The sequence below is a fragment of the Oncorhynchus keta genome, chromosome 19 (assembly GCF_023373465.1).
Source record: "Oncorhynchus keta strain PuntledgeMale-10-30-2019 chromosome 19, Oket_V2, whole genome shotgun sequence".
NCBI lineage: Eukaryota > Metazoa > Chordata > Actinopteri > Salmoniformes > Salmonidae > Oncorhynchus > Oncorhynchus keta.
Genome location: NC_068439.1, coordinates 76,301,231 through 76,373,319, shown reverse-complemented (window position 1 = coordinate 76,373,319; position 72,089 = coordinate 76,301,231). Strand labels below are relative to the sequence as shown.

Sequence of the window (72,089 nt, the reverse complement as noted above, 5' to 3'; positions counted from 1 at the left end):
TCAGTCTGTAACAGCATGCCTCTGGTCAGTCTGTAACAGCATGCCTCTAGTCAGTCTGTAACAGCATGCCTCTGGTCAGTCTGTAACAGCATGCCTCTGGTCAGTCTGTAACAGCATGCCTCTAGTCAGTCTGTAACAGCATGCCTCCCAGTCAGTCTGTAACATCATGCCTCTGGTCAGTCTGTAACAGCATGCCTCTAGTCAGTCTGTAACAGCATGCCTCCCAGTCAGTCTGTAACAGCATGCCTCTGGTCAGTCTGTAACAGCATGCCTCTGGTCAGGCTGTAACAGCATGCCTCCCAGTCAGTCTGTAACAGCATGCCTCCCAGTCAGTCTGTAACAGCATGCCTCTGGTCAGTCTGTAACAGCATGCCTCTGGTCAGTCTGTAACAGCATGCCTCTAGTCAGTCTGTAACAGCATGCCTCTGGTCAGTCTGTAACAGCATGCCTCCCAGTCAGTCTGTAACAGCATGCCTCACAGTCAGTCTGTAACAGCATGCCTCCCAGTCAGTCTGTAACAGCATGCCTCCCAGTCAGTCTGTAACAGCATGCCTCTGGTCAGTCTGTAACAGCATGCCTCCCAGTCAGTCTGTAACAGCATGCCTTTGGTCAGTCTGTAACAGCATGCCTTTGGTCAGTCTGTAACAGCATGCCTCTAGTCAGTCTGTAACAGCATGCCTCTGGTCAGTCTGTAACAGCATGCCTCTAGTCAGTCTGTAACAGCATGCCTCTGGTCAGTCTGTAACAGCATGCCTCTGGTCAGTCTGTAACAGCATGCCTCTAGTCAGTCTGTAACAGCATGCCTCCCAGTCAGTCTGTAACAGCATGCCTCTGGTCAGTCTGTAACAGCATGCCTCTAGTCAGTCTGTAACAGCATGCCTCCCAGTCAGTCTGTAACAGCATGCCTCTGGTCAGTCTGTAACAGCATGCCTCTGGTCAGTCTGTAACAGCATGCCTCCCAGTCAGTCTGTAACAGCATGCCTCTGGTCAGTCTGTAACAGCATGCCTCTGGTCAGTCTGTAACAGCATGCCTCTGGTCAGTCTGTAACAGCATGCCTCCCAGTCAGTCTGTAACAGCATGCCTCTGGTCAGTCTGTAACAGCATGCCTCTGGTCAGTCTGTAACAGCATGCCTCCCAGTCAGTCTGTAACAGCATGCCTCTGGTCAGTCTGTAACAGCATGCCTCTGGTCAGTCTGTAACAGCATGCCTCACAGTCAGTCTGTAACAGCATGACTCTGGTCAGTCTGTAACAGCATGCCTCCCAGTCAGTCTGTAACAGCATGCCTCCCAGTCAGTCTGTAACAGCATGCCTCACAGTCAGTCTGTAACAGCATGCCTCTAGTCAGTCTGTAACAGCATGACTCTGGTCAGTCTGTAACAGCATGCCGCTGGTCAGTCTGTAACAGCATGCCTCTGGTCAGTCTGTAACAGCATGCCTCTGGTCAGTCTGTAACAGCATGCCTCCCAGTCAGTCTGTAACAGCATGCCTCCCAGTCAGTCTGTAACAGCATGCCTCTGGTCAGTCTGTAACAGCATGCCTCCCAGTCAGTCTGTAACAGCATGCCTCCCAGTCAGTCTGTAACAGCATGCCTCTGGTCAGTCTGTAACAGCATGCCTCTGGTCAGTCTGTAACAGCATGCCTCTGGTCAGTCTGTAACAGCATGCCTCCCAGTCAGTCTGTAACAGCATGCCTCCCAGTCAGTCTGTAACAGCATGCCTCTGGTCAGTCTGTAACAGCATGCCTCTGGTCAGTCTGTAACAGCATGCCTCTGGTCAGTCTGTAACAGCATGCCTCTAGTCAGTCTGTAACAGCATGCCTCTGGTCAGTCTGTAACAGCATGCCTCCCAGTCAGTCTGTAACAGCATGCCTCCCAGTCAGTCTGTAACAGCATGCCTCCCAGTCAGTCTGTAACAGCATGCCTCCCAGTCAGTCTGTAACAGCATGCCTCCCAGTCAGTCTGTAACAGCATGCCTCTGGTCAGTCTGTAACAGCATGCCTCTGGTCAGTCTGTAACAGCATGCCTCCCAGTCAGTCTGTAACAGCATGCCTTTGGTCAGTCTGTAACAGCATGCCTCTGGTCAGTCTGTAACAGCATGCCTCTAGTCAGTCTGTAACAGCATGCCTCTGGTCAGTCTGTAACAGCATGCCTCTAGTCAGTCTGTAACAGCATGCCTCTGGTCAGTCTGTAACAGCATGCCTCTGGTCAGTCTGTAACAGCATGCCTCCCAGTCAGTCTGTAACAGCATGCCTCCCAGTCAGTCTGTAACAGCATGCCTCTGGTCAGTCTGTAACAGCATGCCTCTGGTCAGTCTGTAACAGCATGCCTCCCAGTCAGTCTGTAACAGCATGCCTCCCAGTCAGTCTGTAACAGCATGCCTCTGGTCAGTCTGTAACAGCATGCCTCTGGTCAGTCTGTAACAGCATGCCTCCCAGTCAGTCTGTAACAGCATGCCTCTAGTCAGTCTGTAACAGCATGCCTCTGGTCAGTCTGTAACAGCATGCCTCTGGTCAGTCTGTAACAGCATGCCTCTGGTCAGTCTGTAACAGCATGCCTCTGGTCAGTCTGTAACAGCATGCCTCCCAGTCAGTCTGTAACAGCATGCCTCTAGTCAGTCTGTAACAGCATGCCTCTGGTCAGTCTGTAACAGCATGCCTCCCAGTCAGTCTGTAACAGCATGCCTCTAGTCAGTCTGTAACAGCATGCCTCATAGTCAGTCTGTAACAGCATGCCTCCCAGTCAGTCTGTAACAGCATGCCTCTGGTCAGTCTGTAACAGCATGCCTCTGGTCAGTCTGTAACAGCATGCCTCCCAGTCAGTCTGTAACAGCATGCCTCACAGTCAGTCTGTAACAGCATGCAGCTGATCAGTCTCAGTCCTCACCACAACAGATTTTAATAGGGGTCAAGGTAAGGCTAACTGATTCCTAATCAGTGGTTTAAAAGTGGTTTGTATCTGATTCAAGCATACAGGAAACAGAGACACAGACACACATACACACAGTGGTGAATTGAATGAAACAGCAGAAGTCTGTGACTCGGATGAGAGTATTGCATAATTGTGGGAGTTGCCATTTAGAGTGAACGTCATGTTTGTTCTGTCCTGATATAAAACTGCTTTAAACCAGTTTTGTATTTTATTAGTCCATTTTTTAAACTATGTTAACATTATTAGTACCTCTTCCATACTTTATATCCACATAAGATCCAGAGTATAGACCCACATTTCCCCTCAGATTATACCTGCTGTTACGTTCCCCAGTTCCTGTGTTGTTGTGTTGTGTTGTGTCTATTCCAGGAAATGGCTTCCTGGATTCCTTAAGCAGCTGATTAGTCTGCCCCATCGCTGATTGGAGCTCTGACCCCTCCCTCTCATCAGGGGATACAGCTGTTTCTTCAATTACCAACTCCTTCTACAGCTTGATAAAAGCCATTGTTCCTTCCTCAGAGAGGAACCTTTGTTGGTTGTTGTTGTTGTTGTGGTGGTCAGTGAATAATTTTTTATTTATTTTTAAATTATATTATTTTTTAGCCAATCTTTCAGAGGGGGAACACACCTTGGGAGGCCTGCCGGCATACATAAGCCGTAGTATTTAATCTGTCTATGCACACTAGGTAAGACCTGGGCGGACCACCCCCTGTATCTTGGTTAGCGCGCCAGGTGGTTCTAAAGGTTAGGTTAGAAGTGGGAAGGCAGGTAAGGTAGGAGAGGGGATTCCTTAACTTTTATTGTCTTTGCTTTGGTTGCGTCCAGCCCCTTTCCCCCACATTATCGTGTGTTAGGAATAATACATTCTCTGTAAACTGTATTTTCCTCTGCCTCTGTCGTCCTTCACCGCACCTATGATCACATACTGTTTTCACTCCACGGGGAGTTGAGATGTAGTGGGATGTTGCGTTTCCTCCTCCAAGAGGCGTTTATAACATAATGGGGGCTCATCCGGGATTATTAAATTCACAGGACACGGCTGCTCTGAGCTCTCTGTGATTGGTGATTGAGGCGTGGTGGTAAGATTGTGAGTTTGGGTGACTTGTTTAGTTTATGTGTGTTCAGTAGGCTGCTGTGTACAAAATGGCTGCCTCAGCCGTATCCAGTTTTATTGAAGCGCCCTCTGTTGGTGGGGTTGCGTTAAGTAATTAATCCACGTCTTTCACTTTAATAAAATTAATAGATTTTACTCCTTGCTGTTAGGGCCCTGAATTCCTTTCTGAACCAAAGGGCAGCGTCGTGTTCATTAGGGCACAGAAAATGTTTAAGTGTTTTACAATGATAAACAACATTTCTGATTGGACACATCCAGGGACTCTGTCCATGTTTCAGTATAAACTTACTGTCTCCCTCCCTGTTTTTTAATTTTTATTTTAAAAGAACAGTAGGGAAAGTACAGCGGGAGATTGGAGATATAGACAGGAATACTAGCGCTCTCTCTCCAGTATTTGTGAGTTAGTGACACTTAATCCGGGTAACACGTGTCCCGGTAGAAAATAAATCGTTGATCAGATTAAAGTCCAAAAGCAATTGAGGGAAGGCTGTGTTGCCTTGTTTGTACTGTTGTGTATTAAAGTCCTATTACAATCCTATCTGAGCTCTTGGGATGGATCTATACTTCCTCCAGCCAGTGACACACGCATACACACTGAGCTCCTAACCCTATGCATACACAAATTGAAAGAAACGCAAACATGCGTGCACACACACAGCCAGAAATACTGTTGATGTAATACATTTGGGAACGTGTGTAGTGTAAATGATTAAACACTGTCCTGTCCAAGTGGGCCCATGGATTAGATAAGCACATTTTTACACCTACACACACACACACACACATTACATGTAAACATTGACTGACAACCACACGGACACCGAATATGGAAATACACACGGACATTCTCTATCACACACACACACACTGACACGGAATAGTGATTCTCTTCATAGCAATGTGTAATCTCCAGTGACATAGCTACCTCCCTATCTGCAGTGCACTCTAGGTCTAGGATGACCTTCCTGGCACAGCATAATGTGACAACATTGCCCAACCCGAGAGGTCACCAATGACATCTACGTATGATGTACTGTCCATGGTCTTGTTACTTTTTGTTTTTTTCAACGATCTAACAAAAATAGTTACCGTAGAAAGGAATTTGATTGTTATGTCATCATAGGGAAGTGTGTTGTTGCCTCTCTCTCCATCGAACACATTCCACACACAAAGACCGTCTGTCTCTCTAGCCCAAGGAACCCCGCTGACTGCCTGCATCAGTGCAGGACATGTCTTAGGGGGAGTGTGTGTGTGTGTGTGTGTGGCCAGAGCCTTGTGATAAGGACATTCTCACAGTCACAAGATCTCTATGAAGCTCTCACACATATCGGCTCCAAAGCACTTATTTGGAAAGTAGATTGCAAGGCTAATGTTAGGTCTGCTGCTTTTCAAAAGGTACCTTTTTGATTTGTGTTTTTCCGTAAAGTATATTTTTGAATCATCTCTTTAAGCAAGACAAACCAGTCCTGTGTCTTTGAATGTTTTTTAATGCTCAGGGATAGTATGGGCAGCTAAACTCCCCCTGAAGCCCACATGGGACCCTATAGTGTAAGGACCCCATGTGGGCCTGTCTCAATGGGGTGGATGAATGTGTGCTGGTGCCGTGCCAGTCGTCACCTGATTGATATGGATCAGTCTCGTAATGGCCGACAAGTCCCTGATTATCCTGCTGAGCTGAGAGAGAGAGAACTATTGTTATCACAGTCAGAAGGAAACTGACTCTTTAAAGATTCTCAACAGGCATTTCTGTGAGGCACCTATCATATCCTATACACATATAGTGGTAGTAGTGCGTAACATGACGTTATTCCTACTGTACACGGCAGTGTATTGGAGGTAGACACGCTTAAACAAAAAAAAAAAGGTTATGAATTTGGACTTTCTTTATTGCAGGATAATTTTGACGTTCTTTATTGCAGGATAATTGTGATATTATTGCAGGATAATTGTGACTTCATTGCAAGATAATTTTGATTTTATTGAAAGATCATTTAGACTTTATTGAAAGATCAATTTGACGTTCTTTATTGCAAGATCATTTTGACTTTATTGAAAGATCAATTTGACGTTCTTTATTGTAGGATAATTTTGACATATTGTAAGATCAAACGACGGTCCCCAGTCCTGGGTCTTCAGCGACGGTCCCCAGTCCGGGGTCTTCAGCGACGGTCCCCAGTCCGGGGTCTTCAGCGACGGTCCCCAGTCCGGGGTCTCCAGCGACGGTCCCCGGTCCGGGGTCTCCAGCGACGGTCCCCAGTCCGGGGTCTTCAGCGACGGTCCCCGGTCCGGGGTCTCCAGCGACGGTCCCCGGTCCGGGGTCTTCAGCGACGGTCCCCAGTCCGGGGTCTTCAGCGACGGTCCCCGGTCCGGGGTCTTCAGCGACGGTCCCCAGTCCGGGGTCTTCAGCGACGGTCCCCGGTCCGGGGTCTTCAGCGACGGTCCCCGGTCCGGGGTCTTCAGCGACGGTCCCCGGTCCGGGGTCTTCAGCGACGGTCCCCGGTCCGGGGTCTTCAGCGACGGTCCCCAGTCCGGGGTCTTCAGCGACGGTCCCCAGTCCGGGGTCTCCAGCGACGGTCCCCGGTCCGGGGTCTCCAGCGATGGTCCCCTGTCCGGGGTCTCCAGCGACGGTCCCCAGTCCGGGGTCTCCAGCGACGGTCCCCAGTCCGGGGAAACTATCCATCCTAGTCCTCCTGTCATGTTACATTGATGGTTCAATTTAGGATAATTTTGACTTTATTTGAGGATAATTTTGACTTTATTTGAGGACAACTTTGACTTTTTTGCGGGATTGTCACGTTCTGACCTCTTTTGTAATGTCTTTGTTTTAGTATGGTCAGGGCGTGAGTTAGAGTGGGTAGTCTATGTTCCTTTTTCTATGTTGTTGTTATGTGTTTGGCCTGGTATGGTTCTCAATCAGAGGCAGGTGTCATTCGTTGTCTCTGATTGAGAATCATACTTAGCCTTTTCCCACCTGTGTTCTGTATTTCCTGTTTTGTGTTTTTTTTCCATTCACCTTATGGGACTGTTCGTTTGTCATTTATTGTTTTGTTCAGTTATTTGATTAAAAATATGAACACTTACCACGCTTACCACGCTGCGCTTTGGTCTGATATTTCCTACTCCTCCTTAGAGACGAGGAGGACAACGATCATTTCAAGGATAAATTCGACTTCATTGCAAGATAATTCTGACTTTATTGTAGGATCATTGTGACTATTGCAGGATCATTGTGACTATTGCAGGATCATTGTGACTATTGCAGGATCATTGTGACTATTGCAGGATCATTGTGACTTTATTGCAGGATCATTATGACTATTGCAGGATCATTGTGACTATTGCAGGATCATTGTGACTATTGCAGGATCATTGTGACTATTGCAGGATCATTGTGACTTTATTGCAGGATCATTGTGACTTTATTGCAGGATCATTGTGACTATTGCAGGATCATTGTGACTTTATTGCAGGGTCATTGTGACTATTGCAGGATCATTGTGACTATTGCAGGATCATTGTGACTATTGCAGGATCATTGTGACTATTGCAGGATCATTGTGACTATTGCAGGATCATTTTGATTTTATTGCAAGATCATTGTGACTATTGCAGGGTCATTGTGACTATTTCAGGATCATTGTGACTATTGCAGGATCATTGTGACTATTGCAGGATCATTGTGACTATTGCAGGATCATTTTGATTTTATTGCAAGATCATTGTGACTATTGCAGGGTCATTGTGACTTTATTGCAGGGTCATTGTGACTTTATTGCAGGATCATTGTGACTATTGCAGGATCATTGTGACTTTATTGCAGGGTCATTGTGACTTTATTGCAGGGTCATTGTGACTATTGCAGGATCATTGTGACTATTGCAGGATCATTGTGACTTTATTGCAGGGTCACTGTGACTATTGCAGGATCATTGTGACTATTGCAGGATCATTGTGACTATTGCAGGATCATTGTGACTTTATTGCAGGATCATTGTGACTATTGCAGGATCATTGTGACTTTATTGCAGGATCATTGTGACTTTATTGCAGGATCATTGTGACTATTGCAGGATCATTGTGACTATTGCAGGGTCATTGTGACTATTGCAGGATCATTGTGACTTTATTGCAGGATCATTGTGACTTTATTGCAGGATCATTGTGACTATTGCAGGATCATTGTGACTATTGCAGGATCATTGTGACTATTGCAGGATCATTGTGACTATTGCAGGATCATTTTGATTTTATTGCAAGATCATTGTGACTATTGCAGGGTCATTGTGACTTTATTGCAGGGTCATTGTGACTTTATTGCAGGATCATTGTGACTATTGCAGGATCATTGTGACTTTATTGCAGGGTCATTGTGACTATTGCAGGATCATTGTGACTATTGCAGGATCATTGTGACTTTATTGCAGGGTCACTGTGACTATTGCAGGATCATTGTGACTATTGCAGGATCATTGTGACTATTGCAGGATCATTGTGACTTTATTGCAGGGTCATTGTGACTATTGCAGGATCATTGTGACTATTGCAGGATCATTGTGACTTTATTCCAGGATCATTGTGACTATTGCAGGATCATTGTGACTATTGCAGGATCATTTTGATTTCATTGCAGGGTCATTGACTTTCTTTATTGTACTGCAGGATCATTTTGACTTTCTTTATTGTACTGTAGGATCATTTTGACTTTCTTTATTGTACTGTAGGATAATTTTGACTTCATCGCAGGATCAATTTTACTTTCTTCATTGCACGATAATTTTGTCTTTATTGTAGAATAATTTTGACTTCATTGCAGGATCATTTTGACTTTATTGCAGGGTCATTTTGACTTTATTGCAAGATAATATTTTTTATTTCTTTATTGAAGGATAATTTCTACTTTATTTTTTTGCAGGATCATTTTTATCTTTATTCAGGGATAATTTTGACTTTCTTTATTGCATCTTAGTTTTGGTAGAACGAACCATGGGGTTAACGTTGGTAGCGCAATAAACATTTACATTACATTTAAGTCATTTAGCAGACGCTCTTATCCAGAGCGACTTACAAATTGGTGCATTCACCTTATGACATCCAGTGGAACAGCCACTTTACAATAGTGCATCTAAATCTTTTAGGGGGGTGAGAAGGATTACTTATCCTATCCTAGGTATTCCTTAAAGAGGTGGGGTTTCAGGTGTCTCCGGAAGGTGGTGATTGACTCCGCTGTCCTGGCGTCGTGAGGGAGTTTGTTCCACCGTTGGGGGGCCAGAGCAGCGAACAGTTTTGACTGGGCTGAGCGGGAACTGTACTTCCTCAGTGGTAGGGAGGCGAGCAGGCCAGAGGTGGATGAACGCAGTGCCCTTGTTTGGGTGTAGGGCCTGATCAGAGCCTGGAGGTACTGAGGTGCCGTTCCCCTCACAGCTCCGTAGGCAAGCACCATGGTCTTGTAGCGGATGCGAGCTTCAACTGGAAGCCAGTGGAGAGAGCGGAGGAGCGGGGTGACGTGAGAGAACTTGGGAAGGTTGAACACCAGACGGGCTGCGGCGTTCTGGATGAGTTGTAGGGGTTTAATGGCACAGGCAGGGAGCCCAGCCAACAGCGAGTTGCAGTAATCCAGACGGGAGATGACAAGTGCCTGGATTAGGACCTGCGCCGCTTCCTGTGTGAGGCAGGGTCGTACTCTGCGGATGTTGTAGAGCATGAACCTACAGGAACGGGCCACCGCCTTGATGTTAGTTGAGAACGACAGGGTGTTGTCCAGGATCACGCCAAGGATCTTAGCGCTCTGGGAGGAGGACACAATGGAGTTGTCAACCGTGATGGCGAGATCATGGAACGGGCAGTCCTTCCCCGGGAGGAAGAGCAGCTCCGTCTTGCCGAGGTTCAGCGTGAGGTGGTGATCCGTCATCCACGCTGATATGTCTGCCAGACATGCAGAGATGCGATTCGCCACCTGGTCATCAGAAGGGGGAAAGGAGAAGATTAATTGTGTGTTGTCTGCATAGCAATGATAGGAGAGACCATGTGAGGTTATGACAGAGCCAAGTGACTTGGTGTATAGTGAGAATAGGAGAGGGCCTAGAACAGAGCCCTGGGGGACACCAGTGGTGAGAGCGCGTGGTGAGGGGACAGATTCTCGCCACGCCACCTGGTAGGAGCGACCTGTCAGGTAGGACGCAATCAAGCGTGGGCCGCGCCGGAGATGCCCAACTCGGAGAGGGTGGAGAGGAGGATCTGATGGTTCACAGTATCGAAGGCAGCCGATAGGTCTAGAAGGATGAGAGCAGAGGAGAGAGAGTTAGCTTTAGCAGTGCGGAGCGCCTCCGTGATACAGAGAAGAGCAGTCTCAGTTGAATGACTAGTCTTGAAACCTGACTGATTTGGATCAAGAAGGTCATTCTGAGAGAGATAGCGGGAGAGCTGGCCAAGGACGGCACGTTCAAGAGTTTTGGAGAGAAAAGAAAGAAGGGATATTGGTCTGTAGTTGTTGACATCGGAGGGATCGAGTGTAGGTTTTTTCAGAAGGGGTGCAACTCTCGCTCTCTTGAAGACGGAAGGGACGTAGCCAGCGGTCAGGGATGAGTTGATGAGCGAGGTGAGGTAAGGGAGAAGGTCTCCGGAAATGGTCTGGAGAAGAGAGGAGGGGATAGGGTCAAGCGGGCAGGTTGTTGGGCGGCCGGCCGTCACAAGACGCGAGATTTCATCTGGAGAGAGAGGGGAGAAAGAGGTCAGAGCACAGGGTAGGGCAGTGTGAGCAGAACCAGTGGTGTCGTTTGACTTAGCAAACGAGGATCGGATGTCGTCGACCTTCTTTTCAAAATGGTTGACGAAGTCATCTGCAGAGAGGGAGGAGGGGGGGAGGGGGAGGAGGATTCAGGAGGGAGGAGAAGGTGGCAAAGAGCTTCCTAGGGTTAGAGGCAGATGCTTGGAATATAGAGTGGTAGAAAGTGGCTTTAGCAGCAGAGACAGAGGAGGAAAATGTAGAGAGGAGGGAGTGAAAGGATGCCAGGTCCGCAGGGAGGCGAGTTTTCCTCCATTTCCGCTCGGCTGCCCGGAGCCCTGTTCTGTGAGCTCGCAATGAGTCGTCGAGCCACGGAGCGGGAGGGGAGGACCGAGCCGGCCTGGAGGATAGGGGACATATAGAGTCAAAGGATGCAGAAAGGGAGGAGAGGAGGGTTGAGGAGGCAGAATCAGGAGATAGGTTGGAGAAGGTTTGAGCAGAGGGAAGAGATGATAGGATGGAAGAGGAGAGAGTAGCGGGGGAGAGAGAGCGAAGGTTGGGACGGCGCGATACCATCCGAGTAGGGGCAGTGTGGGAAGTGTTGGATGAGAGCGAGAGGGAAAAGGATACAAGGTAGTGGTCGGAGACTTGGAGGGAGTTGCAATGAGGTTAGTGGAAGAACAGCATCTAGTAAAGATGAGGTCGAGCGTATTGCCTGCCTTGTGAGGAGGGGGGAAGGTGAGAGGGTGAGGTCAAAAGAGGAGAGGAGTGGAAAGAAGGAGGCAGAGAGGAATGAGTCAAAGGTAGACGTGGGGAGGTTAAAGTCGCCCGGAACTGTGAGAGGTGAGCCGTCCTCAGGAAAGGAGCTTATCAAGGCATCAAGCTCATTGATGAACTCTCCGAGGAACCTGGAGGGCGATAAATGATAACGATGTTAAGCTTGAAAGGGCTGGTAACTGTGACAGCATGGAATTCAAAGGAGGCGATAGACAGATGGGTAAGGGAGAAAGAGAGAATGACCACTTGGGAGAGATGAGGATCCCGGTGCCACCACCCCGCTGACCAGAAGCTCTCGGGGTGTACGAGAACACGTGGGCGGACGAAGAGAGAGCAGTAGGAGTAGCAGTGTTATCTGTGGTGATCCATGTTTCAGTCAGTGCCAAGAAGTTGAGGGACTGGAGGGAGGCATAGGCTGAGATGAACTCTGCCTTGTTGGCCGCAGATCGGCAGTTCCAGAGGCTACCGGAGACCTAGAACTCCACGTGGGTCGTGCGTGCTGGGACCACCAGATTAGGTGGCCGCGGCCACGCGGTGTGGAGCGTTTGTATGGTCTGTGCAGAGAGGAGAGAACAGGGATAGACAGACACATAGTTGACAGGCTACAGAAGAGGCTACGCTAATGCAAGGAGATTGAATGACAAGTGGACTACACGTCTCGAATGTTCAGAAAGTTAAGCTTACATAGCAAGAATCTTATTGACTAAAATGATTAAAATGATACAGTACTGCTGAAGTAGGCTAGCTGGCAGTGGCTGCGTTGTTGACTTTGTAGGCTAGCTGGCAGTGGCTGCGTTGTTGACACTACACGAATCAAGTCGTTCCGTTGAGTGTAATAGTTTCTACAGTGCTGCTATTCGGGGCTAGCTGACTAGCTAGCAGTGTTGATTACGTTACGTTGCGTTAAAAGAACGACAATAGCTGGCTAGCTAACCTAGAAAATCGCTCTAGACTACACAATTATCTTTGATACAAAGACGGCTATGTAGCTAGCTATGTAGCTAGCTACGATCAAACAAATCAAACCGTTGTGCTGTAATGAAATTAAATGAAAATGTGATACTACCTGTGGAGCGAAGCGGAATGCGACCGGGTTGTTGAGTGGGAAGTTCTATTCGGTAGACGTTGGCTAGCTGTTGGCTAGCTAGCAGTGTCACCTACGTTAAGGACGACAAATAGCTGGCTAGCTAACCTCGGTAAATTAAGATAATCACTCTAAGACTACACACTCTACACTACACAATTATCTTGGATACGAAGACAGCAAAGACAACTATGTAGCTAGCTAACACTACACGAATCAAGTCGTTCAGTTGAGTGTAATAGTTTCTACAGTGCTGCTATTCGGTAGACGGTGGACGTTTGCTAGCTGGCTAGCTGCTGGGCAGATAGCAGTGTAGACTACGTTAGGACGACGAAATACGATAATTACGCAATTATCTTTGATACAAAGACGGCTATGTAGCTAGCTAAGAAGAAATTGCTAAGATTAGACAAATCAAACCGTTGTACTATAATGAAATGTAATGAAAAGTTATACTACCTGCGGACCGAAGTGCGAATGCAAAAAATGTGTTATAGACCAGCCCACCTATGAGTAGCTCACCAATCAACTCTGAAAGTTTTTGAACTTTTCATTTTCCATCGCAAATTGTCATAAACATAAAGCTCCCGGCTACTATCCAATCAAAGCCACATTAACATTATCCCATTATCCCCTGGTTAGCCGCTATTGGTTATCCCCTATTGGTTATCCCCTGGTTAGCCGCTATTGGTTATCCCCTGGTTAGCCGCTATTGGTTATCCCCTATTGGTTATCCCCTGGTTAGCCGCTATTGGTTATCCCCTGGTTAGCCGCTATTGGTTATCCCCTGGTTAGCCGCTATTGGTTATCCCCTGGTTAGCCGCTATTGGTTATCCCCTGGTTTGCCGCTATTGGTTATCCCCTGGTTAGCCACTATTGGTTATCCCCTGGTTAGCCGCTATTGGTTATCCCCTGGTTAGCCACTATTGGTTATCCCCTGGTTAGCCGCTATTGGTTATCCCCTGGTTAGCCGCTATTGGTTATCCCCTGGTTAGCCGCTATTGGTTATCCCCTGGTTAGCCGCTATTGGTTATCCCCTGGTTAGCCGCTATTGGTTATCCCCTGGTTAGCCGCTATTGGTTATCCCCTGGTTAGCCGCTATTGGTTATCATATGGTTAGCCACTATTGGTTATCCCCTGGTTAGCCGCTATTGGTTATCCCCTGGTTAGCCGCTATTGGAACACATTATCTGCAAATTAATTTCTAACAATATTGCCCTTGTCTGTCTGTTTGGTGCGCGTATTTGTCTATCACTCTGTATGTAGCCAGTTAGCGATGTTAATGGTAACCATCTTGTGGGGACACAGAAAGACTTTTCTCGCAAAACCCTCTCAGTTAAATGTTAACTACAAAGTAGGCTTAAAAAATAAATGTGAAAACAGGAAAAATAAAAAAGAGAAACAGAACAATTCTGGAAAATACTAAATATAATTTTTTTATGGGGACCCCGAGTTGTTTATTCAACATTATATTACCAGGTATATTGAAAACACATCTCTTGTACACCAATGACCCAGGGAAGAGTTGTTTATTCACCATTATATTACCAGGTATATTGAAAACACATCTCTTGTACACCAATGACCCAGGGAAGAGCTGTTTATTCACCATTATATTACCAGGTATATTGAAAACACATCTCTTGTACACCAATGACCCAGGGAAGAGCTGTTTATTCAACATTATATTACCAGGTATATTGAAAACACATCTCTTGTACACCAATGACCCAGGGAAGAGTTGTTTATTCACCATTATATTACCAGGTATATTGAAAACACATCTCTTGTACACCAATGACCCAGGGAAGATTTGCAGGGTACAGAAGCAAAGAAGAATTTGCCAATTTGAAAGCCCCCCAATTTGAAAGCCCCCCCCCCCCCTAAACAATTGTAGCTCTTGACATGTTTAGTTTTCTTTAAGTATATTTCAAGCTCTAAAAGGTTGGAAAACCCTGTCATCTATTACATTAGATAACTAGCAGTGTATATCAATACTTGGCATGGATTACACAGTCTTTCCTGCTTCAACGGTACAGTCTCGGATGGCGTGATCAAGCAGAAAAACAGGAGACAGACACATAAAGAGGCTTGGAAATTTGTCCAATCCACAGCCAGACATGTCCATCTCACTCACCTAACCCATGGCATGGCAGTTAGCACTCTCAACACGAACACACTGTTCAAGCATGCACACATGTTGTCTGGCTACGCAGCCTCGTCACTCAGGCCAAACGCCACGCCCACTGACGTTTCTTCTGCACGATGAGCCTGGGTTTAATCTCCTACCAACAATTTCCTGAATACAAACACATTCAAACCGTTTTGATTGGTCTCAGAAACTGGAGGGTTGGGCCAGAGTCTAAACACACGTGGGTAAAGCGGTGTTTCAGAAACAGTCATTGGCTTTGATATTCTGATTGGTTAGAGATGATCCAATCGCTACATACACATTCACACACACACACACACACACACACACACACACACACACACACACACACACACACACACACACACACACACACACACACACACACACACACACACACACACACACACACACACATCAGAGAGGTTTGTAATCTAATCTTCAGATGCTGCTGGGAAACTCTCAGACTGAGTCAGTCGCATTATCAAATATCAGCATGTCCAGTTATTTCTTATGCCAATCATATTCTGACAGGACAAAAATATGGTTCATTAAAACTGAGTTGATAGATTAGAACCCAGATTAGTAAACCTCTTCTTCTATTGAGGAACAAAGCAACTAACCTATAAGTTAGTATTGTACGTCTGTTAGTTATATGCTAAGAAGGACAGCTGTATGTTTGGCACCTATCCTGATTGATGTGATGACTAAGCTCTTACGCTCAGAGGATAATCTGAAGCGGCAGCGCCAGAGTAAGGAAAGATCAGAGTAAGGAAAGACAAGGGTAAGGAAAGGCAAGGGTAAGGAAAGATCAGGGTAAGGAAAGACCAGAGTAAGGAAAGGCCAGGGCATGGAAAGACTAGGTAAGGAAAGACTAGGTAAGGAAAGGCCAGGGCATGGAAAGACTAGGTAAGGAAAGACTAGGTAAGGAAAGACTAGGTAAGGAAAGACTAGGTAAGGAAAGGCCAGGGTAAGGAAAGATCAGGGTAAGGAAAGACCAGAGTAAGGAAAGATCAGAGTAAGGAAAGATCAGAGTAAGGAAAGATCAGGGTAAGGAAAGATCAGAGTAAGGAAAGACCAGAGTAAGGAAAGATCAGAGTAAGGAAAGATCAGAGTAAGGAAAGATCAGGGTAAGGAAAGATCAGAGTAAGGAAAGATCAGGGTAAGGAAAGACCAGGGCATGGAAAGACTAGGTAAGGAAAGACTAGGTAAGGAAAGATCAGAGTAAGGAAAGATCAGGGTAAGGAAAGATCAGAGTAAGGAAAGACCAGAGTAAGGAAAGATCAGAGTAAGGAAAGATCAGAGTAAGGAAAGATCAGGGTAAGGAAAGATCAGAGTAAGGAAAGACCAGAGTAAGGAAAGATCAGAGTAAGGAAAGATCAGAGTAAGGAAAGATCAGGGTAAGGAAAGATCAGAGTAAGGAAAGATCAGGGTAAGGAAAGACCAGGGCATGGAAAGACTAGGTAAGGAAAGACTAGGTAAGGAAAGATCAGAGTAAGGAAAGATCAGGGTAAGGAAAGATCAGAGTAAGGAAAGACCAGAGTAAGGAAAGACCAGGGCATGGAAAGACTAGGTAAGGAAAGACTAGGTAAGGAAAGACTAGGTAAGGAAAGACTAGGTAAGGAAAGGCCAGGGTAAGGAAAGGCCAGGGTAAGGAAAGGCCAGGGCATGGAAAGACTAGGTAAGGAAAGACTAGGTAAGGAAAGACTAGGTAAGGAAAGATCAGGGTAAGGAAAGATCAGGGTAAGGAAAGACTAGGTAAGGAAAGATCAGGGTAAGGAAAGATCAGAGTAAGGAAAGACCAGGGTAAGGAAAGATCAGGGTAAGGAAAGATCAGAGTAAGGAAAGGCCAGGGCATGGAAAGACCAGAGTAAGGAAAGACTAGGTAAGGAAAGGCCAGGGTAAGGAAAGGCCAGGGTAAGGAAAGGCCAGGGTAAGGAAAGGCCAGGGCATGGAAAGACTAGGCAAGGAAAGACTAGGTAAGGAAAGATCAGGGTAAGGAAAGATCAGAGTAAGGAAAGACCAGGGTAAGGAAAGATCAGGGTAAGGAAAGATCAGAGTAAGGAAAGACCAGAGTAAGGAAAGACCAGAGTAAGGAAAGACCAGAGTAAGGAAAGGCCAGGGCATGGAAAGACTAGGTAAGGAAAGACTAGGTAAGGAAAGGCTAGGTAAGGAAAGACTAGGTAAGGAAAGATCAGGGTAAGGAAAGATCAGGGTAAGGAAAGATCAGGGTAAGGAAAGACCAGAGTAAGGAAAGACCAGAGTAAGGAAAGGCCAGGGCATGGAAAGACTAGGTAAGGAAAGACTAGGTAAGGAAAGGCCAGGGTAAGGAAAGGCCAGGGCATGGAAAGACTAGGTAAGGAAAGACTAGGTAAGGAAAGGCCAGGGTATGGAAAGGCCAGGGCATGGAAAGACTAGGTAAGGAAAGACTAGGTAAGGAAAGGCCAGGGTATGGAAAGGCCAGGGCATGGAAAGACTAGGTAAGGAAAGGCCAGGTTAAGGAAAGGCCAGGGCATGGAAAGACTAGGTAAGGAAAGACTAGGTAAGGAAAGGCCAGGGTATGGAAAGGCCAGGGCATGGAAAGACTAGGTAAGGAAAGACTAGGTAAGGAAAGGCCAGGGCATGGAAAGACTAGGTAAGGAAAGGCCAGGTTAAGGAAAGGCCAGGGCATGGAAAGACTAGGTAAGGAAAGACTAGGTAAGGAAAGGCCAGGGTATGGAAAGGCCAGGGCATGGAAAGACTAGGTAAGGAAAGACTAGGTAAGGAAAGGCCAGGGTATGGAAAGGCCAGGGCATGGAAAGACTAGGTAAGGAAAGGCCAGGTTAAGGAAAGGCCAGGGCATGGAAAGACTAGGTAAGGAAAGACTAGGTAAGGAAAGGCCAGGGTATGGAAAGGCCAGGGCATGGAAAGACTAGGTAAGGAAAGACTAGGTAAGGAAAGGCCAGGGTATGGAAAGGCCAGGGCATGGAAAGACTAGGTAAGGAAAGGCCAGGGTAAGGAAAGGCCAGGGCATGGAAAGACTAGGTAAGGAAAGACTAGGTAAGGAAAGGCCAGGGTATGGAAAGGCCAGGGCATGGAAAGACTAGGTAAGGAAAGACTAGGGTAAGGAAAGGTCAGGGCATGGAAAGACTGGGTAAGGAAAGGCCAGGGCAAGGAAAGGCCAGGGTAACGAAAGGCCAGGGCATGTAAAGACTAGGTAAGGAAAGGCCATCCGGCAATACCACATCCAGACATATCTAATTTAGAGTGTATGTTGTTATGAGATTTTTATCTCACTGGGTGTATCTTAGTCTAAAATGGCTTCCTCTGCTCATCTTCTCTCATTCCCCTCGTTACAGTGGTGGCAGTGCCAAGGTATGAGAGATTTGTGGTGACTTGGACATGGCCGTACCACAGTACCCCTTGTCAATAGGAGGGCATCCCAAACAGGGATAAAGAGGAGATAAAAGTTGGACGCAATCAGCTCAGTGAAGCATGAAGTTGACCCTAGATGTTGATCTTAGGTCAGTTTTTCAACTCCCAAACTAATGGTTACAGTTAGGATTGAAGGAAGCGAAGCTGATCATAGATCTGTACCTGTGGAAAATGTCACCCCACAGCCAATCAGCTCACATAGAACCAGAGCCTGCACTCTCTACCGCTAAGACTAGCTCGTGTTCTATGTCAATCTGAACGACCAGTTGAATGCAGACATATCCTGAGTCAATTTGCTTGCCGTTCACATTTCAGGTACACATAACATTATCTCAACACATCCCCAGTAGTACACAACACGATGTGTACTCAATCAATGCATGATGGATTGGTAAAATACTGGGGCAATCGATGCCGGTGCTGGAAATGCATGGCCACCGGTATCATCTATTTTCATCTAGGATCAATGAGTGGATGGGGGTGCTATGGCGCTGGAAGAGTATGAAATGGGGGTCAACTGAGTTTACGGGACCTGATTGAATATGACCCTAATGAATACGACCCTAGCACTGCAGAGTGTAATTGCTACGGTAGTTCTCTAGGCCAGTGTTTCCCAATGCATTCCCAGTTACCCTGGTTTGACTCCTGGTTAGATAATTAGGTTAGGGCTGTAGGACTAGCATTGATATGCCACCTTTTGTGATGTTCAGAGCAAGAACCTTGTTTTTAGTTCAGTGGCTTAACATTGTCTTCTTTTGGTGCACCAAGACCCGGGTTGGATTCCTTGGTTAGTCACATCAAGACGTTGGTACGTACATCCATCTACCATCTGTAGTAACAGGGTGGAAGGGATTTAGGTGTGGCTCTAGATATTACAGAAGCTATCCAGAGGATGACACCGGGTGTCCAGTACTATTAGTGTTATGTAATATCCTGCTGAGTGGTGCTATTTCAGCCAGGGTGCATCAGATGCCTGCTGAGCCGGTAGCAGAATACGCAGGGGGGATGGAAAGGCAGACGGCTCACCTTTACCCTGCTGCTGAACCATCATTGTAATATGACAGGAGGACTAGGATGGATAGTTTCTTTGGTACATCGTGTCAAAGCTGCTACACACAAAGCATAGAAATATATTTGAATTTAACCTTGATTTAACTAAGCAAGTCAGTTAAGAACAAATTCTTATTTACAATGACGGCCTACCCCGGGCCAAACACGGACAACGGTGGGCTAATTGCGCGCCGCCCTATGGGACTCCCAATCACGGCCAGGTGTGATACAGCCTGGAATCGAACCAGGGACTGTAGTGATCGCTGCGCCCTTCAGGAGCCCTATATGAAGAATAGCCTGAGAAGATGAAATACAGTACCAAAATAATACAGTACCAAAATTCAACTAATATTTCTTCTGTATACCTGTAGTGTTTATGAATATCAATTCTCGTTGCACAGGATTCTAGTGGTAGTATTGGGAACCTGTTATAGATAATGTGCTGTGCTGCCTATTTCAGATGTTACGGTTATTTTGCTCACAGCTCATTTTCTGAATGAGGAAAATGGACCCCTATTTGTTTCTATTCAATTAAATTAAAAATGTATCTATTAATTATTAAACATTTTATATCCTTCATGATTTATGAATGACAACCGTATATTTCAATGGAAATTCACACACATGCAGAGAGGGATGAGCTTCGTCCGAGCTAGGCTGTCATCCTGTTGACAAATAGCACCCTGACTCTGACCCCGTGACATCAGAGTCACGATAAAACCTCTGATTGACCAATGAGAAAACACCCTGCTACACACACACACACACACACACACACACACACACACACACACACACACACACACACACACACACACACACACACACACACACACACACACACACACACACACACACACACACACACACACACATCTCTGTGATGACAACAAGCTGATGAATAGGTGGCCCTTGAAGCAATTAATACTACAATAAATGGTCATTTCCCTCTTCCATTCTTCAATTTATTGACGGCAGGGCAGTAGCTGTATCTAAGTCTGACATGTTGCTATATATGTGGATGACGTTCAACGTCTCTGAATCTAGTCAAGGCCTACTTCCTTATCCAGGGGGAGTGGCAGAAATAGCACTGTGTATCCAGAGAAAAAGCACTGCATAAATGCAAGGCGTTATCATTCATTTGGGTATTGTGTGGACACACATAGTGCAGTGATATAAGGCTTATGTTGACAATGAGATATCATGTCATTGGATCTTAGGCCATGTGTTTCTCAACCTCCTGTCTGTGAGATGTTGCTGACCTGTCTGTCCCTGGACGTCAATTTCTAAATATTTAATAACGTAGCTATAAGCGCTAGTCCTTTGAAGAAACACAAGACAATCCCTGCTATGAATTTTTTTTTTTTAAACGCTGGGCTCTGAGATATAATTTTCCTGTATTTGCTTCATGCTATCTCCATACATTCACTTTAAGTCTCATTGTTGGCTCTTGGTGGACATTCTGACCTTTCAAAAGTCTTAGCTGTGGCCATCCATATTCATCTCAGCAACTTGGTACGCTACGTGATGAACAACTCTTAGGCCATGTTCGTACTCCGCATTTTGCAATTTGGATCATTTGTACCACCCAACAATGGGTGATAAAAACATTTGTCACAGACCATTATCTTCCTACAATTAACATTTAGCCAATTACATTTGAAATGTTTCTATTCCCTGCCCCCAGTTCTCATTTTTAATATTGATTCTGATTTATTCACAGACAGAAAAATATGTTGTGCGAGCATTAGATTAAGAACAAAACGTCCCACATCTTCTGTTCTCTTCTCATCCAGAAAGACACGGCACGCTTATCTCTTGAGAAAGATATCTCTCTTCATATAGGGACTGTTTGTGTGTGTGTGTGTCATGTGTGTGCAGTGCATTTGTGTGTCATGTGTGTGCAGTGCATTTGTGTGTGTGTGTGTTTGTGTGTGCAGTGCATTTGTGTGTCATGTGTGTGCAGTGCATTTGTGTGTGTGTGTTTGTGTGTGTGAGCCAAGCTCTGACGGTACAGTGTGCTGTCATGCTAGCTTACATACGTAGCCCACAGGCCTAGTGTAGCAATGCTTGCTGTTGAGAGGAGGGACTGTGGCTGATGCGTATCACATTGAAATTGATTGGATAGTGGCTAAACAACAGCTACGAACCAAAGCAACAGGATTCTCTACAGTAGCCCAGTAGTGGTAAACGTACCCTGTTTGTCATACTTGAGTAAAAGTAAAGATACTGTAATAAAAAAGTGAAATTCACTGTTACTTGAGTAACAGTCTAAAAGTATTTGGTTTTAAATATACTTAAGTATCAAAAAGTAAAGTATCAATCATTTCAAATTCCTTATATTAAGCAAACCAGACGGCACAATTGTCTTGTTTTTGAAATTTTTGAGATTGCCAGGGGCACACTCCAACACTCAGACATCATTTACAAACAGCCAGGGACACACTCCAACACTCAGACATCATTTACAAACAGCCAGGGGCACACTCCAACACTCAGACATCATTTACAAACAGCCAGAGGCACACTCCAACACTCAGACATCATTTACAAACAGCCAGGGACACACTCCAACACTCAGACATCATTTACAAACAGCCAGGGACACTCCAACACTCAGACATCATTTACAAACAGCCAGAGGCACACTCCAACACTCAGACATCATTTACAAACAGCCAGGGACACACTCCAACACTCAGACATCATTTACAAACAGCCAGGGACACACTCCAACACTCAGGACATCATTTACAAACAGCCAGGGACACACTCCAACACTCAGACATCATTTACAAACAGCCAGGGACACACTCCAACACTCAGGACATCATTTACAAACAGCCAGGGACACACTCCAACACTCAGGACATCATTTACAAACAGCCAGGGCACACTCCAACACTCAGACATCATTTACAAACAGCCAGGGGCACACTCCAACACTCAGACATAATTTACAAACAGCCAGGGACACACTCCAACACTCAGACATCATTTACAAACAGCCAGGGACACACTCCAACACTCAGACATCATTTACAAACAGCCAGGGGCACACTCCAACACTCAGACATAATTTACAAACAGCCAGGGACACACTCCAACACTCAGACATCATTTACAAACAGCCAGGGGCACACTCCAACACTCAGACATCATTTACAAACAGCCAGGGGCACACTCCAACACTCAGGACATCATTTACAAACAGCCAGGGGCACACTCCAACACTCAGACATCATTTACAAACAGCCAGGGACACACTCCAACACTCAGACATCATTTACAAACAGCCAGGGACACACTCCAACACTCAGACATCATTTACAAACAGCCAGGGACACACTCCAACACTCAGACATCATTTACAAACAGCCAGGGGCACACTCCAACACTCAGACATCATTTACAAACAGCCAGGGACACACTCCAACACTCAGACATCATTTACAAACAGCCAGGGGCACACTCCAACACTCAGACATCATTTACAAACAGCCAGGGACACACTCCAACACTCAGACATCATTTACAAACAGCCAGGGACACACTCCAACACTCAACACATCATTTTCCAACACTCAGACATCATTTACAATCACAGCCAGGGACACACTCCAACACTCAGACATCATTTACAAACAGCCAGGGACACACTCCAACACTCAGGACATCATTTACAAACAGCCAGGACACACTCCAACACTCAGACATAATTTACAAACAGCCAGGGGCACACATTTACAAACCAACACTCAGACATCATTTACAAACAGCCAGGGCACACTAACACTCAGACACTCAGACATCATTTACAAACAGCCAGGGACACACTCCAACACTCAGACATCATTTACAAACAGCCAGGGACACACTCCAACACTCAGACATCATTTACAAACAAATCATGTGTTTAGTGAGTCCTTATTTTTTACATTTTATTTCACCTTTATTTAACCTGGTAGGCTAGTCGAGAACAAGTTCTCATCTGCAACTGTGACCTGGCCAAGATAAAGCAAAGCAGTTCCACACATAAAACAACACAGAGTTACACATGGAATATACAAACATACAATCGAAAATACAGTAGAAAAATCTATATACAGCATGTGCAAATGGAGTAGGATAAGAGAGGTAAGGCAATAACACTGGAATGGTAGGATGTACAGAAGGTAAATAAATACAGTATGGGGATGAGGTAGATTGATGGGCTAATTACAGATGGGCTATGTACAGGTGCAGTGATCTGTGAGCCTCTCTGACAGCTGGTGCTTAAAGCTAGTGAGGGAGGTAAGAGTCTCCAGCTTCAGAGATTTTTGCAGTTCGTTCCAGTCATTGGCAGCAGAGAACTGGAAGGAAAGGCGGCCAAAGGAGGAATTGACTTTGGGGGTGACCAGTGAGATATACCAGCTGGAGTAAGTGCTATAGGTGGGTGCCGCTATGGTGACCAGTGAGCTGCGATAAAGCGGGGCTTTACCTAGCAGAGACTTGTAGATGACCTGGAGCCAGTGGGTTTGGCGAGTATAAAGCGACGGCCAGCCAACGAGAGTGTAACAGAGGCAGTACGGATGACCAGGGATGTTCGTATCAGAGATCAGAGGCAGTAGGGATGACCAGGGATGTTCGTATCAGAGATCAGAGGCAGTAGGGATGACCAGGGATGTTCGTATCAGAGATCAGAGGCAGTAGGGATGACCTGGGATGTTCTCTTGATGTGATTTGGACCATTTTTCTGTCCTGCTAAGCATTCAAAGTGTACTTGTGTGTCAGGGAAAATGTATATTGTGAAAGTACATTATTTTCTTTAATAATGTAGTGAATTAAAAGTAGTAAAAAAGAAAAGTAAAGTAGCACACACACACACACACACACACACACACACACACACACACACACACACACACACACACACACACACACACACACACACACACACACACACACACACACACACACACACACACACACACACACACACACACACACACACACACACACACACACACACACACACACACCTTCTGTCTCTGTTCAGTGAGTTCTTCTCTGGGCTCCCAGTAACCTATGAGCAATGACTGTGCGGATACAACTCCCTGTGTATGCTTTAGTCGCTTTTGTTATAAGTGTCATATATTATATAATATTTGATTATTCCTTTCCTGGATAACGCTTTGATCAACACATGATGTCACAGTATGTCCTCTAGCGTGAGGGTAGGGTGTCCGTGCAGCTGCCTGTGCAGATGTGTCGAGGGTTTCAAGGTGTAAATGTGGAGGATGGAGCCAAACTGGGAGGACGATGCTGAGCGGAAGAGGAGGATGAATCAATGCGTGTATGTGTGTGTGGGTGCACACTGTTTGTGTTTTGAGAAAGTGTGTGTTTGTGTATGCTGGTGAAGATATAGAGACACATTTTCATATTCAGAGAACGTCGGAAAATCTGCATTTAAAGATTTGTACAAAAAATGTATTGAAAGTTATATATTATTTAGGCTTAATAGATAGTTAAGACAGTAATGTTGTCACCATTTCTCAGTAGGATGTGGTAAGATAAAAGCTATGTTGAGTAATCGATGGAGATACCTAAGTAACAGGGGACTGGATCATATTCCTGTCTATGAATAATGCAAGAATATACAGCAGGTGTCAGGTTTTTACAGTAGAATAGATACTTTTCTATTTTATCACTGGTGTGTCTTATGCTGTAAGACGAAGGATGAATAAGGTTTCATGGAGCAATGACAACATCTAAATCTGAATTTAAACGCATCTAAATCAGGACGGAATCAATGAATGGTCCCCCCCCCCCCCCACCCCCGTAGCGTGATAGCAGGCCGGGTCGACGAGGAATCCAGATTCACTGGGGGAATCGGACAAAACGACATCGGACTCGCGGTGAGAGTGCTCCGAAACTAATCAATGGAACTTAATTGGCCCACGACGTCCAATACAAATAAGCCTGGTTCCGGACGTATTTCCACTGTTCCAGGATCTGCTCTCTTACTTTCACGTCCATATATATTCCAGACAGATTATAGACACTGATTTTAGGTCAGTACTTTATGGGTAGTGGAGTATCTCTATAATACCAAATGGCGCTTGCTCCAGAAGTCCCTCCCTTAAGTCCATCCAGTTTACAGGGTGGCTGTGATAAAAAATACTAAACGGTGCAATTTCAGCAACTTATGCAACCCTGTGAAAGCTGAACACACAGGGTCAGTTTAGATCAGCAAAGCACCCACCAATGCTGAAATGAATAGGTCCAGTTAGGCCCGGATTCAAAACCGCAGTATGTCGACATAGCGCTACAGTCGACAGTATATCGCTTTCAGCTATCTGCTTATGACGGTTTATAACACCTTATGTCACGATGCTAATGTCAGCACGGTCATTACCAAAGTGAATGGTCAGTGAGGCAATCTCTACATCCAGTGTTGCGTGGCTCATTGATGACCTCCAGGGGTTAATAGAAGGGCTGGTATTAGCGTGGAGAGACTCTAACCATACTGATTAATGTGCACCAACCCAGCATGGAGTCCTCCCCCTCACTCCATAACCCCCTACACAGACTCACACATACACCGGTTACAAACAGATGCACACTCTCATACACACACATTCACACACTCTCTTTCTCACACACACACACACACACACACACACACACACACACACACACACACACACACACACACTAGGCTTGGCCACTGTGCCAACCTGTCCAGTTCCGCTGCTCGTCTCCATGGGGACGGTGCCTTCCACAATAGCTCTGGCTCGTTAAGGATTCTTCCAAAAACCTTTTGAGAGCATTGGAGTGACGGGTAACATGGCCAAGATGGTGAGAGAGAGAGAGAGAGAGAGAGAGAGAGAGAGAGAGAGAGAGAGAGAGAGAGAGACAGGGAGGTTATTATTTTGATCTGGACAAGTTAATCACTGGGCTTTTCTTATTGACAGAGAATCTCCAAAGTTTCAGTTAGATTATATCACCGTTATTGTGAATTTGCATGGAGAGTAGTTTTGTTCATCTAATCTATGCTGATCTCACAAAGCTGTTTGACCCCTGGGAAAGCCATTCCTCCCCCAAAACAGAGGACAGGTCTGTCTGTTAAAAACAGGGGGTATACATTTATGTGAATATTTCTTGTGAAGTGTGTGAACTGGGGAGAGGGGAGGGGGATGGGTTCGGCCAGGGCTGGGGTCCTGGTGGCCTACTTCTCCCCAAGGGGGAATCATGGGTGCTCATTTACACACACTCACCGCCCCCAAGCCCCACCATCTCCCCCTTGTCAACACAACACAAAGGACCAAACCAGCCATGAAGCCCTTCTGTCGAGGGAACCCCCCCGCCCTCCTTTTGTATGGGACCTGAATAACACCACCTTCTGTCGAGGGACCCCCGCCCCCTCTCTCTTTTGTATGGGACCTGAATAACACCACTGTCTGTCTATGAATATCTGTACAATAACTACAGTCAGCACTCAGCCTTTACTCCTTTCCCTCCATCCACAACACCTCCCATACCCGAAATGTGTGTTTGTGCAAGGTGTGTGTTTTGAGGTGTCTGGAGTGGTCACAAAAAGGGGGGCTAAGGGCGTTGTCTGTGGAAGCTGCTTATGATGAGGATGAGAGGCAGGGAAGGGGAGGGAGGAATGACACCCTGCAAACTGAAACAAAAAGCACATTTTTATGTTTGAGACCGTATTTGATGACATGAGATGGTAAGAGGGGAACTCTAGCCTATCTGGACTGTATGCCAGCCTCCACTTCTGTACCCTTGGTGGATTTGGTGTCAGAAGTGGGATCTGTTGACATGGTCAGACAGGGTGGGGTTATTTTCCCCCTCAGCAGCAAAGCTAGTCTAGCATGACAGCTAAGCTGTCTGGTTCTGAAGGAGGAGGAGGAGGTGGGGGTGGCTAGTCAGTACTGTGGACTCACTGCTCCCCCTGTGGCAACACCTTGCTAGTACAGCTTCATTTCAGCACATCACCTCAGATGATGTCATAATTCACATGCCCCATCCCTCCTCCCCCTTTCTTGTCCTTTCTCTCTCCCATGTGTTAACTTTCTGTTGTTGTTGTGTTTGGGTTACTATCCCATTAGGAGACTATTCTATTTTGACCGAGGGCTGTTTGTGTGTGGAAGCTCAAGAAGCATCCATTTTGAACACATATTTTATATTCAATCTCTGATGTGAGAAAGCCAGCAAAATGGACCCAGAGATGATGCTCCATTGGAGGCAAATCAAAATGGAACCAGATATAAAATATGAAGGCTGATATTTTGCTTTTAAAGTGCCGCTAGTATAACACTATCATGAGAATAGCAGTGTCATCATGGCAATAGTCTATGACCATGTTTACACGCACACTAATATTCCGATATTTTTCAGGATGCTGTTTTCTAATTGACACATATAAACATCAGATTCCGTTTACAATAACCCAAATAAGCTTGTATAAAACCCAGATAAGATGCCGAGAATATCCTGATCTTTGATGGGATACTGTACCATGAAAACATCTTATCCTGCTTACTGTTGTTTTTCGAGGTCAGTTTCTCATAAGTATCATGGGTAAATTTAGGAATATTCTGTTTATTCATGGATACAGGGATACTCGTAAGCGGGATATCAAAGGTGCATGTAAACAGTTTATCCCGAATAAGACCTTAACCCGGGATATGAGCTATTATCCAGAATACTGCATGCATGTGAACATGGTCAATGATGGTATGCAAAGTTTTACTTACATAGAGGGTCTGAAGTACAATAATACGTCAAATGTACATAAAGTATACAGCTAAAGTGTCATGGATACGTACTGTAAACTCCTACAGGGGGGCGTCTTCTCACATACGATATGAACTTAAATTGAGCTTGATTGACAGCCGAGGTTATATAAGACATTGTCACTGTCCTTGAGCCTCTTGTGGTGGCCCGTTCCGGTGCATTGTGGGATTACTAATTTCCCAGATCAGCGGAGGTCTAAGGCTGGAAGGAGTGAGAGTGTGGCCCCGGTCTACCTGCCCGAGAAGAGTGGGAGCGAGGGAGTTAATCGCCACGGAGACGGAACCCACGGCGCAACCAAAGGACAATTGGGGCAGAACTAATCCACGTTGTCACGGTAACCAACCAGCTGCCGCCAGTCTCTTGCATCCAAAGCCGGCCTCCATTGATAGCTGTTTGAGATCGCCGTTACTTTTCTTTTTTTCTACTGTAAAAATACACATCTACCGAGTACAGATCTAGGACCAGACAGTGACAGAGTAAGATGCTCTTCTGGCGCTGATCCAAGACCTGTCTTTGCGCTACCTTGGGGGAACCTTGTCTCACTGCAAGTGAAACACACCTCAAGGTGACCTATGATTGGGTAAAGGTTTTTGTGTAAGCCTGCATTAACCTACATTGGGGTGCTAGACCATTCTGGAACTCCCATGCTCAACAGAGAGGTGACAAAAGGGAGGAGTGTGTGTGTGTGTGTGTGTGTGTGTGTGTGTGTGTGTGTGTGTGTGTGTGTGTGTGTGTGTGTGTGTGTGTGTGTGTGTGTGTTTGTGTGTGTGTGTGTGTGTGTGTGTGTGTGTGTGTGTGTGTGTGTGTGTGTGTGTGTGTGTGTGTGTGTGAAGAGAATGTGGTTAGTCCTTCTCCCTGTGGTGTGTCTGGTGTCCTCTTGCTATCCAAACACACGTCTCCTTCCCCTACAGCAAGACGCATCCTCTCCTGCTGTGTCCATCTGTATCCCCTTAAAGTATACACTTGAATTAAACTCTTGACACACACACACACACACACACACACACACACACACACACACACACACACACACACACACACACACACACACACACACACACACACACACACACACACACACACACACACACACACACACACACACACACACACACACACACACACACACACACACACACACACACAAACTCAGTGTGTTTGAGGGGATCAGTTTGAGAAAGCACAGACTCAGTAACCTTGGTGACATGATGAGTAGTCATTTGTGGGGAAAGTGCTATGATTCGTAAGTCTGACCGGAATGTTTTCAATCTCAAAGATACATTTAAAGCTAGAATCCTTAGTTTATAGCCTCAAAAAAGGGTTGAAACTATAATTTTGATATCATGGATGATCATGGATCAGTCCTTGCATCCACAGCTCTTTCTATTTTTATTTTATTTTTTTATTTATTTAACCTTTATTTAACTAAGCAAGGCAGTCAAGACAAATTTTATTTACAATGACAGCCTACCAAAAGGCAAAATACCTCCTGTGGGGACAGTAGGCTGGGATTAAAAAATTAAAAATAACATAAATATAGGACAAAACACACATCATGACAAGAGAGACAACACAACACTACATAAAGAGAGACCTAAGACAACAACATAGCAAGGCAGCAACACATGACAACACAGCATGGCAGCAACACAACATGACAACAACATGGTAGCAACACAACATGGTAGCAGCACAAAACATGGTGCAAAATTACTGGACACAGACAACAGCACAAAGGGCAAGAAGGTAGAGACAACAATACATCAAGCAAAGCAGCCACAACTGTCAGTTAGAGTGTCCATGATTGAGTCTTTGAATGAAGAGATTGAGATAAAACTGTCCGGTTTGAGTGGTTGTTGCAGCTCGTTCCAGTCGCTAGCTGCAGCGAACTGAAAAGACGAGCGACCCAGGGATGTGTGTGCTTTGGGGACCTTTAACAGAATGTGACTGGCAGAATGGGTGTTGTATGTGGAGGATGAGGGCTGCAGTAGATATCTCAGATAGTGGGGAGTGATGCTCCTCATAGGGCGGCTCCTCAACGCTGACTAGGGGATACTGAGCATGATGTGTCTTTGGCCTATAGACGTGTATATGATAGTGTTAAGCAAAAGTATGCATATTTTAAGTTTGTGTATACCGGTAATTCCCAACATATGAACACGTCATATTTTTTGGAGTGAGTGGGTTTGTGGGTTTGTTGAATATGGTATGTTCATAAGGTATGTTGATATGGTATGTTCTCACTACATTTGTGTGCAATATAGTGTCTATACAGTATTTCTGACTGATGACTCTGTGCCCATCCACATGTCTCTACCCACTCAGACACAAGCTACACTGCTGCTAAAATGATTCTTGATTAGATGTATTACTTCATTACACTGCTGTCCATTGATTATTGATTGCCATTACCATTAGTATTTATCAGAGTTGTGGACTCGAGTCACATGACTTGGTCTTGAGTCACATGACTTGGACTTATAAAATAACTTGAGACTTGACTTGACGCGGGGCTCAACTTTGACTTGAGACTGATGACTTGAAATTGTCTGGCCAGGCTTTCTGAAGTTTGTCACTCATTTTGTGGCACAGAGTGGGGTGAGCTAGTGAACAGATTGCTGATTTGCTGTACAGATATAGAGCAGCGGGTGCAACGCAAACGTCAAAATTTATGGAAAGAGGATTAACCATAATAAATAAATATGCAGCTCCAAAAATAGTTTGGTGATCAGGAATATTCCCAGCAAACCAAGATTGCTCCTGTGGTGGTTCCCAGAACATTCCTTAGGTCGGGGCAAATGTTCTCATGACACAAAAACTGTCCAGTTGTGTTGATGATTGTAGAACGTTTGTATAAAACGTTCGCCTGATGTTGTAAGAATGTTCCTAGAACACATTTAATCTGTTGTTTAAAGGTTCCCAGAATGGTTCATTAGGTTGTGGGAAGAGTCTGGTGAGAACAATGTGGGGACAACACAAAATACATGTTCCCAAAACAATAATGTCCAGTTGTACAGGTGATTCTACAATGCTGCTTTTAGGGTGCAACAAACACTCACATGATGTTCACAAAAACGTTAACTGGTTACTATAGAAGCTCATCAGCAATTTCAAGCAACCAACACAGGCCTGCTGGTCTTTTGGTATGTCAACATTACTTGAAATTGATCTTCTAAATTGATCTTCTCTAACATGCATTTGGACTTGTTTTATTGTATTATTGATCTACTTATCCTGCTACTGGTCACTTTTACTCCTGTTTAGATGTATATACTACCATTAATATATTACATAAGTATTTATATACAGTATTCCTGCTACCAGTCACTTTTATATGTATAAACCCACTTCAACCACTCCAGTACCCCAGAACATTGAATAAGATACTGGCACTCTGACCTGTATATACTTGCATTGTCGTGTTTAAAACAGATTGTAGTTCTTGTGTGTTTTTGTTATTTTATAATTTTTTTCTATATCATTATATCTGCATTGTTGAGAAAGAGCTCTCAAGATACTGTTTTACAACCTATTGTATCCTGGTGCACGTGGCAAATAAACTGTTAAACTTTAAAACATAACGAAATGATGTTTCTGAGCAACATTCTCACCCCCCTCCCCCCTCACCCTTTCCACCATCAGTGATGCTGGCCACAGAGGTATTTCCTCAACAAGATGGCGGCGAGAGTGCTCCACTGTTGCTCCGCCTGAGATCTAAGTGGATGAGGAGAGCATACAAACAGCCTACTGAGCAGCTAGCTCATCACTGGTTAGTTTGGTTGCTGCCGGTTTTGGGACTGTGTAGAATGTTGATTGCCTGGATACTGAGACAAACGGGGGAACGGGAGCAGGGATGGAAGGATGACCGTGAGGCCAAACTCCAAATGTGATATTTATTTTGTCAGCCCTGACAACACCTGTCTGGTGGACATTTTGAAGTAGGGTGTTTTATCTAAACACGATGCCATAAACTTCTGAGCTGAATAGAGATGGAGGTGGGATGAGCAGTATAGATATTTAAATGGAGAGGCTTTCTCTCTCCCTGCATCTCTCCTTGAGTGAGCCGCTGACCAGGGGGAGGGGTGGGTAAGGGAGGGAGGGAGAAGCAAAAGGGAGTTGAATAATCTGGGACAGTCGTGCCCACGTGACTGTTGCCATGGCGACAGCAGCAGGGCGGGCAGACCCAACGGGCACAGACATCAATTCAATGTCTATTCCACATTGATTCGACATAATTGAATTGAAATGACGTGGACACAACATTGATTCAACCAGTGTGTGTCCAGTGGGGAGTGTATGTGAGTGTTCTCTCTTCTTACCGCTTCTTCTTTTCTCTGGCTCGCTCTCTTTTAAGTGGACTCTCACTGTAGAGGACTGTAGAGGAGACGGAATGATTTTACAGCAGTGTTCCAGTGAAGTCTAGTAGAGCTGATATTGAGGGTTTTACAGGCATCTACGTTTCTCCACTGTTTGATATAGTATGCCAGCACTGCTACAGGATTCCCGTAGGGGGCAGCATTTACCAACGGTGGTGATTAGAAGACACATGCCGGCTGTTACTGAATTACCATCATTGAGTTTCTTTCCTCATCAGCACTACAATCACAAACACATGAATAGGTGAAAGCCAGTGATGGGCTCCGCCATATTGCTTACACCTTTCAATAAGTCCCCTTCAGAAGAGGTGAATAACTGGACAGTCATAGTGTGACCCTCCCATACTGGAAAAGCATCTGAGATGGCAGTGATCATGGGCTGTCAGTCATTGACTTGAAGATGCAGTCCGGATTCTTAAGCACAGCAAATTTGTAACATATTGTACGAATTGAATATATAACATATCATACCAATTGCACAAAAAAAAGTATAATAATAGTTTACGGGATGCGACGTACTGTATAATACGAAATTGGTGACATAGCACACAATTGGATGATTTATCACAACTTTCAAAACTACTGGCTGAAATTATACATCACTTTAAGTAACTCAATGAGAGATGTTTCAAGTGCAATTTCCAAAATGATCAATAAACAGTCATTTGGTGGGAGTTTTGCGTACTGTGTACCGTGTACTGTGTATTGTGTGCTGTGTATTGCGTGCTGTGTATTGTGTGCTGTGTATTGTGTATTGTGTACTGTGTATTGTGTGCTGTGTATTGTGTATTGTGTACTGTGTATTGTGTGCTGTGTATTGTGTGCTGTGTATTGTGTGCTGTGTATTGTGTATTGTGTACTGTGTATTGTGTGCTGTGTATTGTGTGCTGTGTATTGTGTATTGTGTACTGTGTATTGTGTATTGTGTACTGTGTATTGTGTATTGTGTATTGTGTGCCGTGTATTGTGTGTTGTGTACTGTGTGCTGTGAGCTGTGTATTGTGTGCTGTGTATTGTGTATTGTGTACTGTGTATTGTGTGCTGTGTATTGTGTGCTGTGTATTGTGTGCTGTGTATTGTGTATTGTGTACTGTGTATTGTGTGCTGTGTATTGTGTGCTGTGTATTGTGTATTGTGTACTGTGTATTGTGTGCTGTGTACTGTGTGCTGTGAGCTGTGTATTGTGCGCTGTGTACTGTGTGCTGTGAGCTGTGTATTGTGTGCTGTGTATTGTGTATTGTGTACTGTGTGCTGTGAGCTGTGTATTGTGTGCTGTGTATTGTGTATTGTGTGCTGTGTATTGTGTGCTGTGTATTGTGTGCTGTGAGCTGGGTATTGTGTATTGTGTGCTGTGAGCTGTGTATTGTGTGCTGTGTATTGTGTATTGTGTGCTGTGTATTGTGTATTGTGTACTGTGTGCTGTGAACTGTGTATTGTGTATTGTGTATTGTGTATTGTTCGCTGTGTATTGTGTGCTGTGTATTGTGTATTGTGTGCTGTGTATTGTGTATTGTGTATTGTGTACTGTGTATTGTGTGCTGTGTATTGTGTATTGTGTGCCATGTATTGTGTGCTGTGTACTATGTGCTATGAGCTGTGTATTGTGTATTGTGTGCTGTGTATTGTGTATTGTGTGCTGTGTATTGTGTATTGTGTACTGTGTGCTGTGTATTGTGTAGTGTGTATTGTGTACTGTGTGCTGTGTATTGTGTGCTGTGTATTGTGTGCTGTGTATTGTGTATTGTGTATTGTGTACTGTGTGCTGTGAGCTGTGTATTGTGTGCTGTGTATTGTGTATTGTGTGCTGTGTATTGTGTACTGTGTGCTGTGTATTGTGTACTGTGTATTGCTTCCTTTGTATTGCTATGGGGAGGTCTATTTCTCTCACCTCTCACACATATAAAGTAGCCATACTTTCAGGCGCACACATTGTTTTCTTTTATCATTTAGGATGCAAACACACACACTGGCCTGTCTCCCTCCCCCTCTTTTTCTCTCCCTCATTAAATGACTCAGGACTTTGCACCTTGGCTTCATCCATTTTGTGCTGCACAGTGCTGGGTCAATACTCCAATAAGCCCTTGGGGTGAATTACAGATCGATGTCTCTCCTATTGTTGCCGCCAAGCCAACTGCCTCAGTGCATCGCCATGTTAACGACAGTGACCTCATACCACCACCTGCCCCCGAGCACTGCCATGTTAACCAGAGTGACCAGTACACAGCCAGTCCCAAATCACTTCCCCCTCAGCCTGTAATTGAACCCAGAAATGCTGATGCTCCAGATACTCAACTAGTCTGAAAAATTGCAAAAGGGTTTTCTAATTATCAATTAGCCTTTAGAATGATAAACTTGGATTAACTAACACAACCTGCCATTGGAACACAGGAGTGATGGTTGCTGATAATGGGCCTCTATACGCCTATGTAGATATTCCATTAAAAAAATCTGCCGTTTCCAGCTACGATAGTCATTTACAACATTAACAATGTCTACACTGTATTTCTGATCAATTTGATGTTATTTTAATGGAGATTTCTAAGTGATCCCAAACTTTTGAACGGTAGTATATATAAAATATTTTATGAATATTTTGACAAATAACACATAAATAACACATGACAATTCTACTCAAGGACTCGTAGTATGCAAAACACAAAAGTCTTAAAAGGACATTGGGGATTTTGGTTTGTATTAGAGGTATTTAAGATACAGTTTTCAGAAACTTGATTTGACTTGATTGCAGTGATGAATTAGCAAATAACATACGTAAATCCTTTTCATCAAGAATCACTCCTAATTTGCTGTAGACAGTTTAAAGTAACAAAGTAACATAGCTTTGAGAAAATACTTCCTTAGAATTCCACTGACCTTTTTCCAGTCAAGAACCGGCGCTCCAAGTGGCCGGAGACTTTAACGCAGGGAAACTTAAATTAGTTCTACCAAATCTCCATCAACATATTCAATTTGCAACCAGAGGGAGAAAAACATTTCTAGATCACCTGTACTCCACACACAGAGACACATACAAAACTCGCACTCGCTCTCCATTTGGTAAATCCGACAACAAATCTATCCTCCTGATTCCTGCTTACAAGCAAAAATGAAAGCAGGAAGCACCAGTGACTCTGTCTATAAAAACGTGGTCAGATGAAGCAGATGCTAAACTACAGGACTGTTTTGCTATCACAGATTGGAATATGTTCTGGGATTCTTCCGATGGCATTGAGGAGTTCACCACATCAGTCACTGGCTTTATCAATAAGTGCATTGAGGACGTCGTTCCCACAGTGACTGTATGTACATACTCCAATCAGAAGCCATGGATTACAGGCAATATTCACACTGAGCTAAAGGGTAGAGCTGCCGCTTTCAAGGTGCGGGACTCTAACCCGGAAGCTTACAAGAAATCCTGCTATGCCCTGCGACGAACCCGTCAAACAGGCAAAGCATCAATACAGGGCTAAGATTGAATCATACCACACCGGCTCCAACGCTCGTCTTATGTAGCAGGGCTTGCAAACTATTACAGACTACAAAGGGAAGCACAGCCGCAAGCTGCCCAGTGACACGAGCCTACCAGATGAGCTAAATCACTTCTATGCTCGCTTCAAGGGAAACAACACTGAGGCATGCATGAGAGAACCAGCTGTTCCGGACGACTGTGTGATCACTCTCTCTGTAGCCGACGTGAGTAAGACCTTTAAACAGGTCAACATACACAAGGCTGCGGACGGATTACCAGGACGTGTGCTCCGGGCATGTGCTGACCAACTGGCCAACTTGCAGGTGTCTATACTGTCTATATTCAACATGTCCATGATTGAGTCTGTAATACCAACATGTTTCAAGCAGACCACCATAGTCTCTGTGCCCAAGAACACAAAGGCAACCTGCCTAAATGAATACAGACCCATACCACTCACGTCCGTAGCCATGAAGTGCTTTGAAAGGTTGGTAATGGCTCTCACATCAACACCATTATCCCAGGAACCCTAGACTCACTCCAATTTGCATACCGCCCAAACAGATCCACAGATGATGCAATCTCTATTGCACTCCCCACTGCCCTTTACCACCTGGACAAAAGGAACACTTATGTGAGAATGCTATTCATTGACTACAGCTCAACGTTCAACACCATAGTACCCTCAAAGCTCATCACTAAGCTCAGGATCATGGGACTAAACACCTCCCTCTGCAACTGGATCCTGGACTTCCCGCCGGGCCACCCCAGGTAGTGAGGGTAGGTAGCAACGCATCTCCCACGCTGATCCTCAACACTGGAGCTCCCCAGGGGTGTGTGCTCAGTCCCCGCCTGTACTCCCTGTTCACCCACGACTGCATGGCCAGGCACGACACCAACACCATCATTAAGTTTGCAGACAACACAACAGTGGTAGGCCTGATCACAGACAATGACGAGACAGCCTATAGGGAGGAGGTCAGAGACCTGGCCGGGTGGTGCCAGAATAACAACCTATCCCTCAACGTAACCAAGAGTAAGTAGATGATTGTGGACTACAGCAAAAGGAGGACCGAACACGCCCCCATTCTCATCGACGGGGCTGTAGTGGAGCAGGTTGAGAGCTTCAAGTTCCTTGGCGTCCACATCAACAACAAACTAGAATGGTCCAAACACACCAAGACAGTCGGGAAGAGGGCAAAGCCTATTCCCCCTCAGGAAAGCCTATTCCCCCTCAGGAAACTAAAAAGATTTGGCATGGGTCCTGAGATGACCATCTGATCATTTATCACTCCAGTGTTAATCTGCAAAATTGAGACTTCTGAACAGGTAATCAAATGGCCACCCCCCAACCCCTCTTTTTACGCTGCTGCTACTCTGTTTATCATACATGCATAGTCAATTTCACCATATCTACATGTACATACTACCCCAATCAGCCTGACTAACCGGTGTCTGTATGTATGTATATTAGTTTATTTAGTAAATATTTTCTTAAATCTTTCTTGAACTGCAGTATTGGTTAAAGGCGTGTAAGGAAACATTTCACAGTACACCTATTGTATTTGGAGTGGGTGACAAATAACATTTGATTTGATTTGATCTCTCGTTGTTACCGTGTCAAGTGATTGTGATACCAGACAGCTGCATCTAGGTTCACTACCCCCAATGAAATATCGACCTATCAGCAGCATCAGAAACCATCAATTCTAATGAATATAAAAATAGTTAAGAGTATAAAAATATAGAAGTACTAGGCCTGTATTCAGTTCAAATGTTTCATCTTAAATGAACTTTCCAGTGTTTCCATATTTCTATTAAATATGAACTATAATTACTTACAATAATATGTGTGAAATAGTTTTCCTTCCAAAAAAATTGTAATTAAGTATTTTAAAAAACAGCTTTTCTGTGTTGGAATAGTATGGGCGTATATCGGTCATAAAAGTATTCATGATTAGCTAGCTCCTCCTCCTCTAGACTGCTGATTGGCCGGCTCATCCTCCTCAGGACTATGACATACTCTATGAGGAAATGGCGAGCATTTTTGAAACGGACTGTTTGAGATTATGTTTTACATTTTTTATGCCTTGGCTACAAATATTAGTATAGGATGAGTCAACAACATTATTTGGGTATGAGTTAACAGAACTTTTAAAAGTGAGATTTTCACATGGCAGTTACTTAAAATTAAATAATATGGAAAGAAGTAGTGAGTAGAGATGCAACCAACATGAGTAGAGATGCAACCAACATGAGTAGAGATGCAACCTAAAAACATGGACAGCAAAAAGGCAAAACGCTCGCTCAGCATTAAACATGTGTGGTTTTCTTAGTCACGTTTAAAATATTGACGTTTCGGGCCTTCTTCAGAATCATCACAAAGGGAATGGACAAGTTCATATAGGGCATGGGGAAGACAAATAGGGAGACAACGTTATTCAGCTGGTGGTGCTAATGAGAGACAGTGAGGTTCTTTCCCTTTGTGCTTCCCTTTCTGTAACCAATAATGTTTGTACCATGTTTTGTGCTGCTACCATGATGTGCTGCTGCCATGTTGTGTTGCTGCCATGTTCTGTTGCTACCATGTTGTTGTCATATTGTGTTGCTACCATGCTGTGTTTTCATGTATTTCTGCCATGCTTTGTTGTGTTGCTCCCATGTTGTGTTGCTACCATGTTGTGTTGCTACCATGTTGTTGTCATATTGTGTTGCTACCATGCTGTGTTTTCATGTATTTCTGCCATGCTATGTTGTTGTCTTAGGTCTCTCTTTATGTAGTGTTGTGGTCTTTCTCTTTTTAAAAAGTCCCCGCAGGAGGCCTTTTGACTTTTGGTAGGCCGTCGTTGAAAATAAGAATTTGTTCTTAACTGACTTGCCTAGTTAAATAAATACAAGGTAGACCATAAAGGTTAGTACTCAGGGTGTGATGTGCAGTGGTCAATGTCTCCACCTAGTGATTAAATACAGTGAAACCAGTAAACAACCATTGGAAGACTGGACAAGCTTTTTTCAACTACAGTCGGTGTAATTAATACACAACCACTACTATATAATACATGTTAAATAAACAACAAGGCTAAGCAAAACTAGGGATAACAACAAACATCAACCGCTTAGGCAAAGAGGTGTAACAACTGGTTTGGACAACAGTTAGTGAGCTAATAAGCTCCCTCCATGTGTAAAAACACTAGTGTTATTCAATGTAATGTCTTGCGACACCATTTGGACAGCACTTGACAATGTTCTATCTACATACTTTTACTCAATAATTTGTTTATTAAGCAAAGAGTGAGAGCGAGAGAGAGACATTGAATCCTGAAAAGGCTGAATAGAGAGGCTATCTCTCTGGGTGGTCAGAATCACATGCAGCCTTTTCAAGGTCCAGGGTAAATGAGGGTCAGGGTCATGAGGACATTATGCCAAGCGAACAGAAATGTTTGTGTGTTCTGAAAGCAACTGTCACCCAGCGCCATGTCTGCACCGGGGACATGTTTGAAAGCTTGTTTTGTGGCCTTTGTTGAAGAGATTGCAATCATTTTCACAGCCTGCTGTCTCAGAGACTGTATCTGAAATTAACCAACAAACACCAATCACCAGGATAGAAATGGAAACATTCTGGGGGATTATTAATGAAAAAGGCAATGTCAATGGAATTATAACATTATACTTAGTCAGTAGTTGCTGAATCACTTGTTCACCATTCTGATGGTGACACCTTCAACAATCAGAACGGATTCGTCCTCGTCAGAGGGGAAGATTGTTTTTGTGAACAAGGCCTTGCTTTTGTTCAAACTGCTCTTCCACTCCATTGAAACCTGGGAATCTAGTTGGCACAGTAAGGGATGTATGTAGCCTATATACAATGTGTAGGTTGTGTGTGTGTGTGTTCTTACCAGCCCTGATGACAGGGGAAGGTGTAGAAAGGACAGCATTCACACAATAACTCATGCTTTTATTTGTTTATTTGGGGAGGTGTATGCAGGCCTGGTTTGTGGTAGCTGGGTGGAATGTGTTTTGTCTATTGTTAATGGGACTGGGGAAAATAAGAAATCAAAGTGTGGTGCAGTAGCTGATATGAGTGTGTGGGATCTGGATGTAGAGGCCGATGGTGTTCCCAGAGGAAGGCTGGAAGTTTTTTTAACTTTCTGGCGTCTGATTCTGTAGGACGACTGACCCAGAGAGCATGCAAGGTACACTATATGACCAAAAGAATGTGGACACCTGCTCGTCGAACATCTCATTCCCAAATCATGGGCATTAATATGGAGTTCTTCCCCCCTTTGCTGATATAACAGCCTCCACTCTTCTGGGAAGACTTTCCACTAGATGTTGGAACATTGCTGCATGGAGTTGCTTCCATTCTGCCACAGGCGCATTAGTGAGGTCGAGCACCGATGTTGGGCGATTAGGCCTGGTGCACAGTCAGCGTTCCAATTCATCCCAAAGGTTTCGGATGGGGTTGAGGTCTGGGCCCTGTGCAGATCAGTCAAATTCTTCTACACTGATCTCAACAAACTATTATTAGATATATTTTTTGTATTTTATCCCATTTTCCTCCCCAATTTTCGATCTTGTATCACTGCTGCAACTAAGGACTAAGGGCGTCTCTACAACCTGGTTCGATCCCAGGCTGTGTCACAGCCGGCCATGACCCGGGAGCTCCAAAGGGTGGTACACAATTGGCTCAGCGCTTTTAGAGGAGAGTAAGGCTGGCAAGGCATTTCCTGGTTCCTCATGCGACTCATTGTGGCGGCCCGGGCGCCCACAAGCTGACTGAGGTAGACAGTCTAACAGTGTTTCATCTGACACATTGGTTTGACTGACTTCCAGGTTAAGAGAGCGGTGTGTTAAAGGGATACTTTGGGATTTTGGTTATGAGGCCCTTTATCTACTGACCCAGAGTCAGATGAAACTCTTTATCTACTGACCCAGAGTCAGATGAAACTCTTTATCTACTGACCCAGAGTCAGATGAAACCCTTTATTTACTGACCCGGAGTCAGATGAAACCCTTTATCTACTGACCCGGAGTCAGATGAAACCCTTTATCTACTGACCCGGAGTCAGATGAAACCCTTTATCTACTGACCCGGAGTCAGATGAAACCCTTTATCTACTGACCCAGAGTCAGATAAAACCCTTTATCTACTAACCCGGAGTATATATGCCATATATGTCAGATGAACTCATGGTTGTCCCTATCTTCACCCCTCCCGTGCCCGCTGGGGAATTGCCTCAATGAGACAAGGTCGTAACTACCAATTATATACCACAAAATTGGGGATAAAATGGGATAAAATTGAATAAAGACATAATAAAGAAATAAAAAATGGACCTTTGCCTTGCCTAGGCTGATATAGGCTACTCATTAGAGACCATTCACACATGCCTGTAGCAATAGCCAGGTCGCAATGACTATAAAACATTATCATGACATAATGGAATTCTGGATTGTTCTGAAATGTAATACATTAAAATGTCCTTTGGACGAAGGACGTTTGGTATATATTGGACTTTTTAACGTTAAAACATTAATGAAAGTGGGGAACTTTCATTTTGGCCTTAGCCAGGCCTCCTGTACGACACTATAACCTTCAGTCTGTAGATTTACAAAGCAGGTAATTGGTGTAATTTGAAGCTTGAAGAAAACGTAGAAAAGTAGAAAGTAGAATATACCTATGTATTTTAAAATAACCACTACTTTTCCCGTAAATCGATTAAGAAACAATCGGTCCAAAACATTTTTCATCCATTAATGGAAAAATTGTGGAAAAATGTTTTGCGACACACTGTTAAATCTCAAAGTCTCGATATGGCCCTCGTCTAACCCTGGTCTATTGTGTGACAAATACTTAGTAAGTTCCCACTAAGGCCAGATTTGAGTCATTGGTGTACCGTTGGTGTACAGTATATGTGGTGTGTGGGTGAACACAAAGCCAGTACCTCAGCCTTCTTTCCACTCTGTGTGAACAACCACCATTTACAATACTGTGCATATGATCTCCTTTGCAAAATAGCGTCCAAAAAAACATGTAACTTTTGTAACTGCAGTATCTTGTCTACTGTGGAGTAATTTTGCAGTTTAACTGCAGTTCAACTGTGCTTATATAGCAGTTATACTTAAATACTGCATCCAAAATAACAGTTACAGCACTGGTCTGATGACTGCAACAAAATTGCATATCTGAACTGAACTAAAAGTCTGCCTCTGATGGTATGTCTGGATTTCTGCTTCGGTTGGGCCTACTGTACATCAGTGCCATTTGTCAGGTTCTTAATTGGATGTGAAGTCCTGTGATGGATTGTAGGTGAAGTGTGGTGTAATCCTGTTAATGGAGGGATTATGGCCTGTTGTTACTAAACAGGAGTCAGACTTGATCTGTACAGCAGTTCCTAAACAACCAGAGACTCCCGTTTCTAGCAAAGCTGTGAGAGTGGAGAACGTGGTTTCTATTAAAGTGGTCAGGCCAGGTGATTTTGAAAACATTCTCCTTAACTTCGAATAATTTGTCCATAGGTATGTTATCGGGAAATGAAACTGTTAAGAGCTTATCTTCATTTATATTCTATTTTGGTCATTTCCAGATTGTCATGCCCTGACCTTAGTATTCTTTATTTTCTTTATTGTTTTGGTTAGGTCAGGGTGTAACATGGGTGATGTATATGTTTTGGTACTGTCTAGGGGTTTTGTAGGTTTATGGGGTGGGTCATTATCTAGGTGTTTATGTATGTCTATGGTTGCCTAGATTGGCTCTCAATTGGAGGCAGCTGTTTATCGTTGTCTCTGATTGGGAACCATATTTAGGCAGCCATCTTTTTGTGGGTATTTTGTGGGTTATTGTCTATGTCTATGTCTAGTTGCCTGTGTCTGCACTAGTATTATATAGCGTTCGGTTTGTTGTTTTATATAGTTTGTTCTTCGTCATTCATTAAAAAGTATGTATTCTAATCACGCTGCGCTTTGGTCTCCTCTTTACCAGGATCGTGACACAGATCAATAAACTAACACAAAGTAACCAATGTCTTTATTGCAATTTTTCAGTGTTGCACCCAACCTCTTAAGAAATGTCAGTATATTTAAATAGACATTGTAAAAAAGTTTTGTTTTCGGTGGTATCAATAAAGGTATACCAATGGATTAAAATGATTTAAGCCAGATCTGAACGGTTTTAAAACTGTTTAAAACATTTATCTTGTTTAGGCCTTTTGCTCAGTGATTCACCTCCAAGAGTAACGTTTCCCCAAACTTCTGCACTAGCACGACACAGTGGATTCAAATAATCAAAGCTTGACGAAGAGTTGGTTATTTTTGTAGTTCAGAAACTAAAACGTGCACCCAGAGGGGCCCCAGGACCGAGTTTGTGAAACTCTGCTCAAGAGCAGTACTCAGGGGAAGACGCATAGATTCTCGCCGAGGACCAGATTATATCAAACCTGCACTGTGGAAACACCACATTATTCCTGCACAGCTAACCTATTTGTATTCGGTATACGTTCATTAGTCCTGGGTACAATGTTGCTGGAACACAGTGCTGTTTATCTGATTGATAGTACTATTGAAAAGCAGCTTTCTCCCATTTAATTCTCTTCATTTAGGCTCCTGAAAAACATAGGTTCCTTGAAGGCTTTGCCGAAACATGAAAATTAAAGTTAGTGTTTACAGAGTAGTTGTCACTTAACCATAAGCTATAATAATAAAGAGAGTCGCACAGTCTATATATAAACTCCCAGTAATTCATTGAGTAAATCACCAATGTTTTGGCATCTCTGTGCCTTCATCCTGAAGAAGAAAACGGTCTCCTTCCTAGTAGTAGGAAGGATCGGAGGACCAATGCTCAGCGTGGTAAGTGTTCATGATACTTTTAATAGAACAGACAGATGGGCGACTCCGGCAGCTCAGGACAGACTGGAGATTCCGGCAGCTCAGGACAGATGGGAGACTCCGGCAGCTCAGGACAGATGGGAGACTCCGGCAGCTCAGGACAGACGGGAGACTCTGACAGCGCTGAGCAGGCAGGATCACCTGTAGGGAGGAGACGGAGAGACAGCCTGGTGCGGGGGGCTGCTACCGGAGGCCTGGTGCGTGGAGGAGGCACCAGATAGACCGGACCGTGGAGGCGCACACTAGAGGACTCGTGCACCGAGCCTGCCCAACCCTACCTGGCTGGATACTCCCCGTAGCCAGACCAGTGTGGCGAGGTGGAATAGACCCCACTGGGCTGTGCTGGCGAACCGGGAACACCATGCGTAGGGCTGGTGCCATGTACCCGGCCCGAGGAGATGCACTGGAGACCAGATGCGCTGACCCGGCTTCATGGCACCTGGCTTGATGCCCACTCTAGCCCGGCCGATACGAGGCACTGCACTGTAACGCACCGGGCTATGCCTGCGCACCGGGGACACCGTGCGCCTCACGGCATAACACGGTGCCTGCCCGGTCCACCTCTCTCCACGGTAAGCACGGGGAGTTGGGGTGCAGGTCTCCGACCTGACTTAGCCACACTCCCTGTGTGCCCCCCCAAATACATTTTTGGGGCTGCCTCTCGTCCCAGCCGCGCTGCCGTGCTGCCTCCTCATATCTCCGCCTCTCAGCTTTCGCTGCCTCCAGCTCTGCCTTGGGGCGGCGATATTCCCCAGCCTGTGCCCAGGGTCCCTTGCCGTCCAGAATCTCCTCCCATGTCCATGAGTCCAGAGATTTCTGCTGCTGCCCGTTACCACGCTGCTTGGTCCTTGGTTGGTGGGTGATTCTGTAACGGTCTTCTTCCTCCTCTGACGAGGAGTAGTAGGAATGATCGGAGGACCAATGCGCAGCGTGGTAAGTGTTCATGATTCTTTTAATAGAACACAGAAAAATACAAAATATCAATGTGAAATAACAAAAACCGAAACAGTTCCGTGTGGAACACACAGACACAGAAAATAATCACCCACAAATCAAGGGTGAAAACAGGCTGCCTAAGTATGGTTTTCAATCAGGGACAACGATTGACAGCTGCCTCTGATTGAGAACCATACCAGGCCAAACACAGAAATACCAACTCATAGAAAAACAAACATAGACAACACACCCAACTCACACCCTGACCATACTAAAACAAAGACATAACAAAAGAACTAAGGTCAGAACGTGACAGTTAGTCATCACCTCATGTTTTCTATTCAACTTAACTGTCCACTACCATGACATAATTACTGAATTTTCACATTTCTAGACAATGAACCTGTCCAAATCTCATTGATGGTGTGAGGCTGATAACCTGACAACACATTCCTAAGCAAATGAGTTGTGTTTACTTGGTTATTTCTCAGTTATGAAAGGTCCCTGCAAAAGAAAACATGGGATCAAATATTCTCAAGTTGTGTTAAAACTCTTGTGTTTTATTAAGGCTGCCCTTAATATCTTGTGTGGGCAGAGGCACAAGAGAAAGATAAATATGTTGCCTATATTCACAGCCAGTCAAAAAAGACAGCAGAAACCGTTCAGGCGATGTCCGACCAGTTTAAAGTCATTTAAAACGGTTGAGGGAGTGTGGCTCAATAAAACACGTTAAATTAAATCATCTGTGGAATATCATCTTCCTGAAAGAGTCCAGTTTGTCCATGTCACCTTTTCATCAGAAATATATGCAAGGGATTGGCCCTCCTCTTCCAGCTCTATTTGAACCATCTGCCTTACAGTTCTATATCCCATACTTCTATTCTATATTATAAACTGGGTGGGTCGAGCCCTGAATGCTGATTGGCTGACAGCCATGCTATATCAGACTGTATACCATGGGTATGACGTAACTTTTATTTTTACTGCTCTAATTACGCTGGTAACCAGTTTATAATAGCAATAAGGCACCTCGGGGGTTTGTGATATAAGTCCAATATTCCCATAGCTATGGGCTGTTTCCTAGCACGTTGCGTCATGCCCAAGAACAGCACTTAGCCGTGGTATATTGGCTATATATCACATCCCCTTTGGCCTTATTGCTTAAGTAACTCATAATACAAAAAAAGTTACATACAGGAGACTGAGTTGAAGAAACTGTAGAAGGCAATTCAAGTTTGCTGTTTCCATTTCCCTTTATACAATTTGTTAAACAGTTTATGTCCATCACTTTCTTGCACAGGAGGTTGGTGGCACCTTATTTGGGCGTGGATGGGCTCGTGGTAATGGCTGGCACGGAATAGGTGGAATGGTATCAAATACATGTTTGATGCCATTCCATTAGCTCCTTTCCGGCCATTATTATGAGCTGTCCTCCCGTCAGCAGCCTCCACTGCCTTGTTGGCATAATTGTTGCCCATGACATATATGGCTCATTATGACATCATCTTTCACTCAGACTGTTCCATGTCCCGTTATGTCTATGGGGTTGTAGTACTGGGTTGTACACGAGTTCAACCCCGTTTCAACTTTGCCCTGCTCCCCTTTCAGTTTAATGACTTAAGTATGGCACAATGACAAAGTTGCAGCCAGTTCATATTCTTACACTGTTAAGATGATGCAGGTGTTATAGAATCATGTGACAAAGCAGGTCATTCTTTAGAGCACGCTCTGCATAGGCTGTCCTTGATCCTGTTTGTGTGTCTTTGTGGTGCCCTGCTACACTTGCCACCTTTTGATCCCTCAATTCACAGCTGTCGCACGTTGTAATCTGGAGACAGGTCTGCCATCCAAAAGGCTTACACCTAATGACAATGGGACTTGATGCCCGTTTGCGTGCCTCAGTCTTGGCCCAGGGACGCTGCGCTATGCTATCTAGCCACAGGGATCTGGCAAGTGGACACCTCTTGCTGAGCGGTGCTGGGCACATCGATGTTAGGATCATCGTCCACCTGGTAGCACTTGCCTAGGTTCTTGATGATTTTGAAGTTAGAGCGGGCCGTCTGAGCAATGCTGTTCTCCAGGAGCCAGCCGTCAGACTCCAGGTCGGGGTCACCCTGCCGTAGAAGGTTCTCCATAGCTGTCTGGAGATACCGCACGCCCGTCAGCACCCATAGCTGTTGGGAGAGAAAAGGGATTAGATGCCACTCTACCTTGTTACTACCTTGTAGCGCTACACTACCAGAGAGACAGAAAGAAACGATCAGCCACTTGGAGGTAAATAGAAGTTGAATTACACCGTAGATATCTCTTTGACCACAGACTTCTCCCATGGCCCCAGTGAGGGTACTGTTCCTGTGCTTCTCGGAGGCCGTACTGTCTTTCATGGCTGTCCCCTTCTAAAGGTGATCAGCCACTGGACAAATTGGTCTTGGGAGAGTGGCACCTCCCTGGAGACTGGGTACACCAATTGTCTTGCCCTCGGGGCCAACCTCCTCTGCCGTAGTTTGGTCACTGGACTGGAATATCTGTCTGTCCACCTGAAGCTTTGTCTGTTCCTGTCATGATTATGTGCAGGAACTAGGTGCATCCCATCTCCACACCCACAGTTGTCATAAAACCAATATGGCATATGATGACAGCAATCACCTCATTCTTGACATTCTCCTCAAACTACCTGTGATGAGGCAGCCTTATAGACCGGTCTCATCGACATTTTAAAAAGGTCTTTAAAAACATATATTTCATGAAGTTAATATTATCTAAAATGCTAAAGTATATACATGTGTGGTTTACATAAAGTGCACTAGTCCATTCCATAGCATAGCTATCCACCAGTTTAGGTGTGCCTGACCTTCATTTTTTGATACCGAGTTGTTTGCTCAGGTTTAAGCCATGTGTGGGGAGTTAGATAATTAGCCCGTAGTTCACCCATGTGCCCAGTCTCCCTGAGTAGTAGTTCTAATCATATTTTATTTGATTTAGCTCTGTCTTTTAAACTAAAGTGTACTTAACTAAATATGGTAATTTAAACTAATGAATGCAGTTAATTAACGTAAATCATATTTTCTATTAACAAATTAAAGTTCAACTAATTAAATGTACATTCTCATTAGTTAATTGTTATGGCTGAGGTTTTGGCCGAAGTTATAAATTCTGTTATTTTCTCTCAAATTGAGGTCGAACACCATTTTACAATGTGCTCCATATCAGTTTGTTTGTTGTGACCTGTATGTACAGACAGTTGATTTTAGCTGTCCTGGTAGACTCCCTTTATTCCCAGTAAGGGGGAGAGTTAAACTCTGTTTAGAGTTGGAAAATTAATCCCTAATTATACTGTGCAGCATTTAGGCCCTAGTCCTAGCTGCAGTAGGAACCCTATTGAGGGGCTGAGCTTAAGACTCACCTTCATCGTAATTTTTTCAGGGTTTTTTAGTATCCTGAATGTTACTGCGATGGACCGGACTGTTTTCAACCCAAGCCATGTTTCCCGAAAGTCCTTCATTTGCGATAAATCAAGTACTCTTTTTCTACAACCGTGGGTCCTCCTCATTATACCTACTACTTCCCTTGGCTACTCTGGGTTCTATTCAACACTACCCCATAGTTATTAATATTACCACCATCACGTACCATGTCATGTCCAAGTTAATAGTGACTGTAGTGACAATAGTGACCTATTCAAAGTACAGGATAAGAATGGAGCTTTGTTAATGTAAAGCCAACCTCAAACAACCAGATGATGAGCACAATAAAGCCGATGGACTGCATGATGTTGGTGTAATGATCCAGCAGGACCTGGCGGCAGCCCCTCGTCCACAGGTTGCGCTCCTCCGTCTTCCAGTCATAGTTGTAGTGGGCGGAGTTGTTGGTGACCTGTGTCTGGATGCAGGGTCGTGGAGAGAATGTGTTACAGCAGCTAAAAGGCACTCCGTCCATCAGGTACTTTCCCTCCACATTACTCCTCAGACGGCTGCAGGAGAGAGAGTGAGATCTTTTAAGCCATTGAGCTTAGTTGTATTTTGGCATAAATCTGTCTTGCTACAGAATCAAAGCACAGACATAGACATAGACCTATGACTTTACTGATGACAAATGTTTGACTTTTTCTCATCCATTTCATCCCAACTTCTGCATCATGAAGGAATAGATTGAGAAAACTGTCCATCTTACAGTGCCCCTTCCCAAACCAGACAGCTAATGCATGCGAGCTGTTAGGAATGGCTCCAGAAACTACCTTCAGCTCATTTAAAACTGCACACAGAGCCATACAAATGGTATCCATGAGTTCATCTGAATCTGGGTAAGAAGAAAAAAGGGCTTCATTGCCAAAATGACAATTATCCCTTTAAGGTTAGGTTAACTTAAGCATTTACTCAGGAGGTACACATTACATAGATTAGCCATATGGAAAAGGTAGATCAATTTAATACTGGACTTCCATCACTATTGACATTTTTTACCTGGGCTTTGAATCTGTTTGTATAAGTCACTTTGATACAGTAAAAAAATATATAAAAAAATAAGACCAAATATTGAAAGATAAATTATTCAACGTATGGTAATTTCCTGTCACAGTGAACTCTTGAGTCCTACTGGATAAGCCTGTCTCGTAACCTTTGACCTCACCTTTTTCAGTCGATACAGTGTTGCTGCTTAACAGTTTGACTGAGCAGCTTAATGAGGAGGACTGGTGTTGGCAGCTCGTAGCATCTGCTTCCAGTATTGTTATGTGTTAGTATGTATTTAGTATGTATGTATTTTGTCACAGTCTTGAAAGGCACATTTTGTTGGGGTTATTCACAGGTTCAATTGGATTGATCAAGTACCTTCAACTCTGGCCCTCTCAGCTGGGTAGACTATGGCCCTGTCAGTTGGCTAGACTGTGGCCCTAATGGCTGGGTAAACTCTAGCACTGATGTCTGGGTAGAGGGGTCAGACAGGACCAGAGCTGGGTAGAGGGGCCAAACAGGACCAGAGTTGGGTAGACGGGCCAGAGAGGACCAGAGCTAAGTAGAGGGGCCAGACAGGACCAAAGCTGGGTAGAGGGGCCAGAGAGGACCAGAGCTGAGTAGAGGGTGGTGTGGGTGGGTACTGTACTGTACTCCTTTGTACTTACTCTCTTACTTCACTGTGGGTCATGTCCAACCAGCGGTTGTTGATCCATTGGACATGGAACCAATCGCGGAATCCGGCGTTTCCGCAACACTGGAATTGGATTTGCAGCAAATCCACTGTGCGCTTGAGATAACATCGTCCCGGCGTGCCTGTGTCCTTGTAGTAGAGCATGGCGTTACGCAATCCCAGAAATAGTGACTCCTCCAGTTCGTTCCTCATGCTGTAGCACATGAGCGCACCCACCAGGATGCAGAAGGTAAAGAGGAAGGTGCACACGATGTACGGTAGCATCAGCAACTTCCATCGCAGGAACTTGGTGGTGTCAACGCAATCGTAGCAGATCTTGCCGCCCAGGAAGTTGATGACACAGGCCACCAGGCCCGTGGCGATGAGCATGTTGGGCACTGAGTGGACATCAGCGGACATCAGCTCCTTCCGTTTCTGGATCTCCACCTTCAGGAAGAGGCCCAGGCTGAAGAGGATGATGCCCGTTAACACAGAGATCCAGTTGAGGACCCACAACACCAGGGCTAGCTTGCCCCGAGTGGTCTTGGTGAACGTCACCTTTAAGACCGCCATTTTGTCTACGTATCCTGTCAAAATCTGTCCTTCTCATCCAGAAGAGACAAATAGGTCCAGTGGTACAGTGGTTTGGAGGACAGAAGAGAGAGGTGAATTTTAGAAAGGGTAAGGGCTGTGGACCAATGGGGAAGAGGGATGGATGGGGGATGTAGAAAGGTGCCAAGCTATTTTCTGAAGGACCTCATAAGCAGCTTAGCTGAGGTATTTCTGTACTTTTGGCCGGTGGCCTTAGCCACGAAAGACAGCACGTCCTGAGAGCAACAAAAATATAAAAAAACAACAGCAATTATGTTTCACATCATCATCGTATCACTAACAGACCTAATAACATGAATATAATATAATAATATAATGGAATCCAATACTAAATATGATTGAAATGAACACTTCTGTTCAAGTTTGGTAATAGCATTTCACCTTTTGACCCCACGCTACTTTGACCCCATTGTTATTGGAGAAGCAATAAATTATATTTGAATACTTTGGAAATATAGTAGAACTAAGCAAAGGGATTGTGACGTGATGGTTATGCATTATAATCACTGTGCTGTTGTAGTAACTAGTGCTAGTGCTGTGGGAGGCTTTAGTTTTACTTATTCAATAAGACCAATGACAAATCCCTGGGGAAAATAGAAGCAATTTATAACAACTTCATAACCCATACAACCCCAGCAACAATATCTACGCACAACATCTACAGTTACCAAGTCAACAAACACATTTACTTAGGCTTTTACCTGTAGCTCAATATCTGCTGCATTCACATTGTCAACCGAAGGCTTTGGGACCATCTTTCTGTATTTCGGTGCCTTCGATATTCCCTTTTGCCAAATGTCATCCTCAGAGAAGGTAAGGAGGTCTATCTCGACATGGACGAGTAAGATGGAGCCCGAGGCTGAAGAGAAGAAGAGTGGCATACATTTCCCTACCCTGACATCTCCTAGCCACAACTGTTAATCCCCTTAACATTAGTTTACCCCGTAATCTTAACAGTCCCCACTTCCAACCACCTGGACCAATCAACATGCAGCACTTGGTGGCGTTTTTCTTCTCCTGTTCCTGCCCTCTTAAGTGTTTGTGTTTATGGGGGATACTTATCCCATGCAAAGCAAAAACCCTTCTTACTTATCCACCATTGACCATGGTCAAACCTTTTCAATGACTCACCCCTAATCATTTTAGCCAGTGTAGCATTTTGAAATGGCTTTTTGACGTCCCACCAATGTCTTAAGTTTTATTTTGTTTACATTTTTTCACCTTTATTTAACCATGTAGGCTACTTAAGAACAAGTTCTAATTGACAACTGCGACCTGGCCAAGCAGTTCTGTAATGAATTTCCTCCTCTTCTTCCGAAGAGGAGAGGCGAAACGGATCAGAGGACCAATACGCGGCGTGGTAATTGTCCATGGTTCTTTTTTAATGCGTAAAGGTACACATGAACAAACTAACAAAAAAACAAGAAATGTGAAAACTCAAAACAGTCCTACCTGGTGCACACACAGAGACAGGAACAATCACCCACAAACACACAGTGAAACCCAGGCCACCTAAGTATGATTCTCAATCAGAGACAACTAATGACACCTGCCTCTGATTGAGAACCATACTAGGCCGAAACATAGAAATTAACCAAAACATAGAAAAACAAACATAGACTGCCCACCCAACTCACGCCCTGACCATACTAACTAAATACAAAACACAGGAAATAAAGGTCAGAACGTGACAAGTTCGACACATACAACAACACAGAGTTTACACATGGAATAAACAAACATACAGTCAATAATACAGTAGAAAAAAAGAAACAAGTATATATACAGTGTGTGCAAATGAGGTAAGATAAGGGAGGTAAGGCAATAAAATAGGCCACAGTGGCGAGGTAATTATGATATAGCACTGGCGTTATAGATGTGCAGAAGATGAATGTGCAAGTAGAATTACCGGGGTGCAAAGGAGCAAAATAAGTAAATAAATACAGTATGGGGATAAGGTAGTTAGATGGGCTATTTACAGATGGGCTATGTACAGGTGCAATTATCTGTGAGCTGCTCTGACAGCTTGTGCTTGAAGTTAGTGAGAGGGATAAGAGTCTCCAGCTTCAGCAATTTTTGCAGTTCGTTCCAGTCATTGGCAGCAGAGAACTGGAAGGAAAGATAGCCAAAGGAGGAATTGGCTTTGGGGATGACCAGTGAAACATATCTGCTGGAGCACGTGCTGCGGGTAGGTGCTGCTATGGTGACCAGTGAACTGAGATAAGGCGGGGCTTTACCTAGCAAAGACTTGTAGATGACCTGGCCAGTGGGAATGGCGACGAGTATGAAGCGAGGGCCAGCAAACGAGAGTGTACAAATCGCAGTGGTGGGTAGTATATGGGGCTTTGGTGACAAAACGGATGGCACCAATTTGTTGAGTAGAGTGTTGGAGGCTATTTTGTAAATGACATTGCCGAAGTCGAGGATCGGTAGGATAGTCAGTTTTCCAGTAGGATAGTCAGTTTTCCGAGGGTATGTTTGGCAGCATGAGTGAAGGAGGCTTTGTTGCGAAATAGGAAGCCAATTCTAGATTTAATTTTGAATTGGAGATGCTTTTAACATTGGACTTTAGGAATCTGGGGCTTAACTGTTTTGACTTCTGGTATCTGTCATGTTAAGCTTAAATGATGTAGTGTACAAACAGGGGTGGCACACAGTTGAAGTCGGAAGTTTACATACACTTAGGTTGGAGTCGTTTCTCAACCACTCCACAAATTTCTTCTTAACAAACTATAGTTTTGGCAAGGCGGTTAGGACATCTACCTTGTGCATGACAAAAGTAATTTTTCCAACAATTGTTTACAGACAGATTATTTCACTTATAATTCACTGTATCACAATTCCAGTGGGTCAGAAGATGACATACAGAAGATGACTTTGCCTTTAAACAGCTTGGAAAATACCAGAAAATGATGTCATGGCTTTAGAAGCTTCTGATAGGCTAACTGACATAATTTGAGTCAATTGAAGGTGTACCTGTGGATGTATTTCAAGGCCTACCTTCAAACTCAGTGCCTCTAAGATTGACATCATGGGGAAATCAAAAGAAATCAGCCAAGACCTCAGAAAATAAATTGTAGATCTCCACAAGTCTGATTCATCCTTGGGAGCAATTTCCAAATGCCTGAAGGTACCAGATCCATTTGTACAAACAATAGTACGCAAGTATAAACATCATGGGACCACACAGCCGTCATACTGCAATGGAAGGAGACACATTCTGTTTCCTAGAGATAAACGTATTTTGGTCCGAAAAGTGCAAATCAATCCCAGAACAACTGCAAAGGACCTTGAGAAGATGCTGGAGGAAACAGGTACAAAAGTATCTGTATCCACAGTAAAACGAGTCCTATATCGACATAACGTGAAAGGCCACTCAGCAAGGAAGAAGCAACTGCTCCAAAACCACCATAAAAAAGCCAGACTACGGTTTGCAACTGCACATGGGGACAAAGATTGTACTTTTTGGAGAAATGTCCTCTGGTCTGATGAAACAAACATTTGACTGTTTGGCCATAATGACCATCGTTATGTTTGGAGGAAAAAGGGGGAGGCTTGCAAGCCGAAGAACACCATCCCAACCGTGAAGCACGGGGTGGCAGCATCATGTTGTGGGGCGCTTTGCTGCAGGAGGAACTGTTGCACTTCACAAAACAGATGGCATCATGAGGTAGGAAAATGATGTGGATATATTGAAGCAACATCTCAAGACATCAGCCGGGAAGTTAAAGCTTGGTCGCAAATGGGTCTTCCAAATGGACAATGACCCCAAGCATACTTCCAAAGTTGTGTCAAAATAGCTTAAGGACAACAAAGTCAAGGTATTGGAGTGGCCATCACAAAGCCCTGACCTCCATCCTATAGAACATTTGTGGGCAGAACTGAAAAAGCGTGTGCGAGCATGGTGGCCTACAAACCTGACTAAGTTACACCAGCTCTGTAAAATTAAACTAAAATTCACCCAATTTATTGTGGGAAGCTTGTGGAAGGCTACCCGAAAGGTTTGACCCAAGTTAAACAATTCAAAGTCAATGCCTCCAAACACTAACTGAGTGTATGTAAACTTCTGACCCACTGGGAATGTTATGAAATAAATAAAACCTGAAATAAATCATTCTCTCTACTATTATTCTGACATTTCACATTCTTAAAATAAATTGGTGATCCTAACTGACCTAAACCACAGAATATTTACTGGGATTAAATGTCAGGAATTGTGAAAAACTGAGTTTAAATGTATTTGGATAAGGTGTATGTAAACTTCAACTGTATGTAATCCTGGTATGTAATCCACTCTGTGTCCACTCACTCTGTTAATCTGTGGAAACAATAACAACATCCTTAAATCATGCCAGGGTGAACAATGTGGTCATCTAGTCTACACAAGACAACAATGAGAGACTAATGAGCTTGTTTTGTTATGACCCAACGTAAATGAAGCTGTCAATAAAAAGTCAATCACAGTATTATAAGTGATTGTTTGTTATGGAGTACAGTTTGTGTCATGTAGATTTTAATGGACGAGAACAGACAGCCACTAAAAGCTTACATCCTCCCTGTACACTGATTAACTGTCTAACCACTAGTACGGTTATAAATTGATTCTTGACTGAGGTCATGACTTCTTGAACTGGCATCTTGATTAGATTTAATTAGATGTGTCTGCCCTTACAGACTGTTGCTCTTGGAAACCTCAGAGAGATTCCCTGAATGCAGAGATGAAATCACTTCTGATTAATTGGTTCAAACTAGTTGTAGATGAAAAGCAGCAAGATCATTTTTACAATTACAAATTATATTGACTATAATAAAACATTACTATCGGTAGCCATTTTGAATTGCTTTCTGTATTTAAATATATGTAGGCATTTTCACAATAGAAAACAATATTTTTTTATGCAGGTCTTTCAATGCCTTCCGTGAACCTACTGGTGGTGTTGTGCCTCCACCTCCATGTTTGACACTGTCTCAGAGAACTGGGGCTATGCCCTGCAGGTGAGCCGCATCTCTGAAGTGTTCGGTAACCCGTAATATGAAAGGTATCTGTTAGCGTAAGCATAATTAATGCTCTGCTTATTAGCGTGTTTTTGAAGTTTGTATTTCGTACCCATCAAATAAAGTAATACCAAGTGTTCTAACACAATTCGGAAGGTACCTGTTGACATGAGCATCATTGAAATACTCTGCTTATGAATGTGTTATGAAGTCCTTATCTTGTTACCCTTCAAATGGCCGTCCAATGAAATGTCGATTACAAATGTATGATGCTGACGTGTTTCGACGCTCCCTGGCACCACCTGGCACCACCTGGCACCACCTGGCACCACCTTGCTCTCTGATAGACTTGATGAATTCCTCTTCTATTCTCATATCCTTTCAGGTCTGCACGATGTCCAGTGGAGCAGGGCCGAGGCGGTTATTTGGAATTCCTAATAACCTTGCAGAATCACTACATTCCGGGTTTTGTGTTGACCGTTTCTCTACGGTCAATTAAAGAGAATATGCTGATCAAACATACAGATTATCAAGCATACCTGTTGATATTGTAACGGATTTTGAGAGGTTTCCTTGATCGGGACTCCGGCAACTGTCAAGCCAACACCTTTACTGTTACACCAAGAGGTTGGGACCCCTTGACGAGGTTGCTAGGTGTTGTGTTATGGTCGCTACAACAGGGATCGCCTAGTGCATAGAAACAATATTAGTCAATAGTGCTTTTTGAGGTTGGTTTGGTTTCAGTTAAAACATTTTTTTTTAAATAATCATGGTTTTCAATTTCAATCTTTTTATTTGTGCATTATGTGGATTGAATGCTGTAACACAGAATAAAACAATGACTAAATGTCCCAGTATGTTAGTCTCTGACCAAGACTGCTTTTCACTTATTAACCATCATTTATTCACGACTTTACTTTAATAAAAATATTTCAGTTGTTGTGTTATTACATTTGTTTTATTTGATGACTTTATTATTTCATTCCAAGTCATCATCTCATCTCTATGGATCTACTGCCTATGCTGTCTGACAACATCAACATTTTACTCGTTCTTGACTCAGCACGATTAGTTAAACATTGCGGAAGGAAATATGCCAGTTGATTAGAACCACAGATCTTAGGTCTGTTTTCTACATGTTTGTGTTCGTGTTCAACACATCTCAAACTCTACAAATTGATATTTTAACATTTAACTATTCAACCCCATATCGCTGCTCAAGTTAGTACAATATTTTCCCGGTGCCCACAGCCCATCATTCTCTGTGTGCCAGCGATGACAGAAAAAGTCCTGCTTACAGCCCTCTTCTGGCTATTCACAGTCATCGCAATACAGTCATTGGCTTTTCAGTCATTGCTTGGAGAAACAAACCAAAGAGGATATATATACACAGATTGTACAAAACATGAACAACATCTTCCTAATATTGAGTTGCACCCCCTTTTGCCCTCAGATCAGCCTTAATTTGTTGATGCGTGGACTCTACAAGGTGTCAAAAGCATACCACTGGGATGCAGGCCCATGTTGACTCCAATGCTTTTCCCACAGTTGTGTCAAGTTGGTTGGATGTCCTTTGGATGGTAGACCATTCTTGATACACACAGGAAACTGTTGAGCTTGGAAAACCCAGCAGCATTGCAGTTCTTGACAGAAACCGGTGAGCCTGGCACCTACTATCATACCTTGTTCAAAGGCGCTTAAATATTTTGTCTTGCCCATTCACCCTCTGAATGGCACACACACCATACATGTCTCAATTGTCTCAAACCTTAAAAATCCTTCTTTAACCTGTCTTCTCCCATTCATCTACACGAATTAAAGTGGATTTAACAAGTGACATCCATAAGGGACTATAGCTTTAACCTGGAGTCTCCTGGTCAGTCTGTCATGGAAAGAGCAGGACATTCTTTATGGTTTATACACTCAGTGTATGACGAGTCCCAGAAACAGATTCTCCAATACAAATCTCAGATTACACTTGTGGGCGATGTCATGGAGACGTTAGCTAGCTAAATCCATGTTTACAGAAACACGTCATCAGATCTAATGGTTGTGTCTCGCCAACCTGCGCATGTGCAGACAGTTAAATCAAGGGAAACCATTTGATATAAAGTCGCTTTTTAAAAAATGTTGACGACAATAAATAAAAATCAGTTTGATGGGTTCATGCTGTTTTAGTCATGACAGTCTGCTTCCACCAGACACTGGGAGATTAATTCACCTTTCAGCAGGACAATAACCTAAAACACAAGGCCAAATCTACACAAATCTACACTGTTGCTACTGTTGCTACACTGAGTTGCTTAGCAAGAAGACAGTGAATGTTCCTGAGTGGCTGAGTTACAGTTTTGATTTAAATCTGCTTGCATGGCAAGACCTGAAAATGGTTTGTCTAGCAATTTTGAAAAGAATAATGGGCAAATGTTTCACAATCCAGTTGTGGAAAGTGCTTAGAGACTTACCCAGAAAGACTCAAAGCTGTCATCTCTGGCAACGGTGATTCTAATATGTATTGACTCAGGGGGTTGAACACATTACAGAGTATTTTGTGTAGATCCTTGACAATCAAATCAAAATTGACAATCAAATGTGGAAAAAGTCAAGGGGTGTGAATACTTTCTGAAGGCACTGTACAGCCTTACCTATGGAGTGTGTGTGGGGTATCATCCTACTAAGTGACACCCACATATTACAATTTCAAATAGTTTACACAAATATAAACACTATAGATCTTATTGCAAGACTCTGAATCCACTGTGAAATGAGCCACATTAGCTCACAAGTCAACCTATTTTATAAAATGCCTGTTGTGAAATCATTTTTTTTTTTAACAAGTCATTTCATGAATAAAGTAATCTTATGAAATGTATATGGCGCCTGAATCTCAGACGTTTAATTTAGACTTTCAGGAGCTGAAAGTGTGGAACCTTTGAGACGTGATCATGAGAATTATCTGAAATCAAAATTCTATATTTTAGGATTTCCCATTTCTGCAAAGAATATGTTAGGCTGTACAGTCCAATATGAATGTTCAATGCGCAATAGTAGGTTGATATTTAACATTAAGGCACAGCTAAAGATTTGTGGCAAACAAGAGGTTTGACTGTAGAGGTTACGCTATAGAATGTGTGTCACTGCATGGGCAGAACACTTGGAATGTTTAGAAAGAATAAATAACAGACGCTTGCCCCTTTTAATCATCACAGCCCGTCTCAGTCAATAAAGACTGTTTAACTAATACAGGACACCAGGGTAGCCTAGTGGTTAGAGTGTTGGACTAGTAACCGAAAGGTTGCAAGTTCAATTCCCCGAGCTGACAAGGTAGGAACAGTGGGTTAACTGACAAGGTACAAAACTGTCGTTCTGCCCCAAGGCAGTTAACCCACTGTTCCTAGGCCGTCATTGAAAATAAGAATTTGTTCTTAACTGACTTGCCGAGTTAAATAAAGATATAATAGAAAGACAAGGTTAGAGATCTCACCAGCCAGATACATATAATATCCATCAATGTATCCTGAACAAAAAATAGAAACGCAACATGTAAAGTGTGGCTCCCATGTTTCATGAACTGAAAGAAAAGATCCCAGACATTTTCCATACGAACAAAAAAAAAATATTTTTCTAAAAATGAAATTTTGAATGGATCACATTTCATCACATTTTGATTACATGGTGTCCTTCGTATGTTTTCCAGCTGTCCAATGACGTATGTGGATAGCTGATCTTGCTATTGGTGTTGCCATTACAGATGTTGATATTATATGTTAACATTGTTTTTGTAAACATCAACATTCATTTGGTCTTATTGTGTGTGCATGTAACTGTCTTAATTAACAGAAATCCAGCTACAAATATTCAAATGTATTGGAAAAACTTCAACTCAATAGTTGACGGTATTGCCGGCATTGAGAAAACATCCCTTGGCTTTTTCCAAATATCACGTTATAAGGTATACCGCCCAAGCCTACCATGTATAAAACATTTAGTGCTCAAGTATCTTAAAAATTGTGAATGTTTTTTATGCAAACAGAAAGTACTCGTGAAATCTTACCAGTTGAATTTCCTCTTGAAAAGCTGTGTCTGCACAGTCCTTGATGTCAATCGTGGCCGTTTCAGGCAATACTCCAAACACCTCATGTTGAATTGCAGGACTCAACCAAGATAAGTACTGTATGGTCCATCCTTGGAGAAATTAGTGGCCAATCATGTGGCCGGCCCACGACAAAGAGATCACTCTCCAGCAGGGATGGAGATGAGGAGGGGACAAGATGATCCTCCTCACCCTCAAAAGAGCAGTGTGCCTCAGCCTCCTGAAAACTTGATGTACAGGTGGATCAAGGAAAAGCGTGTTAGAGTTCATTTTAATAATGAGGACACCTGTTCCTGGCGTGCAACTGCTTGTCTGCGTAACAGTATTGTCATTATTCAACTTAGGCAGATAAGTTAGCAGTAGCGCAATTTGGAAAAATACAATACGAATTGTATCACTCACCTAGAGTCCGTGCTGGAGTTTGGATATTATTGTTGTGAAGAAATGTCTCGTCAGTCCTTTGACTATAGCAGGGTCTCCAATAAATGTAGATATCTTTGGGCAGAAGAATACAAAGCCTGATATGCATGCCTTGTTGCTAACTGACAGCTGGTATGAAATAAAATACATTGCTCTAACATTAGTCCTGGTGGATGATTGTGGTACATCATATATTTGGACTACTTTTAGTCTGGTACAAGGATGGTTGACTGAAGAGCCAAGGACAAAAACACCTCTGCAGTACAATAGAATGACGTAAGACACAATGGCAGCAATATAAGACAGAAAAGACAACCAATGATTTTGAATATTTTTACCTTTATTTAACTAGGCAAGTCAGTTAAGAACAAATTCTTATTTTTAATGACGGCCTAGGAACAGTGGGTTCAGGGGCAGAAGAACAGATTTGTACCTTGTCAGCTGGGGGTTTTGAACTTGCAATCTTCTGTTTACTAGACCAATGCTCTAACCACTAGGCTACACTGTAAAATAATTGTAAATGGTTTTAGAGCGTGAGACTGGGACCTCACAGCTGAATTGCATACAATGTCATTTAGCATGTACTTGATATGAAAATGTTTAACTTATATCTCTATTGCCCGCTCTTTTCAACATTTTCTTACATTACAGCCTTATTCTAAAATTGATTCAATCGTTTTTTTCCTCATCAATTTATACATAATACCCCATAAAGTTTTTTTTTACATGTTAGCAAATGTATTCAAATTAAAAAACTGAAATAATAAATTTACATAATTATTCAGACCCTTTACTCAGTACTTTGTTAAAGCACCTTTGGCAGCAATTAAAGCCTTGAGTATTTTCGGGTATGACGCAACAAGCTTGGCACACCTGTATTTGGTGTGGGAGTTTCTCCCATTCTTCTCTGCAGATTCTCTCAAGCTCTGTCAGGTTGGATGGGGAGCATCGCTGCACATCTCCAGAGATGTTCGATCAGGGTCAAGTCTGGGCCACTCAAGGACATTCAGAGACTTGTCCCGAAAACCACTCCTGCGTTGTCTTGGCTGTGTGCTTAGGGTCGTTATCCTGTTGGAAGGTGAACCTTCTCCCCAGTCTGAGGTTCTGAGCGCTCTGGACTTTTCATCAAGGATCTCTATGTACTTTGCTACGTTAATCTTTCCCTTGATTCTGACTAGTCTCCCAGTCCCTGCCACTGAAAAGCATCCCCAGAGCATGATGCTGCCACCACCATGCTTCACCGTAAGGATGGTGCCAGGTTTCCTCCAGAAGTGACGCTTGGCATTCAGGCCAAAGAGTTACATTTTGGTGTGTTGACTCTGCCTGTCAGAGGTGGAGTTCCAGAGCTCACAGGTGTGCCTGGCATGAATTATGATTCCATCTCGTTCCTTGCCCTCTTCAACGCGGAATTTTCCGCCTGACTCTCCACCAATGCCGCCGGAGTCTCTGCCAATAGCGCCTGGCTCTGGACCAATGCATCAGCAGTCACCCGGTTGTTGGCATGGTTGTATTCTCTGCAATAACACATTCACGTTTTTAGTACACAATTTAATTTATTTTAATTGTATTTTTTTTTTTTACCTTTATTTAATTAGCGATTTTGTTACACCGTATGCCTACACCGAAATACCTTTAGTGTTGTTGATACTCTCAGCTCCGGCTCATTTACGGTCCTAACCCTGGAATGGATAGCACCATAGAAAGAAGCTGGATTGATGAAAACTATGTCCATTTCGTCTGTTCTCTTTGGTCACAATGTCATTTTTTGTTGTTGTTGATAAACAGATCATTTTTGAATGGTAACTGTATTCAGGGTGGAGTTTGGGGCGGGGTGAGGAGTACTGGAAAGGTGTGACTTTCAGTTTACAATAGGCCATAAGTATATAGCACATCATCGATTGTCCTCACTTTGATTATGCTGTAACAACATACTGTAGCACCATGTCCAGGATCTCTACTCATTTAAGTGAGCAGATTAGGGCTTTCAGCCAGAACAGAAAATCTACTGGAGACATTAAAAAAATACTGGTAGGCTTGGGGATTATAGTCACAAACACTATCATGTAATAATTTCTGCCCTCCCCATTCATATCTCAGGGGCATTTTTTTGCGCCATTATTAGTCACATTGTTTTTGTTTGAATGTGCAGACAGGCACTAAGAACAGCGGGAACGTTCCCTAGTCAACACCATTATTAGTCACATTGTTTTAGTTTGAATGTGCAGACAGGCACTAAGAACAGTGGGAACGTTCCCTAGTCAACACCATTATTAGTCACATTGTTTTAGTTTGAATGTGCAGACAGGCACTAAGAACAGTGGGAACGTTCCCTAGTCAACACCATTATTAGTCACATTGTTTTAGTATGAATGTGCAGACAGGCACTAAGAACAGTGGGAACGTTCCCTAGTCAACGCCATTATTAGTCACATTGTTTTAGTATGAATGTGCAGACAGGCACTAAGAACAGTGGGAACGTTCCCTAGTCAACGCCATTATTAGTCACATTGTTTTAGTATGAATGTGCAGACAGGCACTAAGAACAGTGGGAACGTTCCCTAGTCAACGCCATTATTAGTCACATTGTTTTAGTTTGAATGTGCAGACAGGCACTAAGAACAGTGGGAACGTTCCCTAGTCAACACCATTATTAGTCACATTGTTTTAGTTTGAATGTGCAGACAGGCACTAAGAACAGTGGGAACGTTCCCTAGTCAACGCCATTATTAGTCACATTGTTTTAGTATGAATGTGCAGACAGGCACTAAGAACAGTGGGAACGTTCCCTAGTCAACACCATTATTAGTCACATTGTTTTAGTATGAATGTGTAGACAGGCACTAAGAACAGTGGGAACGTTCCCTAGTCAACACCATTATTAGTCACATTGTTTTAGTTTGAATGTGCAGACAGGCACTAAGAACAGTGGGAACGTTCCCTAGTCAACGCCATTATTAGTCACATTGTTTTAGTTTGAATGTGCAGACAGGCACTAAGAACAGCGGGAACGTTCCCTGGTCAACACCATTATTAGTCACATTGTTTTAGTATGAATGTGCAGACAGGCACTAAGAACAGCGGGAACGTTCCCTAGTCAACACCATTATTAGTCACATTGTTTTAGTTTGAATGTGCAGACAGGCACTAAGAACAGTGGGAACGTTCCCTAGTCAGCAACATTATTAGTCACATTGTTTTAGTTTGAATGTGCAGACAGGCACTAAGAACAGTGGGAACGTTCCCTAGTCAACACCATTATTAGTCACATTGTTTTAGTATGAATGTGCAGACAGGCACTAAGAACAGTGGGAACGTTCCCTAGTCAACACCATTATTAGTCACATTGTTTTAGTATGAATGTGCAGACAGGCACTAAGAACAGTGGGAACGTTCCCTAGTCAACGCCATTATTAGTCACATTGTTTTAGTATGAATGTGCAGACAGGCACTAAGAACAGTGGGAACGTTCCCTAGTCAACACCATTATTAGTCACATTGTTTTAGTTTGAATGTGCAGACAGGCACTAAGAACAGTGGGAACGTTCCCTAGTCAACACCATTATTAGTCACATTGTTTTAGTTTGAATGTGCAGACAGGCACTAAGAACAGTGGGAACGTTCCCTAGTCAACACCATTATTAGTCACATTGTTTTAGTATGAATGTGCAGACAGGCACTAAGAACAGTGGGAACGTTCCCTAGTCAACACCATTATTAGTCATATTGTTTTAGTATGAATGTGCAGACAGGCACTAAGAACAGTGGGAACGTTCCCTAGTCAGCACCATTATTAGTCACATTGTTTTAGTTTGAATGTGCAGACAGGCACTAAGAACAGTGGGAACGTTCCCTAGTCAACACCATTATTAGTCACATTGTTTTAGTATGAATGTGCAGACAGGCACTAAGAACAGTGGGAACGTTCCCTAGTCAACACCATTATTAGTCATATTGTTTTAGTATGAATGTGCAGACAGGCACTAAGAACAGTGGGAACGTTCCCTAGTCAACACCATTATTAGTCACATTGTTTTAGTTTGAATGTGCAGACAGGCACTAAGAACAGTGGGAACGTTCCCTAGTCAACACCATTATTAGTCACATTGTTTTAGTTTGAATGTGCAGACAGGCACTAAGAACAGTGGGAACGTTCCCTAGTCAACACCATTATTAGTCACATTGTTTTAGTATGAATGTGCAGACAGGCACTAAGAACAGTGGGAACGTTCCCTAGTCAACACCATTATTAGTCATATTGTTTTAGTATGAATGTGCAGACAGGCACTAAGAACAGTGGGAACGTTCCCTAGTCAACACCATTATTAGTCACATTGTTTTAGTTTGAATGTGCAGACAGGCACTAAGAACAGTGGGAACGTTCCCTAGTCAGCACCATTATTAGTCACATTGTTTTAGTTTGAATGTGCAGACAGGCACTAAGAACAGTGGGAACGTTCCCTAGTCAACACCATTATTAGTCACATTGTTTTAGTTTGAATGTGCAGACAGGCACTAAGAACAGTGGGAACGTTCCCTAGTCAACACCATTATTAGTCACATTGTTTTAGTTTGAATGTGCAGACAGGCACTAAGAACAGTGGGAACGTTCCCTAGTCAGCACCATTATTAGTCACATTGTTTTAGTTTGAATGTGCAGACAGGCACTAAGAACAGTGGGAACGTTCCCTAGTCAACGCCATTATTAGTCACATTGTTTTAGTATGAATGTGCAGACAGGCACTAAGAACAGCGGGAACGTTCCCTAGTCAACACCATTATTAGTCACATTGTTTTAGTTTGAATGTGCAGACAGGCACTAAGAACAGTGGGAACGTTCCCTAGTCAACACCATTATTAGTCACATTGTTTTAGTATGAATGTGCAGACAGGCACTAAGAACAGTGGGAACGTTCCCTAGTCAACGCCATTATTAGTCACATTGTTTTAGTATGAATGTGCAGACAGGCACTAAGAACAGCGGGAACGTTCCCTAGTCAACACCATTATTAGTCACATTGTTTTAGTATGAATGTGCAGACAGGCACTAAGAACAGCGGGAACGTTCCCTAGTCAACACCATTATTAGTCACATTGTTTTAGTATGAATGTGCAGACAGGCACTAAGAACAGTGGGAACGTTCCCTAGTCAACACCATTATTAGTCACATTGTTTTAGTTTGAATGTGCAGACAGGCACTAAGAACAGTGGGAACGTTCCCTAGTCAACACCATTATTAGTCACATTGTTTTAGTTTGAATGTGCAGACAGGCACTAAGAACAGCGGGAACGTTCCCTAGTCAACACCATTATTAGTCACATTGTTTTAGTATGAATGTGCAGACAGGCACTAAGAACAGCGGGAACGTTCCCTAGTCAACACCATTATTAGTCACATTGTTTTAGTTTGAATGTGCAGACAGGCACTAAGAACAGTGGGAACGTTCCCTAGTCAACACCATTATTAGTCATATTGTTTTAGTTTGAATGTGCAGACAGGCACTAAGAACAGTGGGAACGTTCCCTAGTCAACACCATTATTAGTCACATTGTTTTAGTTTGAATGTGCAGACAGGCACTAAGAACAGTGGGAACGTTCCCTAGTCAACACCATTATTAGTCACATTGTTTTAGTATGAATGTGCAGACAGGCACTAAGAACAGTGGGAACGTTCCCTAGTCAACACCATTATTAGTCACATTGTTTTAGTTTGAATGTGCAGACAGGCACTAAGAACAGTGGGAACGTTCCCTAGTCAACACCATTATTAGTCACATTGTTTTAGTATGAATGTGCAGACAGGCACTAAGAACAGCGGGAACGTTCCCTAGTCAACACCATTATTAGTCACATTGTTTTAGTTTGAATGTGCAGACAGGCACTAAGAACAGCGGGAACGTTCCCTAGTCAACACCATTATTAGTCACATTGTTTTAGTATGAATGTGCAGACAGGCACTAAGAACAGCGGGAACGTTCCCTAGTCAGCACCATCATTAGGGGCATTTTTCATTAGGGTAAATCTGATCTGTGAGAATATCTCAGTGGGGTTTCTATATCATTCTAAATGAATTAATAATAATAATAATAATGGCTTTGTTTAAAACATATTTATGTAAATAAAGCTAGTTTGTTATTTAGAATGATTTATTTCTGTTTTTAGAGGGAGAGAAACCCAAAGCCAACCATCGCCTCATGGGTTTCCTGGTCGCGGCCTGGCACGGGTTTGGACACAGCATCTGTAGCAACGCAGTTTGCCCTGTGATGCAGTGTCTTAGACCGCTGCGCCACTCGGGACGCCACAACCACAACGTCTGTAATGCTGATCAATTGCCTTGCACAAAGTATCAACATTACAGAGAGGTGTTGGCAAGAGTCTATTGTCCTGCTTATAGCCCATAATGGTCTATTATACATATACATTATACATTATACATGGTGTCCAGGTTAGGATAACCAAAACATTTCTTTATTAAAGACTATCAGACTTATTTATTTTGATCCAAAGTCATGAATGAGTGAGTCCCTCAGCTTTATGTAGGTGCCGAGGCTATATGACTGAGTCACTCAGCTTTATGTAGGTGCTGAGGCTATATGACTGAGTCACTCAGCTTTATGTAGGTGCTGAGGCTATATGACTGAGTCACTCAGCTTTATGTAGGTGCTGAGGCTATATGACTGAGTCACTCAGCTTTATGTAGGTGCTGAGGCTATATGACTGAGTCACTCAGCTTTATGTAGGTGCCGAGGCTATATGACTGAGTCACTCAGCTTTATGTAGGTGCCGAGGCTATATGACTGAGTCACTCAGCTTTATGTAGGTGTGGAGGCTATATGACTGAGTCACTCAGCTTTATGTAGGTGTGGAGGCTATATGACTGAGTCACTCAGCGTTATGTAGGTGCCGAGGCTATATGACTGAGTCACTCAGCTTTATGTAGGTGCCGAGGCTATATGACTGAGTCACTCAGCTTTATGTAGGTGTGGAGGCTATATGACTGAGTCACTCAGCTTTATGTAGGTGCCGAGGCTATATGACTGAGTCACTCAGCTTTATGTAGGTGTGGAGGCTATATGACTGAGTCACTCAGCTTTATGTAGGTGCCAAAGGCTATATGACTGAGTCACTCAGCTTTATGTAGGTGTGGAGGCTATATGACTGAGTCTCTCAGCTTTATGTAGGTGTGGAGGCTATATGACTGAGTCACTCAGCTTTATGTAGGTGCCAAAGGCTATATGACTGAGTCACTCAGCTTTATGTAGGTGCCGAGGCTATACGACTGAGTCACTCAGCTTTATGTAGGTGCCGAGGCTATATGACTGAGTCACTCAGCTTTATGTAGGTGCCCGAGGCTATATGACTGAGTCACTCAGCTTTATGTAGGTGTGGAGGCTATATGACTGAGTCACTCAGCTTTATGTAGGTGTGGAGGCTATATGACTGAGTCACTCAGCTTTATGTAGGTGCCGAGGCTATATGACTGAGTCACTCAGCTTTATGTAGGTGCCGAGGCTATACGACTGAGTCACTCAGCTTTATGTAGGTGTGGAGGCTATATGACTGAGTCACTCAGCTTTATGTAGGTGCCAAGGCTATATGACTGAGTCACTCAGCTTTATGTAGGTGCCCGAGGCTATATGACTGAGTCACTCAGCTTTATGTAGGTGTGGAGGCTATATGACTGAGTCACTCAGCTTTATGTAGGTGTGGAGGCTATATGACTGAGTCACTCAGCTTTATGTAGGTGCCGAGGCTATATGACTGAGTCACTCAGCTTTATGTAGGTGTGGAGGCTAAATGACTGAGTCACTCAGCTTTATGTAGGTGCCGAGGCTATACGACTGCGCCATCAACTTGATTATTTAGCAGACATCGCTTGCTTATATTCAGTAAACACATACAGTATATCTTAATACTATCTTGGAATATAATTTAACATTTTAGATTCTCTTAGAATAAAAACCTTAGTGTCAAATCAAAATCAAATCAAATTGTATTTGTCACATACACATGGTTAGCAGATGTTAAATGCGAGTGTAGCGAAATGCTTGTGCTTCTAGTTCCGACAATGCAGTGATAACCAACAAGTAATCTAACTAACAATTCCAAAACTACTGTCTTATACACAGTGTAAGGGGATAAGGAATATGTACATAAGGATATATGAATGAGTGATGGTACAGAGCAGCATACAGTAGATGGTATCGAGTACAGTATATACATATGAGATGAGTGTGTAGACAAAGTAAACAAAGTGGCATAGTTAAAGTGGCTAGTGATACATGTGTTACATAAGGATGCAGTCGATGATGTAGAGTACAGTATATACATATGCATATGAGATGAATAATGTAGGGTAAGTAACATTATATAAGGTAGCATTGTTTAAAGTGGCTAGTGATATATTTACATAATTCCCATCAATTCCCATTATTAAAATGGCTGGAGTTGGGTCAGTGTCAATGACAGTGTGTTGGCAGCAGCCACTCACACTGTTAGTGGTGGCTGTTTAACAGTCTGATGGCCTTGAGATAGAAGCTGTTTTTCAGTCTCTCGGTCCCAGCTTTGATGCACCTGTACTGACCTCGCCTTCTGGATGATAGCGGGGTGAACAGGCAGTGGTTCGGGTGGTTGATGTCCTTGATGATCTTTATGGCCTTCCTGTAACAACGGGTGGTGTAGGTGTCCTGGAGGGCAGGTAGTTTGCCCCCGGTGATGCGTTGTGCAGTCCTCACTACCCTCTGGAGAGCCTTACGGTTGAGGGCGGAGCAGTTGCCGTACCAGGCGGTGATACAGCCCGCCAGGATGCTCTCGATTGTGCATCTGTAGAAGTTTGTGAGTGCTTTTGGTGACAAGCCGAATTTCTTCAGCCTCCTGAGGTTGAATAGGCGCTGCTGCGCTTCTTCACGACGCTGTCAGTGTGAGTGGACCAATTCAGTTTGTCTGTGATGTGTATGCCGAGGAACTTAAAACTAGCTACCCTCTCCACTACTGTTCCATCGATGTGGATAGGGGGTGTTCCCTCTGCTGTTTCCTGAAGTCCACAATCATCTCCTTAGTTTTGTTGACGTTGAGTGTGAGGTTATTTTCCTGACACCACACTCCGAGGGCCCTCACCTCCTCCCTGTAGGCCGTCTCGTCGTTGTTGGTAATCAAGCCTACCACTGTTGTGTCGTCCGCAAACTTGATGATTGAGTTGGAGGCGTGCGTGGCCACGCAGTCGTGGGTGAACAGGGAGTACAGGAGAGGGCTCAGAACGCACCCTTGTGGGGCCCCGTGTTGAGGATCAGCGGGGAGGAGATGTTGTTGCCTACCCTCACCACCTGGGGGCGGCCCGTCAGGAAGTCCAGTACCCAGTTGCACAGGGCGGGGTCGAGACCCAGGGTCTCGAGCTTGATGACGAGCTTGGAGGGTACTATGGTGTTGAATGCCGAGCTGTAGTCGATGAACAGCATTCTCACATAGGTATTCCTCTTGTCCAGGTGGGTTAGGGCAGTGTGCAGTGTGGTTGAGATTGCATCGTCTGTGGACCTATTTGGGCGGTAAGCAAATTGGAGTGGGTCTAGGGTGTCAGGTAGGGTGGAGGTGATATGGTCCTTGACTAGTCTCTCAAAGCACTTCATGATGACGGAAGTGAGTGCTACGGGGCGGTAGTCGTTTAGCTCAGTTACCTTAGCTTTCTTGGGAACAGGAACAATGGTGGCCCTCTTGAAGCATGTGGGAACAGCAGACTGGTATAGGGATTGATTGAATATGTCCGTAAACACACCGGCCAGCTGGTCTGCGCATGCTCTGAGGGCGCGGCTGGGGATGCCGTCTGGGCCTGCAGCCTTGCGAGGGTTAACACGTTTAAATGTCTTACTCACCTCGGCTGCAGTGAAGGAGAGACCGCATGTTTCCGTTGCAGGCCGTGTCAGTGGCACTGTATTGTCCTCAAAGCGGGCAAAAAGTTATTTAGTCTGCCTGGGAGCAAGACATCCTGGTCCGTGACTGGGCTGGATTTCATCTTGTAGTCCGTGATTGACTGTAGACCCTGCCACATGCCTCTTGTGTCTGAGCCGTTGAATTGAGATTCCACTTTGTCTCTGTACTGACGCTTAGCTTGTTTAATAGCCTTGCGGAGGGAATAGCTGCACTGTTTGTATTCAGTCATGTTGCCAGACACCTTGCCCTGATTAAAAGCAGTGGTTCGCGCTTTCAGTTTCACGCGAATGCTGCCATCAATCCACGGTTTCTGGTTAGGGAATGTTTTTATCGTTGCTATGGGAACGACATCTTCGACGCACGTTCTAATGAACTCGCACACCGAATCAGCGTATTCGTCAATATTCCCATCTGACGCAATACGAAACATGTCCCAGTCCACGTGATGGAAGCAGTCTTGGAGTGTAGAGTCAGCTTGGTCTGACCAGCGTTGGACAGACCTCAGCGTGGGAGCCTCTTGTTTTAATTTCTGCCTGTAGGCAGGGATCAGCAAAATGGAGTCGTGGTCAGCTTTTCCGAAAGGGGGCGGGGCAGGGCCTTATATGCGTCGCGGAAGTTAGAGTAACAATGATCCAAGGTTTTACCACCCCTGGTTGCGCAATCGATATGCTGATAAAATTTAGGGAGTCTTGTTTTCAGATTGGCTTTGTTAAAATCCCCAGCTACAATGAATGCAGCCTCCGGATAAATGGTTTCCAGTTTGCAAAGAGTTAAATAAAGTTCGTTCAGAGCCATCGATGTGTCTGCTTGGGGGGGATATATACGGCTGTGATTATAATCGAAGAGAATTCTCTTGGAAGATAATGCGGTCTACATTTGATTGTGAGGAATTCTAAATCAGGTGAACAGAAGGATTTGAGTTCCTGTATGTTTCCTTCATCACACCATGTCCCGTTAGTCATGAGGCATACGCCCCCGCCACTCTTCTTACCAGAGAGATGTTTGTTTCTGTCCGCGCGATGCGTGGAGAAACCCGTTGGCTGCACCGCCCTGGATAGCGTCTTCCCAGTAAGCCATGTTTCCGTAAAGCAAAGAACGTTACAACAGTTTTAGTAAGTAATGCTGACAAGTAGGAAAAAAAGTGTATTTATGAGGGTGTGCGCATGCAATTCTTACACTATTGTTCTAAATTCAACCACCTTCTTCATCTTCATTATTCAATTAATTGAAATTCAATTTTGAAGTCGTGCACAATTATCTGTTTCTATTTGCTTTATGTTGCCCATTCATTGTCAGTGCTCTAACTCCCCCTTGAGCTGGTCTGGATAAATGAAGTGGTGATGCAGCGTACCGTAGTAAACCACAAATTACTTCTATGTCCCACAGCATAATCGCAAAAATTTTAGTTGAGCAACCACTGTAGACAGAAGATAGCCATATTTGGGAAAAGACCAAGTCCCTATTATGGGAAGAACATCTGAAATAAGCAAAGAGAAACGACAGTCCATCATTACTTTAAGAGATGAAAGTCAGTCAATCCGGAAAATGTCAAGAACTTTTAAAGCGCAAGAACCATCTCACGAGGACCGCCACAGGAAAGGAAGACCCAGAGTTACCTCTGCTGCAGAGGACAAGTTCATTAGAGTTAATTCCACCTCAGAATGCAGCCCAAATAAATTGACTGGCCTGCACAAAGCCCTGACCTTAACCCCATGGAACACCTTTGGGATGAATTGTAACGCCGACTGCGAGTAAGGCCTTATCGCCCAACATCAGTGCCCAACCTCAATAATGCTTGTGGCTGGATGGAAGCAAGTCCCTACAGCATTTTTCTAACATATAGTGGAAAGCCTTCCCAGAAGAGTGGAGGCTGTTATAGCAGCAAAGGGAGGACCAACTCCATATTAATGCCCAAGATTTTGGAATGAGATGTTCGACGAGCATGTGTCCACATACCTTTGACCATGTAGTTTATATATAAACACTGCAAACGATGTGATTGTAAATCGGCCACTTATATGACCTTATTCTTGGGTAAACCTGTCCATAATTTCCAAAGCTTTATGAGTTGTATAGCTGGTGTTTCCCTGGCAAAGCTGCATTCTAAAACAATAATGGCCTCCCACCACCAATCTGTAATTACCTTGTCAAGCTGAATTATGTCTATTTTCTTGTTGCTAGGGAAACAAGGGACTATGCAAAGACATTTTTACATTACATTTAAGTCATTTAGCAG

The 72,089-nt window shown here is 43.8% G+C and overlaps 2 protein-coding genes across 2 annotated transcripts in view; one reads left to right on the top strand and one right to left on the bottom strand.

Moving 5' to 3' along the window:
• The window catches only part of LOC127909069 (putative uncharacterized protein ENSP00000383309), a 27,681-nt gene extending 20,559 nt beyond the window's left edge, over positions 1-7,122 (top strand). Inside the window, exon 4 of the mRNA XM_052468968.1 lies at positions 6,124-7,122. Coding sequence (XP_052324928.1) covers positions 6,124-6,727 — 604 coding nt within the window. The 3' untranslated portion in view covers positions 6,728-7,122. The remainder of the gene's footprint in view (positions 1-6,123) is intronic.
• A 37,568-nt stretch (positions 7,123-44,690) lies between these two features.
• Positions 44,691-51,543, bottom strand: LOC118397838 (photoreceptor outer segment membrane glycoprotein 2). The gene is made up of 4 exons (XM_035792713.2): positions 51,127-51,543; positions 49,809-50,640; positions 48,416-48,662; positions 44,691-46,866 (listed from the first exon to the last, which is right to left on the bottom strand). Exons 2-4 carry the CDS (start codon positions 50,384-50,386, stop codon positions 46,621-46,623), a joined length of 1,071 nt encoding a protein of 356 aa, XP_035648606.1. The 5' UTR covers positions 50,387-50,640; positions 51,127-51,543; the 3' UTR covers positions 44,691-46,620.
• Between the last annotated feature and the right edge of the window lie 20,546 nt (positions 51,544-72,089).

What these genes read in the sequence shown, in the direction of transcription:
- LOC118397838 (XM_035792713.2), bottom strand. Translation starts at nt 50,386, where the DNA reads ATGGCGGTCTTAAAGGTGACGTTCACCAAGACCACTCGGGGCAAGCTA. An exon ending in ACCCACAGTGAAGTAAGAGA is followed by an intron (nt 48,663 to 49,808) that starts GTAAGTACAAAG and finishes TCTCTCCTGCAG; the next exon opens with CCGTCTGAGGAGTAATGTGG. An exon ending in TCATCATCTGGTTGTTTGAG is followed by an intron (nt 46,867 to 48,415) that starts GTTGGCTTTACA and finishes CTCTCCCAACAG; the next exon opens with CTATGGGTGCTGACGGGCGT.